General features: G+C 43.8%; 1 protein-coding gene and 1 long non-coding RNA gene across 2 annotated transcripts; one reads left to right on the top strand and one right to left on the bottom strand.

Moving 5' to 3' along the window:
- Positions 1-4,032: 4,032 nt before the first annotated feature.
- On the bottom strand, positions 4,033-50,965 carry LOC120036367. The gene is made up of 3 exons (XR_005474476.1): positions 50,763-50,965; positions 11,004-11,356; positions 4,033-4,652 (listed from the first exon to the last, which is right to left on the bottom strand). It is a non-coding gene; the product is annotated as an uncharacterized LOC120036367 (long non-coding RNA).
- Positions 50,966-62,453: 11,488 nt separating this feature from the next.
- On the top strand, positions 62,454-63,302 carry LOC120036365 (keratin-associated protein 4-7-like). The gene has a single exon (XM_038982840.1). It carries the CDS (start codon positions 62,454-62,456, stop codon positions 63,300-63,302), a length of 849 nt encoding a protein of 282 aa, XP_038838768.1.
- Positions 63,303-63,995: the final 693 nt, after the last annotated feature.

The raw sequence follows: 63,995 nt of genomic DNA, 5'->3' as shown, positions 1-63,995 counted from the left end.
GGCCTTGTAGAGCAGCATGGTATTGTAATAGTAGGGTATACCTGGGTGGGGGGGGGGGCCTTGCAGAGCAGCATGGTATTGTAATAGTAGGGTATACCTGGGTGGGGGGGGGGGCCTTGCAGAGCAGCATGATATTGTTATTAGTAGGGTATACCTGGGTGGGGGGGGGGCCTTGCAGAGCAGCATGATATTGTAATAGTAGGGTATACCTGGGTGTGGGGGGGGGGCCTTGCAGAGCAGCATGGTATTGTTAATAGTAGGGTATACCTGGGTGGGGGGGGGGGCCTTGCAGAGCAGCATGATATTGTAATAGTAGGGTATACCTGGGTGTGGGGGGGGCCTTGCAGAGCAGCATGATATTGTAATAGTAGGGTATACCTGGGTGGGGGGGGGGCCTTGCAGAGCAGCATGGTATTGTAATAGTAGGGTATACCTGGGTTGGGGGGGGGGGGGGGCCTTGCAGAGCAGCATGATATTATAATAGTAGGGTATACCTGGGTGTGGGGGGGGGCCTTGCAGAGCAGCATGGTATTGTTATTAGTAGGGTATACCTGGGTGTGGGGGGGGGCCTTGCAGAGCAGCATGATATTGTAATAGTAGGGTATACCTGGGTATGGGGGGGCCTTGCAGAGCAGCATGGTATTGTAATAGTAGGGTATACCTGGGTGTGGGGGGGGGCCTTGCAGAGCAGCATGGTATTGTTAATAGTAGGGTATACCTGGGTGGGGGGGGGCCTTGCAGAGCAGCATGATATTGTAATAGTAGGGTATACCTGGGTGTGGGGGGGGCCTTGCAGAGCAGCATGGTATTGTAATAGTAGGGTATACCTGGGTGGGGGGGGGGGCCTTGCAGAGCAGCATGATATTGTAATAGTAGGGTATACCTGGGTGGGGGGGGGGGCCTTGCAGAGCAGCATGATATTGTAATAGTAGGGTATACCTGGGTGGGGGGGGGGCCTTGCAGAGCAGCATGGTATTGTAATAGTAGGGTATACCTGGGTGTGGGGGGGGCCTTGCAGAGCAGCATGATATTGTTATAGTAGGGTATACCTGGGTGGGGGGGGGGGGCCTTGCAGAGCAGCATGATATTGTTATAGTAGGGTATACCTGGGTGTGGGGGGGGGGGGGCCTTGTAGAGCAGCATGATATTGTTATTAGTAGGGTATACCTGGGTGGGGGGGGGCTTGCAGAGCAGCATGGTATGGTTATTAGTAGGGTATACCTGGGTGGGGGGGGGGCCTTGCAGAGCAGCATGATATTGTTATTAGTAGGGTATACCTGGGTGGGGGGGGGGCCTTGCAGAGCAGCATGATATTGTAATAGTAGGGTATACCTGGGTGTGGGGGGGGGGCCTTGCAGAGCAGCATGGTATTGTTAATAGTAGGGTATACCTGGGTGGGGGGGGGCCTTGCAGAGCAGCATGATATTGTAATAGTAGGGTATACCTGGGTGTGGGGGGGCCTTGCAGAGCAGCATGATATTGTAATAGTAGGGTATACCTGGGTGGGGGGGGGCCTTGCAGAGCAGCATGGTATTGTAATAGTAGGGTATACCTGGGTTGGGGGGGGGGGGGGGCCTTGCAGAGCAGCATGATATTATAATAGTAGGGTATACCTGGGTGTGGGGGGGGGCCTTGCAGAGCAGCATGGTATTGTTATTAGTAGGGTATACCTGGGTGTGGGGGGGGGCCTTGCAGAGCAGCATGATATTGTAATAGTAGGGTATACCTGGGTATGGGGGGGCCTTGCAGAGCAGCATGGTATTGTAATTGTAGGGTATACCTGGGTGTGGGGGGGCCTTGCAGAGCAGCATGATATTGTAATAGTAGGGTATACCTGGGTGGGGGGGGGGGGCCTTGCAGAGCAGCATGATATTGTTATTAGTAGGGTATACCTGGGTGGGGGGGGGGGGGGGCCTTGCAGAGCAGCATGGTATTGTAATAGTAGGGTATACCTGGGTTGGGGGGGGCCTTGTAGAGCAGCATGATATTGTTAATAGTAGGGTATACCTGGGTGGGGGGGGGGGCCTTGCAGAGCAGCATGATATTGTTATTAGTAGGGTATACCTGGGTGTGGGGGGGGGCCTTGCAGAGCAGCATGATATTGTAATAGTAGGGTATACCTGGGTATGGGGGGGCCTTGCAGAGCAGCATGGTATTGTAATTGTAGGGTATACCTGGGTGTGGGGGGGCCTTGCAGAGCAGCATGATATTGTAATAGTAGGGTATACCTGGGTGGGGGGGGGGGGCCTTGCAGAGCAGCATGATATTGTTATTAGTAGGGTATACCTGGGTGGGGGGGGGGGGGGCCTTGCAGAGCAGCATGGTATTGTAATAGTAGGGTATACCTGGGTGGGGGGGGGCCTTGTAGAGCAGCATGATATTGTTAATAGTAGGGTATACCTGGGTGGGGGGGGGGGCCTTGCAGAGCAGCATGATATTGTTATTAGTAGGGTATACCTGGGTGGGGGGGGGCCTTGCAGAGCAGCATGATATTGTTAATAGTAGGGTATACCTGGGTGTGGGGGGGGCCTTGCAGAGCAGCATGATATTGTTATTAGTAGGGTATACCTGGGTGGGGGGGGGGGGGGGGGCCTTGCAGAGCAGCATGGTATTGTAATAGTAGGGTATACCTGGGTGTGGGGGGGGCCTTGCAGAGCAGCATGATATTGTAATAGTAGGGTATACCTGGGTGTGGGGGGGGGGGGCCTTGTAGAGCAGCATGATATTGTTATTAGTAGGGTATACCTGGGTGGGGGGGGGGGCCTTGCAGAGCAGCATGATATTGTTATTAGTAGGGTATACCTGGGTGGGGGGGGGGGGGGCCTTGCAGAGCAGCATGGTATTGTAATAGTAGGGTATACCTGGGTGGGGGGGGGGGGGGGGGGGGGGGGGGGCCTTTCAGAGCAGCATGGTATTGTAATAGTAGGGTATACCTGGGTGTGGGGGGGCCTTGTAGAGCAGCATGATATTGTAATAGTAGGGTATACCTGGGTGGGGGGGGGGGGGGGGGGCCTTTCAGAGCAGCATGATATTGTAATAGTAGGGTATACCTGGGTGGGGGGGGGGGGGGGGCCTTGCAGAGCAGCATGATATTGTAATAGTAGGGTATACCTGGGTGGGGGGGGGGGGCCTTGCAGAGCAGCATGATATTGTAATAGTAGGGTATACCTGGGTGTGGGGGGGCCTTGCAGAGCAGCATGGTATTGTAATAGTAGGGTATACCTGGGTGGGGGGGGGGCCTTGCAGAGCAGCATGATATTGTAATAGTAGGGTATACCTGGGTGTGGGGGGGGGGCCTTGCAGAGCAGCATGGTATTGTTAATAGTAGGGTATACCTGGGTGGGGGGGGGGGCCTTGCAGAGCAGCATGATATTGTAATAGTAGGGTATACCTGGGTGTGGGGGGGGGCTTGCAGAGCAGCATGGTATTGTTAATAGTAGGGTATACCTGGGTGTGGGGGGGCCTTGTAGAGCAGCATGATATTGTAATAGTAGGGTATACCTGGGTGTGGGGGGGCCTTGCAGAGCAGCATGATATTGTAATAGTAGGGTATACCTGGGTGGGGGGGGGGGGCCTTGCAGAGCAGCATGGTATTGTAATAGTAGGGTATACCTGGGTGTGGGGGGGCCTTGCAGAGCAGCATGATATTGTAATAGTAGGGTATACCTGGGTGGGGGGGGGGGCTTGCAGAGCAGCATGGTATTGTTAATAGTAGGGTATACCTGGGTGTGGGGGGGCCTTGTAGAGCAGCATGATATTGTAATAGTAGGGTATACCTGGGTGGGGGGGGGGCCTTGCAGAGCAGCATGGTATTGTAATAGTAGGGTATACCTGGGTGTGGGGGGGGGCCTTGCAGAGCAGCATGATATTGTTAATAGTAGGGTATACCTGGGTGTGGGGGGGCCTTGCAGAGCAGCATGATATTGTTAATAGTAGGGTATACCTGGGTGGGGGGGGGGGCCTTGCAGAGCAGCATGGTATTGTATTAGTAGGGTATACCTGGGTGGGGGGGGGGGGCCTTGCAGAGCAGCATGATATTGTAATAGTAGGGTATACCTGGGTGGGGGGGGGGCCTTGCAGAGCAGCATGATATTGTAATAGTAGGGTATACCTGGGTGGGGGGGGGCCTTGCAGAGCAGCATGATATTGTAATAGTAGGGTATACCTGGGTGTGGGGGGGCCTTGCAGAGCAGCATGATATTGTTAATAGTAGGGTATACCTGGGTGGGGGGGGGGCCTTGCAGAGCAGCATGATATTGTAATAGTAGGGTATACCTGGGTGTGGGGGGGCCTTGCAGAGCAGCATGATATTGTTAATAGTAGGGTATACCTGGGTGTGGGGGGGCCTTGCAGAGCAGCATGGTATTGTAATAGTAGGGTATACCTGGGTGTGGGGGGGCCTTGCAGAGCAGCATGATATTATAATAGTAGGGTATACCTGGGTGGGGGGGGGGGGCCTTGCAGAGCAGCATGATATTGTTATAGTAGGGTATACCTGGGTTTGGGGGGCCCTTGCAGAGCAGCATGGTATTGTAATAGTAGGGTATACCTGGGTGTGGGGATGCCGGTGGCCTCGCAGGGCAGCATGACATCGTCTAATGAAAAGGCCGTTAAGGACTCAGGCATCTTTGTCAGAATAGGAGGCTGTAACACTGGACATAAAAAATACATTATTGTTAATAATGTATTATAACCTCATTAACCACCACTGTACATGTTGTTACTACTCCTAACCTCATTAACCATCACTGTACATGTTGTTACTACTCCTAACCTCATTAACCATCACTGTACATGTTGTTACTACTCCTAAACATCACTGTACATGTTGTTACTACTCCTAACCTCATTAACCATCACTGTACATGTTGTTACTACTCCTAACCTCATTAACCATCACTGTACATGTTGTTACTACTCCTAACCTCATTAACCACCACTGTACATGTTGTTACTACTCATAACCACATTAACCACCACTGTACATGTTGTTACTACTCCTAACCACATTAACCATCACTGTACATGTTGTTACTACTCCTAACCACCACTGTACATGTTGTTACTACTCCTAACCTCATTAACCACCACTGTACATGTTGTTACTACTCCTAACCACATTATCCACCACTGTACATGTTGTTACTACTCCTAACCACATTAACCACCACTGTACATGTTGTTACTACTCCTAACCATCACTGTACATGTTGTTACTACTCCTAACCACATTAACCACCACTGTACATGTTGTTACTACTCCTAACCTCATTAACCACCACTGTACATGTTGTTACTACTCCTAACCTCATTAACCACCACTGTACATGTTGTTACTACTCCTAACCTCATTAACCATCACTGTACATGTTGTTACTACTCCTAACCTCATTATCCACCACTGTACATGTTGTTACTACTCCTAACCACCACTGTACATGTTGTTACTACTCCTAACCTCATTAACCATCACTGTACATGTTGTTACTACTCCTAACCTCATTAACCATCACTGTACATGTTGTTACTACTCCTAACCTCATTAACCACCACTGTACATGTTGTTACTACTCCTAACCTCATTAACCATCACTGTACATGTTGTTACTACTCCTAACCACATTAACCATCACTGTACATGTTGTTACTACTCCTAACCACATTAACCACCACTGTACATGTTGTTACTACTCCTAACCTCATTAACCATCACTGTACATGTTGTTACTACTCCTAACCACATTAACCACCACTGTACATGTTGTTACTACTCCTAACCACATTATCGACCACTGTACATGTTGTTACTACTCCTAACCTCATTAACCACCACTGTACATGTTGTTACTACTCCTAACCACATTATCCACCACTGTACATGTTATTACTACTCCTAACCTCATTATCCACCACTGTACATGTTGTTACTACTCCTAACCACATTAACCATCACTGTACATGTTGTTACTACTCCTAACCTCATTAACCATCACTGTACATGTTGTTACTACTCCTAACCTCATTAACCACCACTGTACATGTTGTTACTACTCCTAACCACATTAACCATCACTGTACATGTTGTTACTACTCCTAACCTCATTAACCACCACTGTACATGTTGTTACTACTCCTAACCTCATTAACCATCACTGTACATGTTGTTACTACTCCTAACCACATTAACCACCACTGTACATGTTGTTACTACTCCTAACCTCATTAACCACCACTGTACATGTTGTTACTACTCCTAACCTCATTAACCACCACTGTACATGTTGTTACTACTCCTAACCTCATTAACCATCACTGTACATGTTGTTACTACTCCTAACCTCATTAACCACCACTGTACATGTTGTTACTACTCCTAACCTCATTAACCACCACTGTACATGTTGTTACTACTCCTAACCACATTAACCACCACTGTACATGTTGTTACTACTCCTAACCTCATTAACCATCACTGTACATGTTGTTACTACTCCTAACCTCATTAACCATCACTGTACATGTTGTTACTACTCCTAACCTCATTAACCACCACTGTACATGTTGTTACTACTCCTAACCTCATTAACCATCACTGTACATGTTGTTACTACTCCTAACCACATTAACCATCACTGTACATGTTGTTACTACTCCTAACCACATTAACCACCACTGTACATGTTGTTACTACTCCTAACCTCATTAACCATCACTGTACATGTTGTTACTACTCCTAACCACATTAACCACCACTGTACATGTTGTTACTACTCCTAACCACATTATCGACCACTGTACATGTTGTTACTACTCCTAACCTCATTAACCACCACTGTACATGTTGTTACTACTCCTAACCACATTATCCACCACTGTACATGTTATTACTACTCCTAACCTCATTATCCACCACTGTACATGTTGTTACTACTCCTAACCACATTAACCATCACTGTACATGTTGTTACTACTCCTAACCTCATTAACCATCACTGTACATGTTGTTACTACTCCTAACCTCATTAACCACCACTGTACATGTTGTTACTACTCCTAACCACATTAACCATCACTGTACATGTTGTTACTACTCCTAACCTCATTAACCACCACTGTACATGTTGTTACTACTCCTAACCTCATTAACCATCACTGTACATGTTGTTACTACTCCTAACCACATTAACCACCACTGTACATGTTGTTACTACTCCTAACCTCATTAACCACCACTGTACATGTTGTTACTACTCCTAACCTCATTAACCACCACTGTACATGTTGTTACTACTCCTAACCTCATTAACCATCACTGTACATGTTGTTACTACTCCTAACCTCATTAACCACCACTGTACATGTTGTTACTACTCCTAACCTCATTAACCACCACTGTACATGTTGTTACTACTCCTAACCACATTAACCACCACTGTACATGTTGTTACTACTCCTAACCTCATTAACCACCACTGTACATGTTGTTACTACTCCTAACCACATTAACCATCACTGTACATGTTGTTACTACTCCTAACCACATTAACCACCACTGTACATGTTGTTACTACTCCTAAACATCACTGTACATGTTGTTACTACTCCTAACCACATTATCCACCACTGTACATGTTGTTACTACTCCTAACCTCATTAACATGTTGTTACTACTCCTAACCTCATTAACCACCACTGTACATGTTGTTACTACTCCTAACCACATTAACCACCACTGTACATGTTGTTACTACTCCTAACCTCATTAACCACCACTGTACATGTTGTTACTACTCCTAACCACATTAACCACCACTGTACATGTTGTTACTACTCCTAACCACATTAACCACCACTGTACATGTTGTTACTACTCCTAACCACATTAACCATCACTGTACATGTTGTTACTACTCCTAACCTCATTAACCATCACTGTACATGTTGTTACTACTCCTAACCTCATTAACCACCACTGTACATGTTGTTACTACTCCTAACCACATTAACCATCACTGTACATGTTGTTACTACTCCTAACCACATTAACCACCACTGTACATGTTGTTACTACTCCTAAACACCACTGTACATGTTGTTACTACTCCTAACCACATTAACCACCACTGTACATGTTGTTACTACTCCTAACCTCATTAACCACCACTGTACATGTTGTTACTACTCCTAACCTCATTAACCATCACTGTACATGTTGTTACCACTCCTAACCTCATTAACCACCACTGTACATGTTGTTACTACTCCTAACCACATTAACCATCACTGTACATGTTGTTACTACTCCTAACCACCACTGTACATGTTGTTACTACTCCTAACCACATTAACCATCACTGTACATGTTGTTACTACTCCTAACCTCATTAACCATCACTGTACATGTTGTTACTACTCCTAACCTCATTAACCACCACTGTACATGTTGTTACTACTCCTAACCACATTAACCATCACTGTACATGTTGTTACTACTCCTAACCTCATTAACCACCACTGTACATGTTGTTACTACTCCTAACCTCATTAACCATCACTGTACATGTTGTTACTACTCCTAACCACATTAACCACCACTGTACATGTTGTTACTACTCCTAACCTCATTAACCACCACTGTACATGTTGTTACTACTCCTAACCTCATTAACCACCACTGTACATGTTGTTACTACTCCTAACCTCATTAACCATCACTGTACATGTTGTTACTACTCCTAACCTCATTAACCACCACTGTACATGTTGTTACTACTCCTAACCTCATTAACCACCACTGTACATGTTGTTACTACTCCTAACCACATTAACCACCACTGTACATGTTGTTACTACTCCTAACCTCATTAACCACCACTGTACATGTTGTTACTACTCCTAACCACATTAACCATCACTGTACATGTTGTTACTACTCCTAACCACATTAACCACCACTGTACATGTTGTTACTACTCCTAAACATCACTGTACATGTTGTTACTACTCCTAACCACATTATCCACCACTGTACATGTTGTTACTACTCCTAACCTCATTAACATGTTGTTACTACTCCTAACCTCATTAACCACCACTGTACATGTTGTTACTACTCCTAACCACATTAACCACCACTGTACATGTTGTTACTACTCCTAACCTCATTAACCACCACTGTACATGTTGTTACTACTCCTAACCACATTAACCACCACTGTACATGTTGTTACTACTCCTAACCATCACTGTACATGTTGTTACTACTCCTAACCACATTAACCACCACTGTACATGTTGTTACTACTCCTAACCACATTAACCATCACTGTACATGTTGTTACTACTCCTAACCTCATTAACCATCACTGTACATGTTGTTACTACTCCTAACCTCATTAACCACCACTGTACATGTTGTTACTACTCCTAACCACATTAACCATCACTGTACATGTTGTTACTACTCCTAACCACATTAACCACCACTGTACATGTTGTTACTACTCCTAAACACCACTGTACATGTTGTTACTACTCCTAACCACATTAACCACCACTGTACATGTTGTTACTACTCCTAACCTCATTAACCACCACTGTACATGTTGTTACTACTCCTAACCTCATTAACCATCACTGTACATGTTGTTACCACTCCTAACCTCATTAACCACCACTGTACATGTTGTTACTACTCCTAACCACATTAACCATCACTGTACATGTTGTTACTACTCCTAACCACCACTGTACATGTTGTTACTACTCCTAACCACATTAACCATCACTGTACATGTTGTTACTACTCCTAACCACCACTGTACATGTTGTTACTACTCCTAACCACAATATTATGGGAGGAACTTACTGTTCTGTACTTTATCTGTTAGTCCATAGAGAGCAGGGACAGACAGAGACAGAGTTAGGACATTAGTCCATAGAGAGCAGGGACAGACAGAGACAGAGTTAGGACATTAGGACATAGGTCATTGTCAGTATATGTCAGCTAGAAACAATAGAACGAGAACTATATTGAAAAAGCAAGAGAGAGAGAGACTTGACTTTTAGCTGCTCTTTATAACATTAGTTAAGATGAGGAGGATATGAGAGGAGAGGAGAGGAGAGGAGAGGAGAGGAAAGGAGAGGAAAAGGAGAGGAGAGGAGAGGAGAAAGAGGAAGAGGAGAGGAGAGGAGAGAGAGAGAGGAAGAGGAGAGGAGAGGAAAAGGAGAGGAGGGGAGAGAGTGAGTATAGATAGAGACTTTCTTGGGGATCCTGATTATGTTGTTATTCTGACTCAGACTCCACTTCTTTCTACCTCTCTCTATCCCTTTCTATTCATCCATCTCTTTCCCTCTCTCTCCCCCCTGTCTCCCACATGGCGCAGTGGTCTAAGGCACTGCATCTCAGTGCAAGAGGCATCTCTACAGTCCCTGGTTAAAATCCAGGCTGTATCACATCCAGCTGTGATTGGGTGTCCCATCGGGCAGCGCACAATTGGCTCCGTGTTGTCTGGGTTTGGCTGGGGAAGGCTGTCATTGTAAATAACAATTTGTTCTTAAATGACTTGCCAAGTTAAAAAAAAAAAAAATCTCTCCCTCTCTCTACCCCCCTGCCTTTGTCTCTCTCTCTTGGCCACGCCCAGATGAGAAGGTCAGACAAGCTCTCTCCTCTCCTCTTTCCTACCCTCCCCCCTCTCCATAGGGACAAGTCCTGACCTCTGAATTACCCTCTGCCAGGGACCAGTCTGTCTTAATGTGTTAATGGGATTGGATGAGTAAGCAGAAGTGTGTCTAGCTGTTAGAGATACTCACTTTAAGAATTTTCACATAATATGACATTTGAAATGTCTTTATTCTTTTGGACCTTTCGTGAGTGTAATGTTTACTGTTCATTTTTTCTTGTTTATTTCACTTTTGTTTATTATCTATTTCACTTGCTTTGGCAATATTAACATGTTTCCCATGACAATAAAGCCCTTACATTTAATTGAATTGATACTCACAGTTTTTGGGGATCTGGATGGCTCCATGAGCGAGTAGATGAGAGGAGGAGAGGAGGAACAGAGGGAGGAGGAGGAGGGCAGGGGGGCTACTGCCCCTCTGATACTGAGATACACACATCTCTTACTGTCCCATCAACACCACACACACCCTCAACCCCTCAAACACACACACCACACACACACACCCTCAACCCCTCAAACACACACAGGAACCCCAGGAACCCCTCGAATCCTCTGGTGCGCGTCAAAAACAGACTGACACACGTGTCTGTGTTTGTTGGCGTATCTGTTGGTGCGTGTCTCGTCCAGCAGCCTCTCTTTACCCTCGGTCTCCTTGTCACTGTCCGCGGTCACTGCAAAGAATAAAGGAGAGAGAGACAAAGAGAGAAAAAAGACAGAGAGACAAAGAGCAGACCAATAGAACAAAGAAAGGGTGAAGGAGAGAGGGGAGGAGAGAGGGAAGGAGAGAGGGGAGGAGAGAGGGAAGGAGAGAGGTGAAGGAGAGAGGGTGGAGGAGAGAGGGAAGGAGAGAGGTGAAGGAGAGAGGGGAGGAGAGATTAATATCACCTTAATGAGTCAGAGGTCTGTCTGTTCTCTGCCTCTAACAACTAGGAGGATGGGGACTTTACTCTGATTAAGAAGGGGTGTAGAGAGAAGGGGGCGGAGAGAGAGGGGGGTGGAGAGGAGAGAGAGGGGGGTTGTGAGAGGGGAGGGGTGGACAGAGGGGGGGTTGTAGATATATACTGACAGCTGGCTAATGTAGCCCCCCCCCCCAGACCCTATAATTACCCATCCCACGCCATACACTCCCCTAAACCTCCACTCCACACAAACACACACCTTCCCAAACACACAGTGACCCCAACCTCGTCTCTGCTATTGTTGTCAAACACCACCCCTGAACCACACACACACACACACACACACACACACACACACACACACACACACACACACACACACACACACACACACACACACACACACACACACACACAGCTGCTGCCTGTCCTGCTCGACGGGACCAGCGGGACAACATCAACATAAAGAAAGAGAGATTGGGAGGAGGGGGGGCACAATAGCAGACAGAATGGAAGGGAAGAAGTTACTGGTCAGAGAGCGAGAGAGAGAGAGACCAAAGAGGGTCTACAGCAGCACCTAGATCTTCTGCATAGATTCTGCCAGACCAGGGCTCTGACAGTAAATCTCAGCAAGACTAAAAAAATGGTGTTCCAAAAAAGGTCCAGTTGCCAGGACCACAAATACAAATTCTATCTTGACACAGTTGCTCTAGAGCACACAAACAACGATACATATCTCGGCCTAAACATCAGCGCCACAGGTACCTTCCACAAAGCTGTGAACGATCTGAGGGAGAAGGCAAGAAGGGCCTTCTATGCCATCAAAAGGAACACCAAATTTGAATTTGGAAAATGAGCTGCACTTCCTAACCTCCTGCCAAATGTAGTAAAATGGCGGTGGAAGAAATGGCAGCAAAAGGTCCAGTCTAAACAATTGTGCTATTATGTGTTTTTTCTCGTGTTATTTGTAACTTATTTTGTACATAATGTTTCTGCCACCGTATCTTTCAGGACAGCGATCACTCACCTCGGATTAGACAAAGATTGTTTCTTCAACAAGCAGGAAGGATATACTGCGAACACCCGACAAGGCCAACATCCCGTCACTGGCAAGAGAAAGAGATGCAGGTATAGAGGACACAGGGCGGGATGCCTCGTAAGGATCCAGAGAAGGCAAGTGGGAAAGCTGCCGTTACCGTCAATATTACTCGCCAACGTACAATCATTGGACAATAAATTAGACGAGGTACGATCACGAATATCCTACCAACGCGACATCAAAAACTGTAGCATCTTATGTTTCGTGGACTCATGGCTGAATGATGGATATTCAGCTAGCGGGATACGCGCTGCACCGGCTAGATTCGTGAAAAACAGCTGGTGCACGAAATCTAAGGAAGTCTCCAGATTTTTCCTGAAGTAGCGTATCTTAGCTGTAGACCACACTATTTTCCAAGAGAGTTCTCAGCTATACTTTTCGTGGCTGTTTATTTACCACCACAGACGGATGCTGGCACTAAGACCGCACTCAGTCAGTTGTATAAGGAAATAAGTCAACAGGAAACCACTCACCCAGTGGCGGCGCTCCTAGTGGCCGGAGAATTTAATGCAGGGAAACTTAAATCAGTTTTGCCTCATTTCTATCAGCATGTTAAATGTGCAACCAGAGGGGGAAAAAAAACTCTGGACCACCTCTACTCAACACACAGTGACTTGTACAAAGCTCTCCCTCGCCCTCCATTTGGCAAATCTAACCACAATTCTATCCTCCTGATTCCTGCTTACAAGCAAAAATTAAAGCAGGAAGCACCAGTGACTCGGTCGATAAAACAGTTGTCAGATGAAGCAGATGCTAAACTACAGGACTGTTTTGCTATCACAGACTGGAACATGTTCCACGATTCTTCCGATTGCATTGAGGAGTCATTGGCTTTATCGATAAGTGCATCGAGGACGTCATTCCCACAGTGACTGTATGTACATACCCCAACCAGAAGCCATGATTACAGGCAACATTCGCACTGAGCTAAAGGGTAGAGCTGACACTTTCAATGTGTAGGACTCTAACCCGGAAGCTTACAAGAAATCCTGCTATGCCCTCCGACGAACCATCAAACAGGCAAAGCGTCAATACAGGGCTAAGATTGAATCATACTACACCGGCTCCGACGCTCGTCTTATGTGGCAGGACTTGCAAACTATTACAGACTACAAAGGGAAGCACAGCCACGAGCTGCTCAGTGACACGAGCCTACCAGACGAGCTAAATCACTTCTATGCTCACTTCGAGGCAAGCAACACTGAGGCATGCATAAGAGCATCAGCTGTTCCAGACGACTGTATGATCACGCTCCCCGTAGCTGACGTGAGTAAGACCTTTAAACAGGTCAACATTCACAAGGCTGCGGGGCCAGACGGATTACCAGGACGTGTGCTCCGGGCATGTGCTGACCAACTGGCAGGTGTCTTCACTGACATTTTCAACATGTCCTTGATTGGGTCTGTAATACTGTAATGTTTCAAGCAGACCACAATAGCCCCTGTGCCCACGATCAGCTGTCCGTCCTGTCTCCCTGTAGCGCTGTCTTAGGCATCTCACAGTACGGACATTGCAGTACGACACTCCGGTCCTCATGCTTCCTTGCAGCATGCCTAAAGCACGTTCACGCAGATGAGCAGGGACCCTGGGCATCTTTCTTTTGGTGTTTTTCAGAGTCAGTAGAAAGGCCTCTTTAGTGTCCTAAGTTTTCATAACTGTGACCTTAATTGCCTACCGTCTGTAAGCTGTTAGTGTCTTAACGACCGTTCCACAGGTGCATGTTCATTAATTGTTTATGGTTCATTTAACTTCTTATGGCTGCAAGGGGCAGTATTGAGTAGCCAGTTAAATCGTGCCAATTTCAAACGGCCTCGTACTCAATTCTTGCTCGTACAATATGCATATTATTATTACTATTGGATAGAAAACACTCTCTAGTTTCTAAAACCGTTTGAATTATTTCTCTGAGTGAAACAGAACTCATTCTGCAGCACATTTCCTGACCAGGAAGTGGAATGTCAGAAATCGATGCTCTGTTCAACTTCCTGCCTATACATGGGCATGATACGTAAGAGTCTACGTACACTTCATACACCTTCCCCTGGTTGTCAAGAGGCGGTGAGAGAAGAAATTTCGTGTTTATCTTGGTCTGAGGTGGAATTAAAGCTCTTTGTATGACGTGACCGTCCATTTCCTGTTTCTGGAGCGCGCGAAAGGGGACATGGATTTGCCTTCTGTTTAGCTGTCGTTATGGACGACTAACATCTCCGGTTTAGATTTTATTTGATACATGTGACAATATCATCGTAAAGTATGTTTTTTCAATATAGTTTAATCAGATTATTGAAATTTTTTCGGGAGTTTTGCCGTGTTCCGTTCTCTGACTTTGTTGACGTTGGAGAGATCCGTGCCACTTGGCAAGTGCCCATGCTAAATCAAGAGGGAAATTTGCCGTTCCAGATCCAAACAACGACTGTTCTGGACAAAGGACACCTTGTCCAACATTCTGACGGAAGATCACCAAAAGTAAGAAACATTTTATGATGCTATTTCTAATATCTGTCGTGCATGTGAACTGGTCGTCGGCGCCCAAGTGTTTCTGGCTATTGTGGCTACGCTAATATAACGCTATATTGTGTTTTCGCTGTAAAACACTTGATAAATCGGAAATATTGTCTGGAATCACAAGATGCCTGTCTTTCAATTGCTGTACACTATGTATTTTTCAGAAATGTTTTATGATGAGTATTTAGTTATTTGGCGTTGGTGTCTGTAATTTTTCTGTCTGCTTTCGGTGCAATTTCTGACTGTAGCTGCAATGTAAACTATGATTTATACCTGAAATATGCACATTTTTCTAACAAAACATATGCTATACAATAAATATGTTATCAGACTGTCATCTGATGAAGTTGTTTCTTGGTTAGTGGCTATTTATATCTTTATTTGGTCGAATTTGTGATAGCTACTGATGGAGTAAAAAACTGATGGAGTAAAAATAGTGGTGTCTTTTGCTAACGTGGTTAGCTAATAGATTTACATATTGTGTCTTCCCTGTAAAACATTTTAAAAATCGGACATGTTGGCTTGATTCACAAGATGTGTACCTTTCATCTGGTGTCTTGGACTTGTTAATGTGTGAAAGTTAAATATTTAAAAAAAATATCTTTTGAATTTCGCGCCCTGCACTTTGAGCTGGCTGTTGTCATAAGTGTACCGACGTCGGGCTTGCACGCCAAACAGGTTAACAAGCATGGGAAACGGTGTTTAAACCCTTTACAATGAAGATCTGTGAAGTTATTTGTATGTTTACAAATTACCTTTGAAAGACAAGGTCCTGAAAAAGGGACATTTTTTTTTTGTTGCTGAGTTTATCTGACTGCTACTTCACTGAGGTGTGAAGTGAAAGGTGTCAAAGCCCTTGAGCCCAACAGGAGAGTTTCACAGCCTACCACACCCAAATGGTGCAGTGCTATGTTTACACACTAACCCTCTGTTCATTTCTTATGGCTGCAGGGGCAGTATTGAGTAGCTTGAATGAAAGGTGCACAGAGGTGCCCAGAGTAAACGGCCTGCTCCTCAGTCATAGTTGCTAATATATGCATATTATTATTAGTATTGGATAGAAAACACTCTGAAGTTTCTAAAACTGTTTGAATTATGTCTGTGAGTATAACAGAACTCATCTCAGGCAAAAACCTGAGAAGTTCCACTTCCTGTTTGGATTTTTTCTGAGGCTGGTAGATTTTCAACCAAGCTCCTATTGAAATTACAGCGAGATATGGATGAGTTTTCACTTCCACTAGATGTCAACAGTCAATAGAACTTTGTCTGATGACTCTAATGTGAAGGCCGAAGGAGACAGGAATGATTCACCACTGCCGTGAGGTGACCACGCTTTGACCATGCGTGTTCACGTGAGAGGCAGCTCCGTTCCATCGCTCAACTGAAGTCAATGTCTCCAGTTGGAACGTCATTCAAGATGTTGTTCTGAGCTCCGTCTCAGATTATTGCATGATTTGCTTTTTCCGTAAAGTTTTTTTTTAAATCTGACACAGCGGTTGCATTAAGGAGAGGTATATCTATAATTCCATGTGTTTAACCTTTTGTCAATAGGGGAGCGCCATTTCGACTTTGTAAAAATTTGTTCCCAAATTAAACTGCCTCTTACTCAATTCTTGCTCGTACAATATGCATATTATTATTACTATTGGATAGAAAACACTCTCTAGTTTCTAAAACCGTTTGAATTATTTCTCTGAGTGAAACAGAACTCATTCTGCAGCACATTTCCTGTCAGGAAGTGAGATTTCTGAAATCGAGGTCCCTGTTCTAGGGTCAGTTTATAAGTCCCCATGTAAGCTATGGGGCTACATGCACTGCATACGCCTTCCTCTAGATGTCAGTAAGCGGTGAGAATTTGAATGGAGTGGATTGCACCATCTGGGGGACTATAAAAGCTCATGGAACGGAAGTACCGTTCTTTTCAACGGGGCGCCTGGCGCAAGAGGGACATCACAATGGCGTCCTGAAAAGCTTTCGTTTTAGCAGTTCTATATCTCCGGTCATGTTTTTATTCGTTATAGGTGTTAAAGACATCATAAGGTAGTTAATTTAAACCGACTTATAGCAGTTTATATCAGTTTATTGCGATTTTCTGGGATTTCTTTGTGACGCGCTATCATGAGTTGGACACCTCTCCAGTGGATGGCTAGCGTTAGCTGCTATTTCTACAGGAGAAGAGGACATCTTTCAACCAAAAGACGATTGTTCTGGAGAAAGGACACCTTGCCCAAGATTCTGATGGAAGCTCAGCAAATAGTAAGCAGTCTTTATGCTGTTAATTCGTATTTATGTTGACAAATGTCAAATAATAATTCCGCCATGAATTTCGGTGCGGTCTCGCTTTAGCGCACGCTGTATTGCGCAGTAACGTTAATTTTAAAAATCTAACACAGCGGTTGCATTAAGAACTAATGTATCTTTCATTTGCTGTCCAACCTGTATTTTTTTAGTCAAGTTTATGATTACTTATCGATTAGAATAGGTGCCCCTCCAAGATGGCGCCGGACAGATTGCTTGAAGTTTTGGCCACTAATCACATTGTATAACCACGATTTGTGCCGCTAAATATGCACATTTTCGAACAAACCCTATATGCATTGTGTAATATGATGTTACAGGACTGTCATCTGATGAAGAATATCAAGGTTAGTCAAAAATTATATATCTTTTGCCTGTTTGTTACGATCGCTAACCTTTGCTGCTGGTAAATGGTGTTGTGTTTCTGGCTATTGTGGTAAGCTAATATAATGCTATATTGTGTTTTCGCTGTAAAACACTTAGAAAATCTGAAATATTGGCTGGATTCACAAGATCTGTGTCTTTCATTTGCTGTACGCTGTGTATTTTTAAGAAATGTTTTATGATGAGTAATTAGGTAATACACGATGGTCTCTGTAGTTATTCTAGTTGCTTTGGTGAGAGTTGTGATGGTGGCTGCAATGGTAAACTATGATTTATACCTGAAATATGCACATTTTTCTAACAAAACATATGCTATACAATAAATATGTTATCAGACTGTCATCTGATGAAGTTGTTTCTTGGTTAGTGGCTATTTATATCTTTATTTGGTCGAATTTGTGATAGCTACTGATGCAGTAAAAAAATGGTGGAGTAAAAAAAGTGGTGTCTTTTGCTAACGTGGTTAGCTAATAGATTTACATATTGTGTCTTCCCTGTAAAACATTTTAAAAATCAGAAATGATGGCTGGATTCACAAGATGTGTATCTTTCATCTGGTGTCTTGGACTTGTGATTTAATGATATTTAGATGCTAGTATTTACTTGTGACGCTATGCTAGGCTATGCTAGTCAGCTTTTTTACTGATGGGGGTGCTCCCGGATCCGGGTTTGGGAGGAATTAGAAGATAACTTGTATTATCATCTACATTTATGATGAGTATTTCTGTTGAAACGATGTGGCTATGCACTATCACTGGATGTTTTTGGAACTAGTGAATGTAACGCGCCAAAGTAAACTCAGATTTTTTTATATAAATATGAACTTTATCAAACAAAACATGCATGTATTGTGTAACATGAAGTCCTATGAGTGTCATCTGATGAAGATCATCAAAGGTTAGTGATTCATTTTAGCTATATTTCAGCTTTTTGTGACTGCTATCTTTCGCTGGAAAAATGGCTGTGCTTATTGTGGTTTTGTGGTGACCTAACATAATCGTTTGTAGTGCTTTCGCTGAAAAGCATATTTGAAATCGTACACTTTGGTGGGATTAACAACAAGATTACCTTTAAAATGATATAAGACACAAAAGAATGTCTGAGGATTTTTAATTATGAGATTTCAGTTTTTTGAATTTGGCGCCCTGCACTTCGACTGGCTGTTGTCATATCGATCCCGTTAACGGGACTGCAGCCATATGAAGTTTTAAGAGAGGGTGTCAGCGATGGGTGGTAACTCAGGATATTAGACAATGAGGACTCTGAATCAGCCAATGTGAACCTGTAGAAATCTGTAACAGTAACGGCACAGGGCAACCCCAAACAGTTTCAGCTGAACTTTCACGTAATCAAAGAGTTAGAGCTTCTCCTGCTGAGCTATCTTGAGAAAGATACCCCCACCCCGAACGTGTCAGACCAGACCTCTTCAACCCCACAGATGAGCAACCCCAAGCAGAAAGTCAAACTCCCAGCACACAGTACTATTCCCTCATTGAAATGAAGAATACATTCACCCAGCTGAAGGTAAGGCAGGTGGAGCTGGAACAGCAGGTGATTACACTCCAGTCAGCACAAATCATTTTCCAACTCAACAAAATCCCCTCAACCAGATCCCGGAGAGCTGGAGGTGGAGAGAGACATATCTGCACTCTGGACTGTGGTGAGACAACATCAACAGGAGAAAGAGCAGGAGAGGAACAGAGCACTAGAGGAGAGGATCAGAGTGCTGGAGGAGATGGTGAGGGGGATGGAGGAGAGGATCAGACTGCTGGAGGAGAGGGTGAGGGGGATGGAGGAGAGGATCCGACTGCTGGAGGAGAGGGTGAGGGGGATGGAGGAGAGGATCAGACTGCTGGAGGAGAGGGTGAGGGGGATGGAGGAGAGGATCCGACTGCTGGAGGAGAGGGTGAGGGGGATGGAGGAGAGGATCCGACTGCTGGAGGAGAGGGTGAGGGGGATGGAAGAGAGGATCAGACTGCTGGAGGAGAGGGTGAGGGGGATGGAGGAGAGGATCAGACTGCTGGAGGAGAGGATCAGACTGCTGGAGGAGAGAATGAGGGGGATGGAGGAGAGGATCAGAGTGCTGAAGGAGAGGGTGAGGGGGATGGAGGAGAGGATCAGACTGCTGGAGGAGAGGATCAGACTGCTGGAGGAGAGGGTGAGGGAGATGGAGGAGAGGATCAGACTGCTGGGGGAGAGGGTGAGGGGGATGGTGTGTGACAGAGAACAGCCCATTAGAGAGCTGGCCACCCCCACAGAGAAGCCTCGAGAACAGTCCACCTCAGACCCTGACCAAAGTCTCGACACCCCAGCAGACCAGTCAACCCCAGACCCTGACCATAGCCTCAACATCACAGCAGGACAGACAAATGAAGAACCCCAAGCCCAGGGGATCCCACCCCCTCTGTCAGCCACCCTGATAGCCCTCCTGACAACCCCTCCTCACCCCACACACACACACACACACACACACACACACTGAGTGCATACACAAGCCACTGAATCTACTCCTTCCTCTTGGACTCTTGTGGGATCTTGTTTTCTGTTTAGTGTTTTTTTGCCTGCAGTCGCTGTACTCCTCTTGAACTTGCAGACGTGTTGCTGTGCGTTTTGTTGCCAACCTTACTTTGCTAGCTGGCAACTTTACGTTTTTTTCTTTTTACTTTTTAATCACCGTTTATATTTTTTGTTTTTCCCTCAACTTTTTTCCCTCGTTCAACTTTTTCACTCCGGACGCTTTATCTGGACATGGTTCGTCAGTACCTTCAACAGCCGAAGCTAAGTAGTAACATTAACATGATGTCTTCTAATTGCAGTCGCTGTACTCATATTATACAGGAGAACGATCGCCTTACGGCGAGGATAGCTGTGCTGCAAGCCCAGCTTCAGACGCAATCGTTAGGCAAGGGTAATTTCAGTGTAGGAAAGGATGAAACAGCGTCTGTGCCACCAGTAAGTACAGATAGTAACGTTAGTATAAATCCCCCCGCACAGTCCCCGCAGACAGAAACTTTCAACCGGTTTTCCCCATTAAGTAGCGAGTCGGAGTCTGAGGCCGAGTCTTCTCGTCTCTACTCCTCCCGTTACGGGGTCTGAGACGCCGAAGGCTCCCACCATTAGCTCTGACAAATTGAAAACCCTAGTCATTGGCGACTCCATTACCCGCAGCATTAGACTTAAAACGAATCACCCAGCGATCATACACTGTTTACCAGGGGGCAGGGCTACCGACGTTAAGGCTAATCTGAAGATGGTGCTGGCTAAAGCTAAAACTGGCGAGTGTAGAGAGTATAGAGATATTGTTACCCACGTCGGCACCAACGATGTTAGGATGAAACAGTCAGAGGTCACCAAACGCAACATAGCTTCAGCGTGTAAATCAGCTAGAAAGATGTGTCGGCATCAAGTAATTGTCTCTGGCCCCCTCCCAGTTAGGGGGAGTGACGAGCTCTACAGCAGAGTCTCACAACTCAATAGCTGGTTGAAAACTGTTTTCTGCCCCTCCCAAAAGATAGAATTTGTAGATAATTGGCCCTCTTTCTGGGACTCACCCACAAACAGGACCAAGCCTGGCCTGGTGAGGAGTGACAGACTCCATCCTAGCTGGAGGGGTGCTCTCATCTTATCTACCAACATAGACAGGGCTCTAACTCCTCTAGCTCCACAATGAAATAGGGTGCAGGCCAGGCAGCAGGCTGTTAGCCAACCTGCCAGCTTAGTGGAGTCTGCCAATAGCACAGTCAGTGTAGTCAGCTCAGCCATCCCCATTGAGACTGTGTCTGTGCCTCGACCTAGGCTGGGCAAAACTAAACATGGCGGTGTTCGCCTTAGCAATCTCATTAGGATAAAGACCTCCTCCATTCCTGCGATTATTGAAAGAGATCGTGATACCTCACATCTCAAAATAGGGTTTCTTAATGTTAGATCTCTCACTTCAAAGGCAGTTATAGCCAATGAACTGATCATAATCTTGATGTGATTGGTCTGACTGAAACATGGCTTAAGCCTGATGAATTTACTGTGTTAAATGAGGCCTCACCTCCTGGTTACACTAGTGACCATATCCCCCGTGCATCCCGCAAAGGCGGAGGTGTTGCTAACATTTACCATAGCAAATTTCAATTTACAAAAAAAAAATGCCGTTTTCGTCTTTTGAGCTTCTAGTCAGGAAATCTATGCAGCCTACTCAATCACTTTTTATAGCTACTGTTTACAGGCCTCCTGGGCCATATACAGCGTTCCTCTCTGAGTTCCCTGAATTCCTATCAGACCTTGTAGTCATAGCAGATAATATTCTAATATTTGGTGATTTTAATATTCATATGGAAAAGTCCACAGACCCACTCCAAAAGGCTTTCGGAGCCATCATCGACTCAGTGGGTTTTGTCCAACATGTCTCTGGACCTACTCACTGCCACAGTCATACTCTGGACCTAGTTTTGTCCCATGGAATAAATGTTGTAGATCTTAATGTTTTTCCTCATAATCCTGGACTATCGGACCACCATTTTATTACGTTTGCAATCGCAACAAATAATGTGCTCAGACCCCAACCAAGGAGCATCAAAAGTCGTGCTATAAATTCTCAGACAACACAAAAATTCCTTGATGCCCTTCCAGACTCCTTTTGCCTACCCAAGGACGTCAGAGGACAAAAATCAGTTAACCACCTAACTGAGGAACTCAATTTAACCTTGCGCAATACCCTAGATGCAGTTGCACCCCTAAAAACGAAAAACATTTGTCATAAGAAACTAGCTCCCTGGTATACAGAAAATACCCGAGCTCTGAAGCAAGCTTCCAGAAAATTGGAACGGAAATGGCGCTACACCAAACTGGAAGTCTTCCAACTAGCTTGGAAAGACAGTACCGTGCAGTATCGAAGAGCCCTCACTGCTGCTCGATCATCCTACTTTTCCAACTTAATTGAGGAAAATAAGAACAATCCAAAATTTATTTTTGATACTGTTGCAAAGCTAACTAAAAAGCAGCCTTCCCCAAGAGGATGGTTTTCACTTCAGCAGTAATAAATTCATGAACTTCTTTGAGGAAAAGATCATGATCATTAGAAAGCAAATTACGGACTCCTCTTTAAATCTGCGTATTCCTCCAGGGCTTAGCTGTTCTGGATCTGCACAGCTCTGCCAGGGCCTGGGATCGGGAGAGACACTTAAGTGTTTTAGTACTATATCTCTTGACACAATGATGAAAATAATCATGGCCTCTAAACCTTCAAGCTGCATACTGGATCCTATTCCAACTAAACTACTGAAAGAGCTGCTTCATGTGCTTGGCCCTCCTATGTTGAACATAATAAACGACTCAGCCAATATAAAAAACTATCGGCCTCTATCGAATCTTCCATTCCTCTCAAACATTTTTGAAAAAGCTGTTGCGCAGCAACTCACTGCCTTCCTGAAGACAAACAATGTATACGAAATGCTTCAGTCTGGTTTTAGACCCCATCATAGCACTGAGACTGCACTTGTGAAGGTGGTAAATTACCTTTTAATGGTGTCAGACTGTGGCTCTGCATCTGTCCTCGTGCTACTAGACCTTAGTGCTGCTTTTGATACCATCGATCACCACATTCTTTTGGAGAGACTGGAAACCCAAATTGGTCTACACGGACAAGTTCTGGCCTGGTTTAGATCTTATCTGTCGGAAAGATATCAGTTTGTCTCTGTGAATGGTTTGTCCTCTGACAAATCAACTGTACATTTCGGTGTTCCTCAAGGTTCCGTTTTAGGACCACTATTGTTTTCACTATATATTTTACCTCTTGGGGATGTCATTCGAAAACATAATGTTAACTTTCACTGCTATGCGGATGACACACAGCTGTACATTTCAATGAAACATGGTGAAGCCCCAAAATTGCCCTCGCTAGAAGCCTGTGTTTCAGACATAAGGAAGTGGATGGCTAAAAACTTTCTACTTTTAAACTCGGACAAAACAGAGATGCTTGTTCTAGGTCCCAAGAAACAAAGAGATCTTCTGTTAAATCTGACAATTAATCTTGATGGTTGTAAAGTCGTCTCAAATAAAACTGTGAAGGACCTCGGCGTTACTCTGGACCCTGATCTCTCTTTTGACGAACATATCAAGACTGTTTCAAGGACAGCTTTTTTCCATCTACGTAACATTGCAAAAATCAGAAATTTTCTGTCCAAAAATGATGCAGAAAAATTAATCCATGCATTTGTTACTTCTAGGTTAGACTACTGCAATCCTCTACTTTCCGGCTACCCGGATAAAGCACTAAATAAACTTCAGTTAGTGCTAAATACGGCTGCTAGAATCCTGACTAGAACCAAGAAATTTGATCATATTACTCCAGTGCTAGCTTCCCTACACTGGCTTCCTGTTAAGGCAAGGGCTGATTTCAAGGTTTTACTGTTAACCTATAAAGCGTTACATGGGCTTGCTCCTACCTATCTTTCCGAGTTGGTCCTGCCGTACATACCTACACGTACGCTACGGTCACAAGACGCAGGCCTCCTAATTGTCCCTAGAATTTCTAAGCAAACAGCAGGAGGCAGGGCTTTCTCCTATAGAGCTCCATTTTTATGGAATGGTCTGCCTACCCATGTGAGAGACGCAGACTCGGTCTCAACCTTTAAGTCTTTACTGAAGACTTATCTCTTCAGTAGGTCATATGATTGAGTGTAGTCTGGCCCAGGAGTGTGAAGGTGAACGGAAAGGCTCTGGAGCAACGAACCGCCCTTGCTGTCTCTGCCTGGCCGGTTCCCCTCTCTCCACTGGGATTCTCTGCCTCTAACCCTATTACAGGGGCTGAGTCACTGACTTACTGGTGCTCTTTCATGCCGTCCCTAGGAGGGGTGCGTCACTTGAGTGGGTTGAGTTACTGACGTGATCTTCCTGTCTGGGTTGGCGCCCCCCCTTGGTTTGTGCTGTGGTGGAGATCTTTGTGGGCTATACTCGGCCTTGTCTCAGGATTGTAAGTTGGTGGTTGAAGATATCCCTCTAGTGGTGCGGGGGCTGTGCTTTGGCAAAGTGGGTGGGGTTATATCCTTCCTGTTTGCCCTGTCCGGGGGTATCATCGGATGTCTCAGTGTCTCCTGACCCCTCCTGTCTCAGCCTCCAGTATTTATGCTGCAGTAGTTTATGTGTCGGGGGCTAGGGTCAGTTGGTTATATCTGGAGTACTTCTCCTGTCTTATCCGGTGTCCTGTGTGAATTTAAGTATGCTCTCTCTAATTCTCTTCTTCTCTCTTTCTTTCTCTCTCTCGGAGGACCTGAGCCCTAGGACCATGTGTCAGGACGACCAGGCATGATGACTCCTTGCTGTCCCCAGTCCACCTGGCCTTGCTGCTGTTCCAGTTTCAACTGTTCTGCCTGCGGTTATGGAACCCTGACCTGTCCACCGGACGTGCTACCTGTCCCAGACCTGCTGTTTTCAACTCTTAATGATCGGCTATGAAAAGCCAACTGACATTTATTCCTGATTATTATTTGACCATGCTGGTCATTTATGAACATTTTGAACATCTTGGCCATGTTCTGTTATAATCTCCACCCGGCACAGCCAGAAGAGGACTGGCCACCCCTCATAGCCTGGTTCCTCTCTAGGTTTCTTCCGAGGTTTTGGCCTTTCTAGGGAGATTTTCCCAGCAACCGTGCTTCTACACCTGCATTGCTTGCTGTTTGGGGTTTTAGGCTGGGTTTCTGTACAGCACTTCGAGATATTAGCTGATGTACGAAGGGCTATATAAAATAAACTTGATTTGATTTGACTCAAATGGGAAATATATCCAAGAAAATAAACTATTTCCCAAACACACAGTGTCTAAACTCTGGTGTCCAAACACCCAGCGCGCCCTAGACCTTCTGTCTGAGGACCAACTAGGGCCACCCATTCACATAATAATACACACAGGCACAAACGACCTGAGAGCACAGCAGGTAACTGTGGCCACAGCACTCAAGGGAGTGATTGAAAAAGCTTCTTCCACTTTCCCCAACACACAAGTAGTTATCTCCACCCTGCTACCACGAAAAGACTTACACCCTGCTACCGTACAGCAGATAAACGGAAGTATTTCCCGTGACTGTGACTCTAAACCAAATGTTTACCTGGCCCACCTCTCCACCCTGGACTTGAACAACCTTTACGACCAGGTCCACCTATACAAGGCAGCCACCTTCGCCCGGACACTAAAGGACATCACTGTCAAACACAACCCCAACACTTCACACAGCAGCAATAGATCAATAGACACCCCGCCCAGACCAGTAAGACATCCTCCCAGACCAAAGCCTTCACTGTCTCATCCTGGAATATCCAAGGCCTGATGTCATCTGCCTTTGGCCTAAAGAGCAGGAACCTGGACTTCACCAAAGAAATCAGAAATACAGATATTATCATCCTACAAGAAACATGGTATAGAGGAGACGGACCCACTGGTTGCCCTCGAGGTTACAGAGAGCTGGTAGTCCCATCCACCAAACTACCAGGTGTGAAACTGGGAAGGGACTCAGGGGGTATGCTAATTTTATACGGAGCAGACCTAACTCACTCAATTAAATTAATCAAAACAGGAACATTTTACATTTGGCTAGAAATTAAAAAGGAATTGATCTCAACAGAGAAAAATGTCCTCCTGTGTGCTTCCTATATCCCCCCACTAGAATCCCCATACTTTAATGATGACAGCTTCTCCATCCTAGAGGGGGAAATCAATCATTTCCAGGCCCAGGGACATGTACTAGTCTGTGGTGACCTAAATGTCAGAACCAGACACCCTGTTGCACCCTCGACAACCACTGTGATTATTATTATTTGACCCTGCTGGTCATATATGAACATTTTAACATCTTGGCCATGTTCTGTTATAATCTCGACCCGGCACAGCCAGAAGAGGACTGGCCACCCCTCATAGCCTGGTTCCTCTCTAGGTTTCTTCCTAGGTTCTGGCCTTTCTAGGGAGTTTTTCCTAGCCACCGTGCTTCTACACCTGCATTGCTTGCTGTTTGGGGTTTTAGGCTGGGTTTCTGTACAGCACTTTGTGACATCAGCTGGTGTAAGAAGGGCTTTATAAATAAATGTGATTTTATGTGATATTTATGTTTATTTATTTCCCTTTTGTACATTAACCATTTGTACATCAATACAACACTGTATATATACATAATGACATTTGTAATGTCTTTATTCTTTTGAAACTTCTGTGAGTGTAATGTTTACTGTACATTTTTATTGTTTATTTCACTTTTGTATATTATCTACCTCACTTGCTTTGGCAATGTTTACATATGTTTCCCATGCCAATAAAGCCCCTTGAATTGAATTGAATTGAGAGAGAGAGTTGGAGCGAAAGAGATTGAGAGAGAATAAAAGAAGAAAGACAGAGATACTGGAGACACTGGGATAGAGTCTGTGTTGGTGTGTGTTGGTTCTTCTGTCCTTGTGGGGACTTACGGGGATGTAGGTCCCCACAAGGACAGAAGAACCAACACAAGATAACAAAATTCTGAATTTCTAATGTCCCCATGAGGACAACGGCTATTTTAAGCATAGGGGTCAGGGTTATGTTTAGGGTTGTGGTTAGGTTATGTTTAGGGTTATGGTTAGGTTAGGTTTAGGGTTATGTTTAGGGTTATGGTTAGGTTAGGTTTAGGGTTGTGGTTATGGTTATTGTTATGGTTTTGGTTAGTTTTAGTTTAGGGTTAGGGTTAGGTTTCGGGTTAAGGTTAGGGTTAGGGTTACGTTTAGGGTTTAGGTTAGGGTTAGGGTTAGGTTTAGGGTTTAGGTTAGGGTTACGTTTAAGGTTTAGGTTAGGGTTAGGGTTTAGGTTAGGGTTAGGTTTCGGGTTAAGGTTAGGGTTACGTTTAAGGTTTAGGTTAGGGTTAGGGTTAGGGTTTAGGTTAGGGTTAGGGTTAGGGTTTAGGTTAGGGTAACGTTTAAGGTTTAGGTTAGGGTTAGGGTTAGGGTTTAGGTTAGGGTTAGGGTTAGGGTTTAGGTTAGGGTTAGGGTTAGGGTTAGGGAAAACTCTTCCTGGATCCAAACAGGAAACAACAAATAAATACATCCAGCCTGTCCAGAGAGACCCACAGCTAGTGCATTCATCTATATCTATATCTATATCTACATCCAGCCTGTCCAGAGAGACCCACAGCTAGAGCATTCATCTATATCTATATCTATATCCAGCCTGTCCAGAGAGACCCACAGCTAGAGCATTCATCTATATCTATATCTATATCCAGCCTGTCCAGAGAGACCCACAGCTAGAGCATTCATCTATATCTATATCTATATCCAGCCTGTCCAGAGAGACCCACAGCTAGAGCATTCATCTATATCTATATCTATATCTACATCCAGCCTGTCCAGAGAGACCCACAGCTAGTGCATTCATCTATATCTATATCTATATCTACATCCAGCCTGTCCAGAGAGACCCACAGCTAGAGCATTCATCTATATCTATATCTATATCTATATCTATATCCAGCCTGTCCAGAGAGACCCACAGCTAGAGCATTCATCTATATCTATATCTACATCCAGCCTGTCCAGAGAGACCCACAGCTAGTGCATTCATCTATATCTATATCTATATCTACATCCAGCCTGTCCAGAGACCCACAGCTAGAGCATTCATCTATATCTATATCTATATCTATATCTATATCCAGCCTGTCCAGAGAGACCCACAGCTAGAGCATTCATCTATATCTATATCTACATCCAGCCTGTCCAGAGAGACCCACAGCTAGTGCATTCATCTATATCTATATCTATATCTACATCCAGCCTGTCCAGAGAGACCCACAGCTAGAGCATTCATCTATATCTATATCTATATCTATATCCAGCCTGTCCAGAGAGACCCACAGCTAGAGCATTCATCTATATCTATATCTATATCTATATCCAGCCTGTCCAGAGAGACCCACAGCTAGAGCATTCATCTATATCTATATCTATATCTACATCCAGCCTGTCCAGAGACCCACAGCTAGAGCATTCATCTATATCTATATCTATATCTACATCCAGCCTGTCCAGAGAGACCCGCAGCTAGAGCATTCATCTATATCTATATCTACATCCAGCCTGTCCAGAGAGACCCACAGCTAGTGCATTCATCTATATCTATATCTACATCCAGCCTGTCCAGAGAGACCCACAGCTTGAGCATTCATCTTAAGATAGCCAGGAGAGACAACCACATATCACAGTCACATCCCAACCACGTATCCCATCCATATACATCCATAATACTGTACAACATATCTGTATGTCTCTTCACAGTCCCTGTCATGCTGTAAGGTGTTCTTTTACCTGGTTTTTGAATCTGATTTTATTGCTAGGTTGAGTTACCTGGGGTGACAGAGTTCCATGTAGTCATGGCTCTATTTAATGCTGTGTACCTCCCTTAGTCTGTTCTGGATTTGGGGACTGTGAAGAGACCTCTGGTTGAATGTGTTGTGTTGATGAGGGTCTGAACTGTGTGCCAACTGCTTGAGCAGACAGTTTGGTACCTTGAGCTCATCAACACCTCACACCTGATACAGTCACAATCTCTCCTCTACTTTAGCCGGGACAGATTGACATGCCCTAACCCTAACCCTAACCCCTAACCCTAACCCCTAACCCCTAACCCCTAAACCCTAACCCCTAAACCCTAACCCCTAACCCTAACCCCTAACCCTAACCCCTAACCCCTAACCCCTAACCCTAACCCCTAACCCTAACCCTAACCCTAACCCCTAACCCCTAACCCTAACCCCTAACCCTAACCCCTAACCCCTAACCCCTAACCCCTAACCCTAACCCCTAACCCTAACCCATATTACTGACATTCCTACACCGAAGTGCAATACGTTCTGCTCTGTTCTGGACCAACTGCTATTTTCCTTTGTCCTTCTCTTCCACACATGACCACACAGCTGGGCAGTAGTCCAGGTGCGAAAAAACTAAGGCCTGTAAGACCTGTAGGGCCTGTCTTGTCCTGTCTGGGCCTGTCTGGACCTGTCTGGTTCTGTCTTGTCCTGTCTGGGCCTGTCTGGACCTGTATGGTCCTGTCTGGTCCTGGCTGGGCCTGGCTGGGCCTGTCTGGGCCTGTCTGGTTCTGTCTTGTCCTGTCTGGGCCTGTCTGGTTCTGTCTGGGCCTGTCTGGTTCTGTCTGGTTCTGTCTTGTCCTGTCTGGGCCTGTCTGGGCCTGCCTGGTCCTGCCTGGTCCTGTCTGGGCCTGTCTGGTTCTGTCTTGTCCTGCCTGGGCCAGTCTGGGCCTGTCTGGACCTGTCTGGTCCTGTCTGGTTCTGTCTGGTTCTGTCTGGACATGTCTGGTTCTGTCTGGTCATGTCTGGTTCTGTCTGGACATGTCTGGTTCTGTCTGGTCCTGTCTGGTTCTGTCTGGACCTGTCTGGTCTTGTCTGGTCCTCTCTGGTCCTGTCTGGGCCTGTCTGGTCCTGCCTGGTCCTGTCTGGTTCTGTCTTGCCCTGTATTGTCCTGTCTTGTCCTGTCTGGGCCTGTCTGGTCCTGTCTGGTCGACTAATATGTCAAGAAAGCAGATCTACACCTTATCACGGACATACCTCTTCCCATTTTAGCAACCATTGAGTCTATACGTTTTGACCATGATCACTTACTATCTAAGGCGACACCCAGCAGTTTATTCTCCTGAACTTTACTCAATAATAGATCTAGATGAGGTTTAGGGTTGTCGAGTGATTTGTCCCAAAAACAATGCTTTAGTTTGAGATATTTAGCACCAGCCTATTGGTAGTTACCCATTCTATAACAGACTGGAGCTCTATGTTAAACCTATTGGTAGTTACCCATTCTATAACAGACTGGAGCTCTATGTTAAACCTATTGGTAGTTACCCATTCTAGAACTGACTGCAGCTCTATGTTAAACCTATTGTTAGTTACCCATTCTATAACAGACTGTAGCTCTATGTTAAACCTATTGGTAGTTACCCATTCTATAACAGACTGGAGCTCTATGTTAAACCTATTGGTAGTTACCCATTCTAGAACTGACTGCAGCTCTATGTTAAACCTATTGTTAGTTACCCATTCTATAACAGACTGTAGCTCTATGTTAAACCTATTGTTAGTTTCCCATTCTATAACAGACTGTAGCTCTATGTTAAACCTATTGTTAGTTTCCCATTCTATAACTGACTGCAGCTCTATGTTAAACCTATTGTTAGTTTCCCATTCTATAACAGACTGTAGCTCTATGTTAAACCTATTGTTAGTTTCCCATTCTATAACTGACTGATCTATGTTAAACCTATTGCTAGTTACCATTCTAGAACTGACTGATCTATGTTAAACCTATTGGTAGTTACCATTCTAGAACTGACTGATCTATGTTAAACCTATTGGTAGTTACCCATTCTATAACTGACTGATCTATGTTAAACCTATTGGTAGTTACCCATTCTATAACTGACTGCAGCTCTATGTTACGGGTGTCAGTTATTTATTTTACTGTCATAGCCGGCGTGTATACTGTTGAGTCGTCAGCGTACATCGACACACAGGCTTTATTCAAGGTCAGTGGAAGTTAGTAAACACAGAACACAATACTGGTTCAAGGGGGTGTGTCCAGTGCTTCCTGCTATTTAAATATGGATGACCTCAAGCTGCACTAGTGAGTAAGAAAAGGAGGTAGACCTGAAGTCTTTCTCAAACACACAAACACGTGCACATAGGCACGAGGCACGCATAAACATGAATATCCATCATTTCATGGAGAACCATGGATCTTTGTCTACTCTGTCAAGGTTAATCCCAATAGCAGCCTGAAGACATCATCCTGGCACATTTAGTCAATGGGAAAAGCAAGTTCCTCACTATAAGTACTTGGGTATCTGATAGATGACAAGTTGTCTTTTGAAACATACATTGACAGTTTAACAAAGAAAAAGAGATCTATGATTGTTTAAAAAATATATATATAAATTAATCCTGCCTCAGTATTCCATTCAGCAATAGGTTTTAACACCGCTGATGGTTTTAGACTCATCACTGTTAACTTCTCAGTATTCCATTCAGCAATAGGTTTTAACACCGCTGATGTGTTTAGACTCATCACTGTTAACTTCTCAGTATTCCATTCAGCAATACGTTTTAACACCGCTGATGGTTTTAGACTCATCACTGTTAACTTCTCAGTATTCCATTCAGCAATACGTTTTAACACCGCTGATGGTTTTAGACTCATCACGGTATTCTTTCCAAACATGAGGGATGGACCTCTCTGGCTGTAAGAAGAGTTGTACTCTCTTTTAGTTATTTACAAAGCAATCTGCAGAAACTTCCTCTGTACATTACTTCAATGATATAATGTAGACGTACAAATGATCGAACGTGTTCTCAAGGATGGATAACACTGTACTTCCCTTTGGTCTCCACAGAATTGGGAAAATCTACATTTACTTTGTTTGCCCCTTATGTGTGAAACAATACACACAATTCCTTGCAATTATATATTCTGGGGAATTGCAGGTATTTTAAATGTTGATTGGAGACTGTTACAGAATGCGATTGCTTTTTTAAAAATTGTGTTTTATTATAGTGGATTTTATTTGTAATGTATATGAAGGGCTGTTGTGTTTTATAATAGTGGGTTTTATTATAGAGGGTTTTATTACAGTGGGTTTTATTATAGTGGGTTTTATTACAGAGGGTTTTATTACAGTGGGTTTTATTATAGTGGGTTTTATTACAGAGGGTTTTATTACAGTGGGTTTTATTACAGTGGGTTTTATTATAGTGGGTTTTATTACAGTGGGTTTTATTACAGTGGGTTTTATTACAGTGGGTTTTATTATAGTGGGTTTTATTACAGTGGGTTTTATTACAGTGGGTTTTATTATAGTGGGTTTTATTATAGTGGGTTTTATTATAGAGGGTTTTATTACAGTGGGTTTTATTACAGTGGGTTTTATTATAGTGGGTTTTATTACAGTGGGTTTTATTATAGTGGGTTTTATTATAGTGGGTTTTATTACAGTGGGTTTTATTATAGTGGGTTTTATTACAGTGGGTTTTATTACAGTGGGTTTTATTATAGTGTTTTTTTATAGTGGGTTTTATTATAGTGGGTTTTATTATAGTGGGTTTTATTATAGTGGGTTTTATTACAGTGGGTTTTATTATAGAGGGTTTTATTACAGTGGGTTTTATTACAGTGGGTTTTACTATAGTGGGTTTATTATAGAGTTTTTTTTATAGTGGGTTTTATTACAGTGGGTTTTATTACAGTGGGTTTTATTATAGTGGGTTTTATTATAGTGGGTTTTATTACAGTGGGTTTTATTATAGTGGGTTTTATTACAGTGGGTTTTATTACAGTGGGTTTTATTACAGTGGGTTTTATTATAGTGGGTTTTATTATAGTGGGTTTTATTATAGTGGGTTTTATTATAGTGGGTTTTATTACAGTGGGTTTTATTACAGTGGGTTTTATTATAGTGGGTTTTATTACAGTGGGTTTTATTATAGTGGGTTTTATTATAGTGGGTTTTATTACAGTGGGTTTTATTATAGTGGGTTTTATTACAGTGGGTTTTATTACAGTGGGTTTTATTATAGTGTTTTTTTATAGTGGGTTTTATTATAGTGGGTTTTATTATAGTGGGTTTTATTATAGTGGGTTTTATTACAGTGGGTTTTATTATAGTGGGTTTTATTATAGTGGGTTTTATTACAGTGGGTTTTATTATAGAGGGTTTTATTACAGTGGGTTTTATTACAGTGGGTTTTACTATAGTGGGTTTATTATAGAGTTTTTTTTATAGTGGGTTTTATTACAGTGGGTTTTATTACAGTGGGTTTTATTATAGTGGGTTTTATTACAGTGGGTTTTATTACAGTGGGTTTTATTATAGTGGGTTTTATTACAGTGGGTTTTATTACAGTGGGTTTTATTATAGTGGGTTTTATTATAGTGGGTTTTATTATAGTGGGTTTTATTATAGTGGGTTTTATTACAGTGGGTTTTATTATAGTGGGTTTTATTACAGTGGGTTTTATTATAGTGGGTTTTATTATAGTGGGTTTTATTACAGTGGGTTTTATTATAGTGGGTTTTATTACAGTGGGTTTTATTATAGTGTTTTTTTATAGTGGGTTTTATTATAGTGGGTTTTATTATAGTGGGTTTTATTATAGTGGGTTTTATTACAGTGGGTTTTATTATAGTGGGTTTTATTATAGTGGGTTTTATTACAGTGGGTTTTATTATAGAGGGTTTTATTACAGTGGGTTTTATTACAGTGGGTTTTACTATAGTGGGTTTATTATAGAGTTTTTTTTATAGTGGGTTTTATTACAGTGGGTTTTATTACAGTGGGTTTTATTACAGTGGGTTTTATTACAGTGGGTTTTATTACAGTGGGTTTTATTATAGTGGGTTTTATTATAGTGGGTTTTATTATAGTGGGTTTTATTACAGTGGGTTTTATTACAGTGGGTTTTATTATAGTGGGTTTTATTATAGTGTTTTTTTTATAGTGGGTTTTATTACAGTGGGTTTTATTACAGTGGGTTTTATTATAGTGGGTTTTATTACAGTGGGTTTTATTATAGTGTTTTTTTTATAGTGGGTTTTATTATAGTGGGTTTTATTATAGTGGGTTTTATTATAGTGGGTTTTATTACAGTGGGTTTTATTACAGTGGGTTTTATTATAGTGGGTTTTATTATAGTGGGTTTTATTATAGTGGGTTTTATTATAGAGGGTTTTATTACAGTGGGTTTTATTACAGTGGGTTTTATTATAGTGGGTTTATTATAGAGTTTTTTTTTATAGTGGGTTTTATTACAGTGGGTTTTATTATAGAGGGTTTTATTACAGTGGGTTTTATTACAGTGGGTTTTATTATAGTGGGTTTATTATAGAGTTTTTTTTTATAGTGGGTTTTATTACAGTGGGTTTTATTATAGTGGGTTTTATTATAGTGGGTTTTATTACAGTGGGTTTTATTACAGTGGGTTTTATTATAGTGGGTTTTATTACAGTGGGTTTTATTACAGTGGGTTTTATTATAGTGGGTTTTATTTGTAATGTGTATGTATATGTGGGGCTGGTAGAGACAGAGAGAGTTAGAGAGAATGAGTGGGGATAAAGAGGACGTAGAGAGTGAGACAGAGAACAAGGGGAGGAGAGGAGGTAGAGAGAGAGAGAGGGGAGAGAGGAGGTAGAGAGAGAGAGAGGGGAGAGAGGGGGTAGAGAGAGAGAGGGTGGAGAGAGAGGAGGTAGAGAGTGAGAGAGAGACAGAGAGTAAAATACCTGACCACTGTGACTGACCCACAATTAAGAAAATATTTGACTTTGTACAGACTCAGTGAGCATAGCCTTTTTATTGAGAAAGGCTGCCAAAGGCAGACCTGGCTCTCAAGAGAAGACAGGCTATGTGCACACTGCCCACAAAATGAGGTGGAAACTGAGCTGCTCTTCCTAACCTCCTGCCCAATGTATGACCATATTAGAGACATCTTTCCCTGAGATTACACAGACCCATAAAGAATTTGAAAACAAATCCAATTTTGATAACCTCCCATATCTACTGGGTGAAATACCACAGTGTTTCATCACAGCAGCAATATTTGTGACCTGTTGCCACAAGAAAAGGGCAACCAGTGAAGAACAAACACCATTGTAAATATAATCTATATTTATATTTATTTTTCCCTTTGTACTTTAACTATTTGCACATCATTACAACACTGTATATAGACATAATGACATTTGAAATCTTTATTATTTTCAAACTTCTGTGAGTGTAATGTTTACTGTTCATTTTTTATTGTTTATTTTACTTTAGTTTATTATCTATGTCACTTTCTTTGGCAATGTTAACATATGTTTCCCGTGCCAAGAAAGACCCGTACAGTTAATTGAGACATGAGATAAATGAGAGAACATCAACCCTGTGACACTCATCTTTTCCCATTGACTGCAATGTATTGAGAAAAATGTGACGTTTTAACGTTTTGGCAAAATGTGCCAGGATGATGTTTTCCTATGATATGATGTTGCAGCGGTCAGAAAGAGAATGGCATGTTATACTATTCTGGGGCCAGACAGCATCAGAGACATGAGAGGGACAGATAGAGTGTGACAGAGCGAGAAATTAACTGATTGGATAGATAAGAAGGAAATGTGGATAAAGGGATTAGGGAGGAGGGATGGAGGGGAAGAGAGTGCTAACCCTCTCACAAAGAGATAAGAGAAGAAAGAGAGAGAGTCCACCATCTCCCAGCCAGTCTCTCCCAGTCTCATCTGACCTAAATTCACCTAAATTCATTATTTATACTTTATATTTACTATTCTCTCTTTCTCTCGTCTTTCTTCTCTCTCTCCTCCCTCTCTCTTCCTCCTCCTCTTGCCAAGCTACAACTCTCTGTTACGCCACTCCCAGGTGGCCTATCAGATTCCTCCTTTTTCTCCCTCTCTCTTTTCCTCCCTCTCTTCCCATCACTCCATCCTGACAGAGAAATGTCTTTATATCAAGAGATTTGATCCATATCACATTATCCACTGAGTCTGTGAAATATACATCTGAGTTGTAGCCTCCCTCCCTCATTCCTCCATCACCACGGCAACACCCTGACTCCAGCCTCCATCACCATGGCAACACCCTGACTCCAGCCAGCCGCATGCTGTAATATTTATTTCCTCCCATCCCCCACTCCCCCTCTCCCTCCCCCCTCTCCCCCTCTCCCCCTCCCCCTCTCCCTCCCCCTCTCCCTCTCCCTCTCCCTCCACACCTCTACCTCTGTTTCTCTCCCTCTCTGGCTGGAGCCACTCCCTGCTTCTCCTCTCTTTCTCAGTCTCTACTCCCCCTCTCCCTCCCCCTCTACCTCTGTTTCTCTCCCTCTCTGGCTGGAGCCACTCCCTGCTTCTCCTCTCTTTCTCAGTCTCCACTCTCCATAACTCTCTCTTTTGTCTACATCTCTATCTGTCACACAATGTCCTCTTTTTGTCTCTCTCCACTCTTTATCTCTCTCTCTCTCGCTCTCACTCTCCCCCCTATCTCTTCCTCTCTCTCCCCTTTTCTCTCTTTCCAGTGGTGTCATCAGACCTGGGCTTGCAGAGCTTAAGCCCCAAACCTTTTGATGGTCCCCCAAATGTTACCCAGTGTTATTTAACTTGTGCCATGCCATAGAGTAATAGATTTTACTAACAAAATTAACAATAAAACATACTGTGATAGGTAGTAGCAAGAGTAAGCACTAGCAGTCACTGTAAGAAGCCGTAGGCAAGGCAGTAGCAGTCACTGTAAGAAGCCCTAGGCAAGGCAGTAGCAGTCACTGCAAGAAGCCCTGGAGTAGGCAGTAGCAGTCACTGTAAGAAGCCCTGGAGTAGGCAGTAGCAGTCGCTGTAAGAAGCCCTGGAGTAGGCAGTAGCAGTCACTGTAAGAAGCCCTGGAGTAGGCAGTAGCAGTCACTGTAAGAAGCCCTAGGCAAGACAGTAGCAGTCACTGTAAGAAGCCCTAGGCAAGGCAGTAGCAGTCGCTGTAAGAAGCCCTGGAGTAGGCAGTAGCAGTCACTGTAAGAAGCCCTGGAGTAGGCAGTAGCAGTCGCTGTAAGAAGCCCTGGAGTAGGCAGTAGCAGTCACTGTAAGAAGCCCTGGAGTAGGCAGTAGCAGTCACTGTAAGAAGCCCTAGGCAAGACAGTAGCAGTCACTGTAAGAAGCCCTAGGCAAGGCAGTAGCAGTCGCTGTAAGAAGCCCTGGAGTAGGCAGTAGCAGTCACTGTAAGAAGCCCTGGAGTAGGCAGTAGCAGTCACTGTAAGAAGCCCTAGGCAAGACAGTAGCAGTCGCTGTAAGAAGCCCTGGAGTAGGCAGTAGCAGTCACTGTAAGAAGCCCTAGGCAAGGCAGTAGCAGTCACTGTAAGAAGCCCTGGAGTAGGCAGTAGCAGTCGCTGTAAGAAGCCCTGGAGTAGGCAGTAGCAGTCACTGTAAGAAGCCCTAGGCAAGACAGTAGCAGTCGCTGTAAGAAGCCCTGGAGTAGGCAGTAGCAGTCACTGTAAGAAGCCCTAGGCAAGGCAGTAGCAGTCACTGTAAGAAGCCCTAGAGTAGGCAGTAGCAGTCGCTGTAAGAAGCCAGTTGCAGCGGGGGGTGACATTTAACATGCTGATAGAAATTCGGTAAAACTTATTGAAGTTTCCCTGCATTAAAGTCACCGGCAACTAGGAGCACCGCTTCTGGATGAGTGTTTTCCTGTTTGCTTATGGCGGAATACAGCTCATTTAGTGCGGTTTTAGTGCCAACTTCACTCTGTGGTGGTATGTAGGCAGCTACGAAAAATACAGATGTAACTCTCTAGGTAGATAATCTCATGATAAGCTGTAGACCACACTACCTCAGGCGAGCAAAACCTTGAGACATCCTTAGATATCGTGCACCAGCTGTTGTTTACATAAATGCATAGGCCCCCGCCCCGTGTCTTACCAGAGGCTGCTGGTAAGCCACATATGCCTTAACCATTGTAAATGTCAACTTGAATGGGGGTATGGACGTCCCAAGGATCCCGGATAGTACAGACCGACTAAAAAAGTGAGCAGGTTGAGCACGAGCAGGCAGCAGTGAATAAGGTGGAGAGAGCAGATCAGCCAGAAAGTGAAAGTGCAGCAGCAGAGTAAGCCACAGGTTTGTGCAGGGTTGATGGTAGTTTACTGGCTAGTCTACCTCAGAATAAAGGCAGGCTAATGTTAATAAGCATATTTCCAGAGAGTGTATTTCATGGGTTCATTTCTGTAGCTTGGCTGGCTAGCCACTTCGGTAGCTACTGGGTGGCTAGCTAGCTGGGACCGAAGAAACAAGAGAAGATTTTACTGACTGAAGCACTGACAATGACAGCGTGACCCCCTGTGGACTAAAGCTGAACTTTACAACAACTAGATATTTATCCCTGTTTCAAACGGGCTATGTTGAAGTGGTACGACCAGAGATACTTTTGAAGAGATGGGAAACTCCTTTGGAATCGCATTAACGCTCATTGTGTACATTGCCCATGCGTCGTCAAAATCAAAATCTAATTTATTGGTCACATACACGTGTTTAGCAGATGTTATTGCGGGTGTAGCAAAATGCTTGTGCTTCTAGCTCCGATTGTTAGATATTACTACACTGTGTCACAACATATACCCAAAATACACGTAAATCTAAGTAAGGAATGGATTAAGAATATATGCATATATGTCAGAGGGGTATTGGACTAAGAAATAGTAGAATAGTAAAGAATACAGTATATACATATGAGACGGGTGATGCAATATTTACACACAATTAAAGTGACTAAGATACTGTAGAATAGTATAGAGTACAGTTTATACATATGAGATTATTAAAGTGGCCAGTGATTCCTAATCTATGTCTATAGGCAGCAGCCTCTGATGTGCTGGAGATGGCTGTTTAACAGTCAGTGGTGTAGTATAGAATACAATACAGTATATACATATGAGAAGTGTGATGCAATATGACTTCTTAGGGCTAGGGTCCTTTTTTCTCAATTTCCCCCTGACTGACGTGCCCAAAGTAAACTGCCTGTTGCTCAGGCCCTGAAGCCAGGATATGCATATGATTGGTACCATTGGAAAGAAAACACTTTGAAAATTTTAGAAATGTTAAAATAATGTAGGAGACTGTAACACAATAGATATGGTAGGAGAAAATCAACAAACAAAAAAACCTTATTTTATTTTGAGAGCCCATGCTCTTACAATGAAAAGTGTAGGGAAATAATTAAATCTAGCTCCCAGGATGCAATTGCTATGGCTTCCACAGGGTGTCGGCGGTCTATGTTCAATGTTTCAGGCTTGTTTCTTCCAAAACGAGTAAGAAATATGAGTTTTAGTACAAGGACACAGTCTTGGAAATTCGTGTTTGGGCGCACGATGAAGACAAGACGCACCTGCTAATATCGGTTTCCTATTGAACTTACTTCTTTCCGTATGAAATATTATAGTTTGATTACATTTTAGGGTATCTGGGGAATAAATAGAAATTTATTTTGACTTGTTTTAACAAAGTTTAGAGGTAGATTTTCGGATTCCGTTCTCTGCCTGTTGAACGAGTGGTTTACTCAAATCGATGGCGCCAACTAAATAGACTTTTTGGGACATAAAGAAGGATTTTATCTTAGAAAACGACACTACATGTTATAGCTGGGACCCTTTGGATGACAAATCAGAGGGAATTTTTCAAAAGTAAGTGAATATTTAATCGCTATTTGTGAATTTATGAAACCTGTGCCGGTGGAAAAATATTTTGATATGGGGCGCTGTCCTCAAACAATTGCATGGCATGTGTTCACTGTAACAGCTAATCGGAGAATGCAGTTAGATTAACAAGAAGGTAAGCTTTCAACCGATATAAGACACTTGTATGTACCTAAATGTTTAATATCCATAATGTTTATGATTATTTACTTGAATTGCGCGCCCTCCAGTTTCACCGGAAGTTGTCCCGCTAGCTGGATGCCTATCCCAGAGAGGTAAAAGTGACTAAGATACCGTAGAATAGTGTGGAGTGCAGTTTATACATATGAGATGAGTAATGCTAGATACGGAAACATTATTAAAGTTGCTAGTGATCTATTTCTAAAAGTGGCCAGTGATTCCTAATCTATATCTATAGGCAGCCGTGGTGCATTCTGGGCGATTCTGGGACAAGGAGATTAGTGGCAGATATTATGGAAAGAAACACCAGACAAGACACAGAGACAGCAACAGAAGAATAGGATATGATGGAGAGAGACACCAGACAAGACACAGAGACAGCAACAGAAGAATAGATGATGGAGAGAGACACCAGACAAGACACAGCAACAGAAGAATAGGAGATGATGGAGAGACACCAGACAAGACACAGAGACAGCAACAGAAGAATAGGATATGATGGAGAGAGACACCAGACAAGACACAGTGACAGCAACAGAAGAATAGGAGATGATGGAGAGAGACACCAGACAAGACACAGAGACAGCAACAGAAGAATAGGAGATGATGGAGAGAGACACCAGACAAGACACAGAGACAGCAACAGAAGAATAGGAGATGATGGAGAGAGACACCAGACAAGACACAGAGACAGCAACAGAAGAATAGGAGATGATGGAGAGAGACACCAGACAAGACACAGAGACAGCAACAGAGACAGCAACAGAAGAATAGGAGATGATGGAGAGAGACACCAGACAAGACACAGAGACAGCAACAGAAGAATAGGAGATGATGGAGAGAGACACCAGACAAGACATAGAGACAGCAACAGAAGAATATGAGATGATGGAGAGAGACACCAGACAAGACACAGACAGCAACAGAAGAATAAGAGATGATGGAGAGAGACACCAGACAAGACACAGAGACAGCAACAGAAGAATAGGAGATGATGGAGAGAGACACCAGACAAGACACAGAGACAGCAACTGAATCTATGCCTTCACTATGGTGAATCACTAAAACAAGACAGAAATACAATACGGAAAAAGAAGGAACAGCACGTCAGATATCAGCTGAATGTAATTTAAAAATCAATAGAATTTAATTAAATGGAGATGTAAACCAGGTGTGCAGGAAAACAAGACAAAACAAATGGAAAATTAAAGGTGGAGCGGCGATGGCTAGAAGACCGGTGACGTCGACCGCCGAACGTCGCCCAAACAAGGAGAGGGACCGACTTCAGCAGAAGTCGTGACACCATTAGATTAGCAGGTTCTGTAGAGATTAGACCTCAGAGTGAGCTGCTGCTGTAATCCCCTCCTACTGCTAATAATGAACACACACACACACATGCACGCACGCACATGCACACACATGCACGCTCGCACACACGCGTAACGAACGCACACACATGCACGCTCGCACACACGTGTAACGAGCGCGCACACAGACAAACGCACACGCACGCGCGCACACACGCACACATGCACACACGCACACATGCACACACACGTGGGAGAGAGGGGGGGATAGAGAAGGAGAGAGATGGGGAGAGAAAGAGGGAGAGAAAAGGGGCAGAGAAAAGGGGAGAGAGATAGGGAGAGAAAGAGGGAGAGAGGGGGGAGAAAGCTGGAGAGAGAGAGGTTGAGAAAAGGGGAGAGAAGGAGAGAGGGTGAGAGAGATGTGGAGAGAGAGAGAGAGAGAGAGAGAGAGACATGCGGATAGAAAAGGAGAGAGGGGGAGAGAGATGTGGAGAGAGAGAGAGATAGGGATAGAAAGGGGAGGAGAGAGAGGGAGAGGAAGCCCCAAAATTGCCCTCCATAGAAGCCTGTGATTCAGGCATAAGGAAGTGGATGGCGGAGAAATGTTTTACTCTTAACCTCGGACAAAACAGAGATGCTCGTTCTAGGTCCCAAGAAACAAAGTTGAATCTGACAATGAATCTTGATGGTTGTGCAGTCGTCTCAGATAAACTGTGAAGGACCTCGGCGTTACTCTGGACCCTGCTCTCTCTTTTGACGAACATATCAAGACTGTTTCAAGGACAGCTTTTTTCCATCTACGTAACATTGCAAAAATCAGAAACTTTCTATCTAAAAATGATGCAGAAAAATGTATCCATGCTTTTGTCACTTCTATGTTAGATACTGCAATGCTCTATTTTCCAGCTACCCGGATAAAGCACTAAATAAACTTCAGGTTGTGCTAAACACGGCTGCTAGAATCCTGACTAGAACCCAAAAAATGTGATCATATTACTCTACACTGGCTTCCTGTTAAGGCAAGGGCATTACATGGGCTTGCTCCTACCTATTTTTCCGATTTGGTCCTGCCGTACATACCTACACGTACGCTACGGTCACAAGACGCAGGCCTCCTTAATGTCCCTAGAATTTCTAAGCAAACAGCTGGAGGCAGGACTTTCTCCTATAGAGCTCAATTTTTATGGAATGGTCTGCCTATCCATGTGAGAGACGCAGACTCGGTCTCGACCTTTAAGTCTTTATTGAAGACTCATCTCTTCAGTAGGTCCTATGATTGAGTGTAGTCTGGCATGGAAAGGCACTGGAGCGACAAACCGCCCTTGCTGTCTCTGCCTGGCTGGTTCCCCTCTCTCCACTGGGATTCTCTGCCTCTAACCCTATTACAGGGGCTGAGTCACTGGCTTACTGGTGCTCTTCCATGGTGTCCCTATGAGGGGTGCGTCACTTGAGTGGGTTGAGTTACTGACGTGATCTTCCTGTCTGGGTTGGCGCCCCCCTTGGATTCGTGCTATGGGGGAGATCTTCGTGGGCTATACTCGGCCTTGTCTCAGAGTTGTAAGTTGGTGGTTGAAAAAATCCCTCTAGTGGTGTGTAGGCTGTGCTTTGGCAAAGTGGGTGGGGTTATATCCTGGCTGGTTGGTCCTGTCCGGGGGTATCGTCGGACGGGGCTACAGTGTCTCCCGACCACTCCTGTCTCAGCGTCCAGTATTTATGTTGCAATAGTTTGTGTCGGGTGGCTAGGGTCAGTCTGTTATATCTGGAGTATTTCTCCTGTCTTATCCGGTGTCCTGTGTGAATTTAAGTATGCTCTCTCTCTTTCTCTCTCTTTCTCTCTTCTCTCGGAGGACCTGAGCCCTAGGACCATGCCTCAGGACTACCTGGCCTGATGACTCCTTGCAGTCCCCAGTCCACCTGGTCGTTCTGCTGCTCCAGTTTCAACTGTTCTGCCTGCGGCTATGGAACCCTGACCTGTTCACCGGACGTGCTACCTGTCCCGCACCTGCTGTCTCTAACTCTGAATGGTCGGCTATGAAAAGCCAACTGACATTTACTCCTGAGGTGCTGACCTGTTGCCCCCTCTACAACCACTGTGATAATTATTATTTGACCCTGCTGGTCATCTATGAACGTTTGAACATCTTGGCCATGTTCTGTTATAATCTCCACCCAGCACAGCCAGAAGAGGACTGGTCACCCCTCAGAGCCTGGTTCCTCTCTAGGTTTTTTCCTAGGTTCTGGCCTTTCTAGGGAGTTTTTCCTAGTCAGGACCAACAACATATTGATAGACCAGGACCAACAACATATTGATGGACCAGGACCAACAACATATTGATGGACCAGGACAAACAACATATTGATAGACCAGGACCAACAACATATTGATGGACCAGGACCAACAACATATTGATGGACCAGGACCAACAACATATTGATAGACCAGGACCAACAACACCTGGATAGACCAGGACTAATAACATATTGATAGACCAGGACCAACAACATATTGATAGACCAGGACCAACAACATATTGATAGACCAGGACCAACAACACCTGGATAGACCAGGACTAATAACATATTGATGGACCAGGGCAAACAACATATTGATGGACCAGGACCAACAACATAATGATGGACCAGGACAAACAACATATTGATGGACCAGGACAAACAACACCTGGATGGACCAGGACAAACAACATATTGATGGACCAGGACCAACAACATATTGATGGACCAGGACCAACAACACCTGGATGGACCAGGACAAACAACACCTGGATGGACCAGGACCAACAACATATTGATGGACCAGGACCAACAACACCTGGATGGACCAGGACAAACAACACCTGGATAGACCAGGACCAACAACACCTGGATGGACCAGGACAAACAACACCTGGATAGACCAGGACCAACAACATATTGATGGACCAGGACAAACAACACCTGGATAGACCAGGACAAACAACACCTGGATGGACCAGGACCAACAACACCTGGATGGACCAGGACCAACAACACCTGGATAGACCAGGACCAACAACACCTGGATAGACCAGGACCAACAACACCTGGATAGACCAGGACAAACAACATATTGATGGACCAGGACCAACAACATATTGATGGACCAGGACCAACAACACCTGGATAGACCAGGACCAACAACATATTGATAGACCAGGACCAACAACATATTGATAGACCAGGACCAACAACATATTGATAGACCAGGACTAATAACATCATGATTGACCAGGACCAACGACACCTGTGTATGACACATGGTTTAGTTTGGAATCACTGACAACATCTAAAGTGACCTCTCCCTCTCTTCATTCTAACTCTAACCCTAAAGTGACACCTTCTCTTCCTTCTAACGCTAACCCTAGTGACCTCTCCTTCTCTTCCCTCTAACCCTAAAGTGACCTCTCCTTCTCTTCCCTCTAACCCTAAAGTGACATCTCCTTCTCTTCTTTCTAACCCTAACCCTAAAGTGACCTCTCCTTCTCTTCCCTCTAACGCGAACCCTAAAGTGACCTCTCCTTCTCCTCCCTCTAACCCTAAAGTGACATCTCCTTCTCTTCTCTCTAACCCTAAAGTGACATCTCCTTCTCTTCCCTCTAACCCTAAAGTGACATCTCCTTCTCTTCCTTCTAACCCTAGTGACTTCTCCTTCTCCTCCCTCTAACACTATCCCTAGTGACCTCTCCTTCTCTTCCCTCTAACCCTAACCCTAGTGACCTCTCCTTCTCTTCCCTCTAACCCTAAAGTGACCTCTCCTTCTCTTCCCTCTAACCCTAAAGTGACATCTCCTTCTCTTCCTTCTAACCCTAGTGACTTCTCCTTCTCCCTCTAACACTATCTCTAGTGACCTCTCCTTCTCTTCCTCCTAACTCTAACCCTAAAGTGACCTCTCCTTCTCTTCCCTCTAACCCTAAAGTGACCTCTCCTTCTCTTCCCTCTAACCCTAAAGTGACCTCTCCTTCTCTTCCCTCTAACCCTAGTGACCTTTCCTTCTCTTCCCTCTAACCCTAAAGTGACCTCTCCTTCTCTTCCCTCTAACCCTAGCCCTAGTGACCTCTCCTTCTCTTCCTCCTAACTCTAACCCTAAAGTGACCTCTCCTTCTCTTCCCTCTAACCCTAAAGTGACTTCTCCTTCTCTTCCCTCTAACCCTAGTGACCTCTCCTTCTCTTCCCTCTAACCCTAGTGACCTCTCCTTCTCTTCCTTCTAATCAGCTATTCACATGACAAGTGCTGCAACGTGCACAGAGCAGTAGGCTATAAGCGCGAACGTTCCATTAGCGGAAAACACTGTTCTTGAAAGTGAAGGCAAATGCGATTATGCATGTAATGCTTTATTATAAGAGTGCTTTATTATAGGGTGCATATTATAGGGTGCATATTAAAGGTGAACATTTTAAATTCATGTGCAGCCTATGTAGCTGATCATCAAGGACAACAACCACCCGAGCCACCATCTATTGCACCTTGCCGATGCCGCCCGGCCATCGCTCATCCATATACTTATATGTACATATTCCCACTCATCCCTTTACATTGTGTGTATTAGGTAGTTGTTGGGGAATTGTTAGATTACTTGTTAGATTTTCTGCACTGTCGGAACTAGAAGCACAAGCATTTCGCTACACTCGCATTAACATCTGCTAACCATGTGCATGTGACCAATAAAATTTGATTTGATTTGTATGCCTGTTAGGCTCTACACCAGTTATTTATGCTTCATTTTAAAGAGTTATTTGGCCACTTTAGTTGTGATACAAACCTTATTAAAACATGTAAGCCAATGGTCTAGGCTACATGAGGTGTGCCACTATGATTTGAAAAAGTCGCAAAAAAAGGCATGAGCTATTCCTTGCCTTACTGCACAAGCTGGGCATCACTCACAAGTGATAATACACCATTCACTAGTGATAATACATCATTCACAAGTGATACTCCACCATTCACAAGTGATAATACATCATTCACTAGTCATAATACATCATTCACAAGTGATAATACACCATTCACTAGTGATAATGCACCATTCACTAGTGATAATACACCATTCACTAGCGATAATGCACCATTCACAAGTGATAATACACCATTCACTAGCGATAATACACCATTCACTAGTGATAATACACCATTCACTAGTGATAATACACCATTCACTAGTGATAATACATCATTCACAAGTGATAATACATCATTCACAAGTGATAATACACCATTCACTAGTGATAATACACCATTCACTAGTGATAATACACCATTCACTAGTGATAATACACCATTCACTAGTGATAATACACCATTCACTAGTGATAATACAAATGCTCTCATGCATGCCTCAGTGTTACTTGCCTCGAAGCGAGCATAGAAGTTATTTAGCTCGTCTGGTAGGCTCGTGTCACTGGGCAGCCCTGCCACATCCGACGAGCGTCGGAGCCGGGTATAGTACGATTCGATCTTAGTCCTGTATTGACGCTTTGCCTGTTTGATGGTTTGTTGGAGGACATAGCGGGATTTCTTATAAGCTTCCGGGTTAGAGTCCCGCTCCTTGAAAGGGGCAGCTCTACCATTTAGCTTATTGCAGATGTTGCCTGTAATCCATGGCTTCTGGTTGGGGTATGTACGTACAGTCACTGTGGGGACAACGTCATCAATGCACTTATTGATGAAGCCAGTGACTGATGTGGTGAACTCCTCAATTCCATCGGAAGAATCCCAGAACATATTCCAGTCTGTGCTATAAAAACAGTCCTGTATCTTAGCATCTGCGTTATCTGACCACTTTCTTGTTGACCGAGTCACAGGTGCTTCCTGCTTTAGTTTTTGCTTGTAAGCAGGAATCAGGAGGATATAATTATGGTCAGATTTGCCAAATGGAGGGCGAGGGAGAGCTTTGTATGCATCTCTGTCTGTGGAGTAAATGTCTAGAGTTGTTTTCTCTCTGGTTGCACATTTAACATGCTGATAGAAATGAAGTCAAACGAATTTAAGTTTCCCTGCATTAAAGTCCCCAGACACTAGGAGCGCCGCCCCTGGATGAGCGTGGTCTACAGCTTATCATGAGATACTCTACTTCAGGCGAGAAAAACCTTGAGACTTCCTTAGATGTCGTGCACCAGCTGTTGTTTACAAATATACATAGACCGTCACCCCTTGTCTTACCAGAGGCTGCTGATACAGTGTCAAACCCGCCAGCTGTATGAAATGTATGTCATCATTTAGCCACGACTCAGTGAAACATAAGATATTACAGATTTTAATGTCCCGTTGGTAGGTTAATCTTGCTCACAGGTCATCAATTTTATTTTCCTATGATTGCATGTTTGCCAATAGAACGGATGGCATTGGGGGTTTACTCGCTCGCCTACGAATTCTCAGAAGGCAGCCCGACCTCTGCCCCCTTTTTCTCTGTCTTCTCTTCACACAATTGATGGGGATTTGTTCCCGGGAATGCAGTATTTCGTTCACATTGGACTTTTCAGACTCAAAATGTCATAATTATGGCTAAACCCTCCCCATTTCCACAAGTTATCTTCTTAAAATATGATTTTAAACCCAACCCTAACTAATGAAGGTCATGTCTCAGGCATTTGTCCACCAGACCTTCCGTGCATTTGGGCGGAAGAGTCTGGGAACGAGATGAGGTGTAATGTGACTAACATGACATCACTTTAGAGAGTACGCCATGCTTCAGCACAACATGTTGGAGATTTTCTAGTCATCTGATGCTTCTCAGTACTGTTCTGTTTGAAGTAGAAAGAATAATCAATATAAGTTTAAATATTAGACATATGTAAGCAGAATGAAGGCTGAGCCCATGTGAGTGTACAAAGTTGGATCAACATCGAATTTACCATTAGACATTTAAAAAAAAGAACGTAAGCAGAATCCGTGTGGATGAGGCAAGGTAGACCAACACAGACTGGTCTGGGCCATATCTGATCTTGTGAAGGCTACTGGACATGCACATGGGTTAATCATACATAGACAACATCGGCCTGAACTTGTGAAGACCTTTGGACAGGAACATTACATTAGCTAATCAGTGAGGGCCACCAGTAGGAGTGTGCATGTCACCACCAATAGAATCTATGCCCCAATGTCTGAGCCAATAAGAGAATGGAAACTAAGTAAGACAACAAGACTCATAAAGTGGAGTGACGACGTTATGTAAGGATCAGACTGTATAAAAGCCAAGCACTAAGAATGAAGAATCAGTTATTCCATGGAATTGCCAGCTTTGTTACTCTCTGTAATAAAGTCTATTTGAATTCACAAGCTCCAGTATCTGAGAAGTATTTGATTCAATATTTTCCACAACAGTCACCCTTTATAAAGCACATGTTTATATCATATTCTACATAGTGGGTCTCCCGGGTGGCGCAGTGGTCTAGAGCACTGCATCGCAGTGCTAGCTGCGCCACCAGAGTCTCTGGGTTCGCGCCCAGGCTCTGTCGCAGCCGGCCGCGACCGGGAGGTCCGTGGGGCGACGCACAATTGGCTTAGCGTCATCCGGGTTAGGGAGGGTTTGGCCGGTAGGGATATGTGGATATTGTAAAGTGGTAAAGTGGTAAAGTGTGTAAAGTGGATATTGTAAAGTGGTTGTTCCACTGGATATCATAAGGTGAATGCACCAATTTGTAAGTCGCTCTGGATAAGAGCGTCTGCTAAATGACTTAAATGTAAATGTAGTGGGTTATGTCACATTTGATATTGGTGATTATGTCACACACTTATGCCACATTTATGAACCCTTTATAAAGCATGACGTACGGTTTGAGATGCTTTGTAAGATATTTATTTTTATTTATTTAACCTTTATTTAATTAGGAAAGTCAATTAAGAACAAATTCTTATTTACAATGACGGCCTCCCCCGACCAAACCCAAACCCGGACGACGCTGGGGCGATTGTGTGCCGCCCTATGGGACTCCCAATCATGGCCGGTTGTGATACAGCCTGGATTCGAACCAGGGTGTCTGTAGTGATGCCTCAAGCACTGAGATGCAGTGCCTTAGACCGCTGCGTCACTAGGGAGCCCAACCTGGCCCCCATAACTAGTAATGAAAGTATTATGAAGGCCTTATGAAGCCTTTATAAGCTGAACATTCTTTAAAGTGGGACCCTATATTTTTATGGGGGCCAAGTTGCGTTTTTTGTGACACTCCCTTATAACATGTCTGGCGTGTGAGGAGAACAGAAGGTTCCAGAGAGTCTGTTCAGGAATGGGGTCATAACAGCTTACAGCCCAAACGGTTCTAGAGACAAATTCATAGGAAGAAAATAAAATCAACATGTTGGCTTCAGAAACCGCCAGAAGCTTCTGTCTGTTCTCCTTTCCTGTCTGGAAAAGTACCAGGATGTTGTCTCTGCTTTTGGAACTGAATCTGAACGATAGTTTGTAAACTTCACAGGCCGTCATTGTAAATAAGAGTTTGTTTTTAACTGACTTACCTAGTTAAATAAAGGTTAAAAGAATACACAGAAAATGAATGCAATATCGACCATAGTGAAAATTAATATATAAATATTACATGAATATTGAATTTGAAAACTGATTCATTCAATTCAGTTTCAAATCATGAAATACAAGTTAAATTTCTGAATTCAATGACTGAATTTGTGCATTACAAATTCTAAAATATTAAAATCTATATCCTAACACAAACTCAAAATTATGGAATTCAAATAGAATTTCTGTTGGCACTGAAATCGCTCCATACCCTTAGACAGATTTCCTACAATAATCGTTAACCTACGAAAGTGCTGTTATAGTGTTTCCCCAGCATCCCAGCTGGTGAATATATATGTCAGCCATGTAACCAACTAACCTGTGATGTTTTAATATCAGAACTGAATAACAGACTGGTGTCAGAGACAACCAGGCAGGCCCACACCTAATACAGCTCAGACACACACACACTTAAACATACACACGGCACCAGTATATCCCTCTATCTCTCTGACACACACACACACACACACACACACACACACACACACACACACACACACACACACACACACACACACACACACACACACACACACACACACACACACACACACACACACACACACACACACACACACACACACACACACACACCCAGCATGGTGGGATGATGCCATTGTCTCCATCTCTCCACCAGTTCCCTACCTCTGGAGGTGCTGTCTTCTCTCTCTCCCTTTCTTCTCTCTCTCTTTCTGTCTTCCTCTCTTTATCTCCTATCCAATGTGTCTTCAGTGTCTTCTCTGTCTATCTGCTGAGAGTCGTGTTTAGGCTGCTCTGCTGCTCTGTCAGAATGCTGCAGTGATAGAGAAAAACACAAACCTTCTCTCTGTCTCTCCTCCCTCCTTCCTGCTTCTCATTCGCTGCTCTGGAGAGATGACATCACCCCTTTTATTGTGGCCTCTCTCTCTCTCTCTCTTTGTTTTCTCCTGGGTACCTCCCTGCCCCGCCCTCATCTCTCTCTCTCAGACCTGCTCAGAGAACATCGTTCAGATGGTTGTTATATTGTGACAGGTAATGTTGGTGATTTTAGAATGGTAAAGCTGTAGAATGTTAAAGTAGAATGGTAAAGTAGAATGGTAAAGTAGAATGGTAAAGTAGAATGGTAAAGTAGAATGGTAAAGCTGTAGAATGGTGAAGCTGTCTAACATCAGTTATGACCAGGTGGCATTTACCGTCTGGTAGAGCAGAGATCAGCCCAAAAACACATGCTCTCTCTCCGTGTGTGTGTGTGTGTGTGTGTGTGTGTGTGTGTGTGTGTGTGTGTGTGTGTGTGTGTGTGTGTGTGTGTGTGTGTGTGTGTGTGTGTGTGTGTGTGAGCAGATGGGCGGTGTGTGTGTGAGCAGATGGGCGTTGTGTGTGTGCACTGTGTGGTTAGGGTGGTTTGACAGAGAACAGGGCGTGGCTTTGGACCTCTGACCAGTGTGTGTGTGTGTGTGTGTGTGTGTGTGTGTGTGTGTGTGTGTGTGTGTGTGTGTGTGTGTGTGTGTGTGTGTGTGTGTGTGTGTGTGTGTGTGTGTGTGTGTGTGTGTGTGTGTGTGTGTGTGTGTGTGTGTGTGTGTGTGTTTGGATCTTGACACATGACATTTAATCAAATCTGATAAACATCTTATGGGTTAAAAGAATTGTCAAAGATTTTTGTGAGAGATAAAACACACACTCAGAGGGGTGACCGACATGAGACCTAAACACACCAGTTCCCCTCCCCTCTCCTCCTCCTCCTCCTCCTCCCCTCCCCTCCTCCCCTCTCCTCCCCTCCTCTCATCCTCCTCCTCCTCCACTCTCCTCCTCCCCTCTCCTCCTCCTCCTCTCCTCCCCTCCCCTCCTCCCCTCTCATCCTCCTCCTCCTCCTCTCCTGTCCTCCATCCATTTATATTTCTAATTGGTAAATTGCATTTCCTCGAGACAACCATTCCATTACCTCCTTCAGGTTCCATCTCTCCTTCCCTACCATTCTCTCTCCCCTCCTCCTTCCTCCTCCTCTCCTTCAGGTTCCATCTCTCCTTCCCTACCATTCTCTCTCCCCTCCTCCTTCCTCCCTCCTCCTCCTCTCCTTCAGGTTCCATCTCTCCTCTCCTCTCCTCTCCTCTCCTCTCCTCTCCTCTCCTCTCCTCTCCTCTCCTCTCCTCTCCTCTCCTCCTTCAGGTTCCATCTCTCCTTCCCTACCATTCTCTCTCCTCTCCTCTCCTCTCCTCCCCTTCTTCAGGTTCCATCTCTCCTTCCCTACCATTCTCTCTCCTCTCCTCCCCTCCTTCAGGTTCCATCTCTCCTTCCCTACCATTCTCTCTCCTCCCCTCCTTCAGGTTCCATCTCTCCTTCCCTACCATTCTCTCTCCCCTCAGCTCTTTTTCCCTGCACTCAGTGTGCTTTTCTTTAGAGGAATAATTCACTTAACATTTGGAGGGAGGGAGAAAGGGAAGGAGGGGTGGAGGGAGAGTATTTCCTCCTCCTCCATGATTTACGGTGGGAAATACACATGCGGAGATCATCCGTTCACCCACACCGCATCTCACAAAGACACGGCGGTGGGAACCATGAATCTCCAATTTGGACTCATCAGACCAAAGGACAGATTTCCACCGGTCTAATGTCCATTGCATGTTTCATGTTTCTTGGCCCAAGCAAGTCTCTTCTTCTTATTGGTGTCCTTTAGTAGTGGTTTCTTTGCAGCAATTCAGCACAGAAATGCCAACTCATTCTATGGCATAGATCAAATGTCAGCTCCAGATACCCCTCAAAAGCTGCTCTCAGTTCACACAGACACAATATAGTTCTAACAACCCTATTCTGTTGCATAAACAATAATTTCATGCAATAAGAGTATTATAACATAATCTTGTAATTTCACTCACCACACTCTCTCTCGCTCTCTGGCTCTCTCTCTCTCTGTCTGTCACGTGACTAGGGGGGGTTCTAGGTATTATATTTCTATGTTGGTGTGTGTGTATGGTTCCCAATTAGAGGTAGCTGATAATCGTTACCTCTAATTGGGGATCATACTTAGTGTGTTCTATTTCCCACCTGCTATGGGGGATATTGTTTTGTTTAGTGCCTTTGTGCGCTACGTTTTGCACGTTCATTAATCTTTGTTGTTTTGAAATTTCACTGTAATAAATATGTGGAACTCTACTCACGCTGCGCCTGATTATTTAAACGACGGTCGTGACACTGTCTCTCTGTCTTTGTCTCTGTCTCTCTGTCTCTCCATCTCTCTCCCTCTCTGTCTCTCCCTCTCTCTGTCTCTCCATCTCTCTCCCTCTCTGTCTCTCCCTCTCTCTGTCTCTCCATCTCTCTCCCTCTCTGTCTCTCCCTCTCTCTGTCTCTCCATCTCTCTCCCTCTCTGTCTCTCCCTCTCTCTGTCTCTCCATCTCTCTCCCTCTCTGTCTCTCCCTCTCTGTCTCTCCCTCTCTCTGTCTCTCCCTCTCTCTGTCTCTCCCCCTATGTCTCTCCCTCTCTCTGTCTCTCCCTCTCTCTGTCTCTCCCTCTCTGTCTCTCTGTCTCTCTGTCTCTCCATCTCTCTCCCTCTCTGTCTCTCCCTCTCTCTGTCTCTCCATCTCTCTCCCTCTCTGTCTCTCCCTCTCTGTCTCTCCCTCTCTCTGTCTCTCCCTCTCTCTGTCTCTCTGTCTCTCCCTCTCTGTCTCTCCCTCTCTGTCTCTCCCTCTCTCCCTCTCCGTCTCTCTGTCTCTCTGTCTCTCTGTCTCTCTGTCTCTCTGTCTCTCTGTCTCTGTCTCTCTGTCTCTCCCTCTCTGTCTCTCCCTCTCTGTCTCTCCCTCTCTGTCTCTCCCTCTCTGTCTCTAAGGCACACTATCTCATGTCCTTGTTTCTGGCCTTGGCTGGGACATATTACTCCCTCTACACCCACACACAAACTCTCAGACCCTTTCCTCCGATAGCTGATTAAATCAGTTTACGGTAAGAGACTCAGCCTGTCTAGCTGAAATACTGTAGTATAGACCAGGGTACAGCAGAGAACAGGACAGAGAGAGTGGCTAGGGAGAAGAGAAGAAGGGGGAGGGGGGGAGAGAGAAAGTAGTGCAGAGGGAGAGAGAGAGAAAACGTTTAAGGAAGAGTGAAAGGGGTTAACCACTTTATCCAATTAGAAAATAATAAATTCACTCATGCCATAACAGACATTACACTTACTGACACACAAACACACACACTGTACACACACACACACACACACACAACGTACACACACACACATACACAACGTACACACACACACACACACACACACAATGTACACACAAACACTGTACACACACACAACGTACACCCACAAACACACACATACACAACGTACACACACACACAACGTACACACACACACACACAATGTACACACACACACTGTACACACACACACAACGCACACACACACACACTGTACACGCACACACACGACGTACACACACATACACAACGTACACACACACACACACACACACTGTACACACACACACACACACACACACACACCTTGCCTCTCTGTGCTGGTCCTGCATGGTTCCAGTCCTGTTCTCAGTATGTTGACACCTCCCTCTAGAGGATATTGGACGAGTCACACGTCAGATAAATAATACTAATAATGAAATCCAGTACATAGTTTCCTCTCCTCACAAGGAACACATTTACCTTAGGACCCATAAGATCCACCATGATAGAATTTACGCTATTTAGAATTTTGCAAAACACTTTTGATATGGCCGAAGTGCACGGAACTTGATATTTGGCATCTATGGACAAAGGTCTCTCAAGCAATATTTTCCAGATTAGTACCTAAAACAAGATGTCCGCAATTGACCAATAAACATTAACATGGGTGTGGTCTAGCACAAAAATACAGAAAAATCAGTCAAGAATATTCAAATCAAATCAAATTTTATTTGTCACATGCACGTGTTTAGCAGATGTTATTGCAGGTGTTGAGGACTGGCCACCCCTCATAGCCTGGTTCCTCTCTAGGTTTCTTCCTAGGTTTTGGCCTTTCTAGGGAGTTTTTCCTAGCCATCGTGCTTCTACACCTGCATTGCTTGCTGTTTAGGGTTTTAGGCTGGGTTTCTGTACAGCACTTTGAGATATCAGCTGATGTAAGAAGGGCTTTATAAATAAATGTTATTGATTGGTTGATGGAGAAATGATTGTGTTTCTAGCTCCGACAGTGCAGTAATATCTAACAAGTAATATCTAACAATTTCACAACACATACCCAATACACACAAATATAAGTAAAAGAATGGAATTAAGAATATATAAATATATGGATGAGCAATGTCAGAGCGGCATTGACTAAGATACAGTAATGCAAAATATGTAAACATTACTAAAGTGACCAGTGATTTCAAGTTTATGAATATAGGCAGCAGCCTCTAATGTGCTAGTGATGGCTATTTAACTTCTCTGTGCTACGGATCCCTTTAGCGGGATCATTTTCCTAAACTGAATTGCAGGGTGCAAAATATTACTAAAAATATTTATAATCATGCAATCACAAGTGAAATATACCAAAACACAGTTTAGCTTGTTGTTAATCCACCTATCGTGTCAGATTTTGAAAATATGCTTTGCAGCGAAAGCAATCCAAGCTTTTGTGAGTGTATCAATCAATGCTGGAACAGCTAGCCCCAAATTAGCATGGTCACGAAAGTCAGAAAAGCAATAAAATTAATCGCTTACCTTTGATAATCTTCGGATGTTTGCACTCACGAGACTCCCAGTTACACAATAAATTTTATTTTTGTTCGATAAATATTACTTTTATAACAAAAAAACGCCATTTGGGTTGCGCGTTATGTTCAGAAAACCAAAGCCTCGTTCCGTTCGACGAAAACTCCAAAAAGTATCCGTAATGTTTGTAGAAACATGTCAAATGTTTTTTATAATCAATACTCAGGTTGTTTTTAACAAACATAATCGATAATATTTCAACCGGACCGTAACCTATTCAATAAAAGAGAGAAAGAAAATGGAGAGCTCCTCTCGCGCGCAGGAACTAATCAAAGGACACCTGACTACTTTTGAAAAATCTCGCTCATTTTTCAAAATAAAAGCCTGAAACTATGTCTAAAGCCTGGTCACAGCCTGAGGAAGCCATTGGAAAAGGAATCTGGTTGATACCCCTTTAAGTGGAAGAAAAACTGGCAAAGAAACACAGATAAAAAAAATCAAAAAATCACTTCCGGGTTAGATTTCCTCAGGTTTACGCCTGCAGAATCAGTTTTGTTATACTCACAGACAATATTTTGACAGTTTTGGAAAGTTTGGAGTGTTTTCTATCCTAATCTGTAAATGATATGCATATTCTACGATCTGGACCTGAGAAATAGTCCTTTTTACTTTTTGAATGTTACTTTAAAAAGAAACAGTCTGATGGCCTTGAGATAGAAGCTGTTTTTCAGTCTCTCGGTCCCAGCTTTGATGCACCTGTACTGACCAGGCAGTGGCTCGGGTGGTTGTTGTCCTTGATGATTGCGACAGGATGCTCTCAATTGTGGATCTGTAACATTTTGTGAGGGTTTTAGGTGCCACACCAAATGCTTCAGCCTCCTGAGGTTGAAGAGGCCAGTTGCGCCTTCTTCACTGCACTGTCTGTGTGGGTGTACCATTACAGTTTGTCTGTGATGTGTACGCTGAGGAACTTGACGCTTTCCACCTTCTCCATAGCGGTCCCGTTGATGTGGATAGGGGGGTGCTCCCTCTGCTGTTTCCTGAAGTCTCCTTTGTTTTGTTGACATTGAGTGAGAGGTTATTTTCCTGGCACCACACTCCCAGAGCCCTCACCTCTTCCCTGTAGGCTGTCTCGTCATTGTTGGTCATCAAGCCTACTACTGTTGTGTCGCCTCAATTGGTTTGAGGTCAGATGACTGTGGAGGCCAGGTCATCTGATGCAGCACTCTATCACTCTCCTTCTTTGTCAAATAGCTCTTACACAGCCTGGAGATGTGTCGGGTCATTGTCCTGTTAAAAAACAAATGATAGTCCCACTAAGCGCAAACCAGATGGGATGGCGTATATCTGCAGAATGCTGTGGTAGCCATGATGGTTAAGTGTGCCTTGAATTCTAAATAAATCACTGACAGTGTGTTATGAATTTTATGAATAATGACTAAATGATGTATACATTTAACGTAGAATTATAACTAACAGAATTCTACCCTGTCTCTGTATAATGATAAATAATGTTTGTCCATAAGAAAGAGGGACTGTTAGCAGGCAAGGAACTGTGGCAGACAACTTGTGACAACTGTGGAACTGATAACAAGGAAGGAGGTCTCCAAGAGACCTTGGGCTTGTAGTAGATTGTATAACAGGTGGCAGGCAATGTATGCGAAGGAGAGAAAACTTGTGAACTATATTGTCATTGTCTTAGAGGAGGAGGGACAGTTATGACGAAATGAGAGGTATATAAACCAATGTACATGTAAGGATGGGCAGAGCTCTCGTAAATAAACATTCTGACTATTGTAGACTGGCCTCTGTCTGTTTCATTTCAACAAGAACCTTACAAATTCTAGGTAGCAGACCGAGTAGTTTAATTGAAGTTCAGTTTATGAACATTGAGAACATAATTCTCTTAACACAGTGTCACCAGCAAAGAACCCCACACCTCCTCCTCCATGCTTCATGGTGGGACCCACACATGCAGAGATCATCCCTTCACCTCTTCTGCATATCACAAAGACACGGCGGTTGGAACCAAAAATCTCCAATTTGGACTCCAGACCAAAGGACAGATTTCCACCGGTCTAATGTCCATTGCTCATGTTTCTTGGCCCAAGCAAGTCTCTTCTTCTTATCGGTGTCCTTTAGTAGTGGTTTCTTTGCAGCAATTAGACCATGAAGGCCTGATTCACACAGTCTCCTCTGAACAGTTGATGTTGAGATTTGTCTGTTACTTGAACTCTGTGAAGCATTTATTTGGCCTGCAATTTCTGAGGCTGGTAACTCTAATGAACTTATCCTCTGCAGCAGAGGTAACTATGGGTCTTCCATTCCTGTGGCGGTCCTCATGAGAGATAGTTTCATAATTGTGCTTGATGGTTTTTGCAACTGCAATTGAAGAAATTTTTCAAAGTTCTTGAAATTTTCCGTATTGACTGACCTTCATGTCTTAAAGTGATGACGGACTGTCGTTTCTCTTTGCTTATTTGAGCTGTTCTTGCCATAATATGGACTTGGTCTTTTACCAAATAGGGCTATCTTCTGTATACCACCCCTACCTTGTCACAACACAACTGATTGGCTCAAAAGAATTAAGGAAAGAAATTCCACAAATAACTTTTAACAAGTCAAACCTGTTAATTGAAATACATTCCAGGTGACATTCCTCATGAAGCTCAATGCCAAATTCAAATACAGGGTTCAATGCCGGGCTGTATCACAAACGGTCGGAAGTCCGCACAATTGGCCCAGCATTGTTAATGATATAATGGCAGTAGTGGCGGCAGGTAGCCTAGCAGTTAGAGCGTTGGGCCAGTTACCGAAATGTTGCTGGTTCGAATATCTGAGCCGACAAGGTGAAAAATCTGCCAATGTGCCCTTGAGCAAGGCACTAAACCCTAATTTGTTCCAAGTGTGCCGTACTCCTATGACCCTGTACAACAACACATTTCACTGCACCTATCTGGTGTATGTGACAATAAAACATGTTTTTGTATATATATTTTTATGAATAACTGCATTACTGCACCATCTCATGATACAGTGGGGTACATAACTATTTGTACCCTTGATAAAGATGAGCAAAAAAGACTGGATATAATAAATAATATTGTATACTCCAAAAAGTTGGGAAATTCAGAGAAATATTTTGTTTAACGAATAAAATAAAAAATAAAAATTGGTCAAAATTATTGGCACCCCTGTTTTCAGGCTAATGACACTGAATCTTTTTCTTAAAATGTTTTATGTGTTTGGAGGACACATTGGGGGGGATCTTAGACCATTCCTCCATACAGAATATTTCCAGATAATTGATATCCATTCTCTGTGCTTATAGACTGCCATCATGGACTGCCATCTTGAATTCAAACCACAGGTTTTCAATGGGTTTCAAGTCCCGTTGAAAGTCCCAAGTACTTTTCTGCATATGCTTTGAATATTATTTTGAATGTTATTTTTGAAAAATATATATTTTAAAGGAATAGTTTTACCATATTAAAACAAGAGTTCAGCTCACGGTATAGGGTTGACTTTAAAGCTGGGGGACAAATGTAAATGTATCACTATTCACATAAAAAATCTTTAGATATGACTTTCCCAAAGCAACAAAATAGCTAGGCCTTTACAATGATGGTGAAAACGAGGGAAAATCTTGGGGTTAAATGGTTTAAAATTGTTTTAATGAAAACACGCAGCTATTGAAATGTTTAACATGGTTTAGATTAGTTACAGCATAGATGTATTTGAGCCAACTGTTAAATTGAGTGTTATCAAAACATAATGTCTGAAGGACATGAAAGGCACTCTATTCGTGGAACAACTATGTCTAATTAGCAACATGTAGTATTTGCTTTGACTCCCAAGTAATATTTATACTGAATAGTATAATTTTTCTGGACTTCAACAAACCACTAGACTTATTTTACCGAAGGTTTGAGGAACTTTTCTGAATATGCTTCTGCCAAAACCACCACTAATGTGGATGGCATGATAGCACTATTTTCATGTCATCTGACCATAGCACTGCCTGGAATTTGTTAGATAAATGGCACTTGGATTAGAACTGGTGCTATGGTCAGATGACATGAAAATAGAGCTCTTTGGCCATGCACACCAGTGGTGGGTTGGTGTCGAAAAACAGCAGCATGTTTGCTTTCAGTATGTGTTTTGTTTGCACACAGCTGGGTGATCAATTACATCCGATGCAGTAAACAGCATAATATAATTATGGCAAATTAATTGGTAGTTATGTCACATAATATCCCATTTACAATAAAGCAACCATCTCACAAGCATTTCACATCTGTATGTGTAGTTAGAATTCAATAAGAGGGGTTTCTCTCTCATGTAGCTAAGTACACTGGAAGGATATATTAAGAACCACAGTGGCCAAGAGAGAATATTTTTTGGGGCCTACCTGCAAATTCAGTTCATAAACTACAGCTCATCCATAACAGAAAGATTGTGCGCGAGTTGACAAATCATGAGGCAAATCGATCTAAAAAACAGCACTTTGCCCCTCTTTTTAACGCTTTCCGTCGATAATTTTTATTAAACTAAATTAAAAGTGATTGAAAAGTGCTGTGGCAAATGCCGCCTCGCCACACGTTTTCTGGCGGCCCTGTCTATGCTGTAACTAATCTAAACCATGTTAAAAATGCCATTATGCAATAAAATAAGTTATTTGTTTTCTTTGAAAATCCCACTTCTAGGACTATTTTAACTCACTTAACCCCAATATTTCCTCACATTTTCATCAACATTGTAAAGCCATAGTTATGTTGTTGCTTTGATAAAGTACTTTCTAAAGATTTTAATTATTTAATGTGAATAGTGATTCATTTACATTTGTCCCTCAGCTTTAAGGTCAACTCTGTACCGTGAACTGAACTCTTGTTTTAAAATGGTAAAACTAACATTCAACATAATAGTCAAACCATAGTGTAAAACCAGGTGAGCTAGTTCTACTCTTTTGGCCATTTTCTGGTGTTTTGTGGTGGACAACTGAGTGCTTCGAGCATAATACCCATAGATAGACGGGGGAGGCCGTCATTGTAAATAAGAATGTGTTCTTAACTGACTTGCCTAGTTAAATAAAGATTAAAGAAATCTAATGTTATTTGTCACATGCTCCGAAATGCTTATATACAAGCCCTTAACCAACAAAGCAGTTCAAGAAATATTTAAGAAATATTAAGAAAATATATACTAAACAAATTAAAGTAAAAAATATTTAAAAAGAGTCACACAAGAAAATTACATACCAATAATGAGGCTATATACAGGGGGTACCGGTACAGAGTCAATGTGGAGGCTATATACAGGGGGTACCGGTACAGAGTCAATGTGGAGACTATATACAGGGTGTTACGGTACAGAGTCAATGTGGAGGCTATATACAGGGGGTACCGGTACAGAGTCAATGTGGAGGCTATATACAGGGTGTTACGGTACAGAGTCAATGTGGAGGCTATATACAGGATGTTACGGTACAGAGTCAATGTGGAGGCTATATACAGGGTGTTACGGTACAGAGTCAATGTGGAGGCTATATACAGGGGGTACCGGTACAGAGTCAATGTGGAGGCTATATACAGGGTGTACCGGTACAGAGTCAATGTGGAGGCTATATACAGGGTGTTACGGTACAGAGTCAATGTGGAGGCTATATACAGGGTGTTGTGGTACAGAGTCAGTGTGGAGGCTATATACAGGGGGTTGTGGTACAGAGTCAGTGTGGAGGCTATATACAGGGGGCACCGGTACAGAGTCAATGTGGAGGCTATATACAGGGGGTACCGGTACAGAGTCAATGTGGAGGCTATATACAGGGGGTAAAGGTACAGAGTCAATGTGGAGGCTATATACAGGGGGTAAAGGTACAGAGTCAATGTGGAGGCTATATACAGGGTGGTACTGGTACAGAGTTAATGTGGAGACTATATACAGGGGGTACCGGTACAGAGTCAATGTGGAGGCTATATACAGGGGGTACCGGTACAGAGTCAATGTGGAGGCTATATACAGGGTGTACCGGTACAGAGTCAATGTGGAGGCTATCTACAGGGGGTACCGGTACAGAGTCAATGTGGAGGCTATATACAGGGGGTACCGGTACAGAGTCAATGTGGAGGCTATATACAGGGGGTACCGGTACAGAGTCAATGTGGAGGCTATATACAGGGGGTACCGGTACAGAGTCAATGTGGAGGCTATATACAGGGGGTACCGGTACAGAGTCAATGTGGAGGCTATATACAGGGGGTACCGGTACAGAGTCAATGTGGAGGCTATATACAGGGTGTTACGGTACAGAGTCAATGTGGAGGCTATATACAGGGGGTACCGGTACAGAGTCAATGTGGAGGCTATATACAGGGGGTACCGGTACAGAGTCAATGTGGAGGCTATATACAGGGGGTACCGGTACAGAGTCAATGTGCGTGGGTACAGGTTAGTCGAGGTAATTTGTAAAGTGACTATGCATGGATAATAAACAGCGAGTAGCAGCAGTGTAAAAACAAAGGGGGGGGGGGGGGTCAATGTAAATAATTTGGATGACCATTTGATTAATTGTTCATCAATCTTATGGCTTGGGAGAAAGAATACAGTAGACGGCATGTGTTCGAAAGTGATTGATTACCTATTTTATGTGTCACGTGGTTATGCCCATTTATGTACATCCTGTCCCGATGTTCTCACGCTACGTACATCCTGTCCCGATGTTCTCACGCTACGTACATCCTGTCCCGATGTTCTCACGCTACGTACATCCTGTCCCGATGTTGTCACGCTACGTACATCCTGTCCCGATGTTGTCACGCTACGTGCATCCTGTCCCGATGTTGTCACGCTACGTACATCCTGTCCCGATGTTCTCACGCTACGTACATCCTGTCCCGATGTTGTCACGCTACGTACATCCTGTCCCGATGGTGTCACGCTACGTACATCCTGTCCCGATGGTGTCACGCTACGTACATCCTGTCCCGATGGTGTCACGCTACGTACATCCTGTCCCGATGGTGTCACGCTACGTACATCCTGTCCCGATGTTGTCACGCTACGTACATCCTGTCCCGATGTTCTCACGCTACGTACATCCTGTCCCGATGGTGTCACGCTACGTACATCCTGTCCCGATGTTCTCACGCTACGTACATCCTGTCCCGATGGTGTCACGCTACGTACATCCTGTCCCGATGTTCTCACGCTACGTACATCCTGTCCCGATGGTGTCACGCTACGTACATCCTGTCCCGATGTTCTCACGCTACGTACATCCTGTCCCGATGGTGTCACGCTACGTACATCCTGTCCCGATGTTCTCACGCTACGTACATCCTGTCCCGATGGTGTCACGCTACGTACATCCTGTCCGGATGTTCTCACGCTACGTACATCCTGTCCCGATGTTCTCACGCTACGTACATCCTGTCCCGATGTTCTCACGCTACGTACATCCTGTCCCGATGTTCTCACGCTACGTACATCCTGTCCCGATGTTCTCACGCTATCGAGTGAGTGCTTATGTAACCTGATAGTGCAGTTGTTTTGGGTAAAACATGTGTTTGCAATAAAGCTGTCCTGGTAATTGATGTGTAGTGACCTTGTTGAACTGTGGAATGTGTTTGAACATTTGAAAGAGTTGTGAAATGTTGTAGTGAACTTATGGATCTGCTGTTTGGGGAGCCTGTATATGAAACAGTCATTTCTGGGGTAGGAATGCCTCAGTATAAGAGCTGTGAACACTACGAGTGACAAGAAACCTCAAGAGAGATAAACTACATAAAACATGGCTTCTAGACCAATTGTCGGTGTATTGTGTCCTTCGTGTGATGATCACAATGACAAAACCATCGATGCCATTCTTTGTGAGGCCCCTGATTGTTTTAATGGTGTGCTGGACACGACTGACGGACATATGGGGTACATTTTACAACCGGATGATTCAACGGTGAAGATTTTCACAAACAGCTACCTCAGCACACTTTTTCAACCAAAAACAGTGAGTTTTTCTCCTGCATTGCAGATGAGAGAATGGCTTAAGATAAGACTTGCTCTATGTTAGATCTAACAGGCCCTGAGTGGAACATCCCTGCCAGGGTACGCATTGGAAGAGGAAGTCTGCGGGGGAGATGATTTGAAAGACATAATAATCTCTTCAGTGGCATATAGTCCAGATTACAAAGAGACCATTTTAGGTTGTGTCGAATT

Source organism: Salvelinus namaycush, unplaced genomic scaffold, assembly GCF_016432855.1.
Source record: "Salvelinus namaycush isolate Seneca unplaced genomic scaffold, SaNama_1.0 Scaffold1318, whole genome shotgun sequence".
NCBI lineage: Eukaryota > Metazoa > Chordata > Actinopteri > Salmoniformes > Salmonidae > Salvelinus > Salvelinus namaycush.
This window is presented reverse-complemented; position numbering and strand designations above follow the sequence as displayed.

What these genes read in the sequence shown, in the direction of transcription:
- LOC120036365 (XM_038982840.1), top strand. Translation starts at nt 62,454, where the DNA reads ATGTACATCCTGTCCCGATGTTCTCACGCTACGTACATCCTGTCCCGA.